A 72089-nucleotide genomic window follows, 5' to 3' on the forward strand; every position below is an offset into this window, starting at 1 on the left:
ACCACTCTGTGTGAGGAGCGTTCGGAGTCCTCGATTCGTCATAGACTTAAACTTCCAAAACCTCTTTATGATTCTCGGTTTGACCGATACCCTACTTTCGGTCCTACCGAGATCATTAAGTTGATCTAGGTTTTCGATCTCGGTGCAACCGATTTGAACCATTCGGTCACACCGAGTTGCAACAACTGTATACAGTTTTGCATCTCGGTGCCACTGAGTTGTTCCACTCGGTCACACCAACAGGGTCGGGCTATATACAGTCACGGGCAAAAATTTGGAAATTTCTCCGAACCCCTTCGCCCGCGTGATAGCCTGCTCTGCCAACTTGGTCTTCGGATCGTCTCCTCGCCGCCAGCCGCCTCCAGTCGCTGGTCTCCGTCGCCGTCAACGGAAATTCAACCCCGCCGTTGCCGCCGTAGCGAGTCTCCGCCGAACTAGGGTATGGACTCGATCTTTGTGCTATTCCCCAATCCGATTCTTAGCACATTGTGATCATCATGATTCTTGCCACATTTGTTAAACTTCTATCCAGTCAATGAACTCGTAGATTAGGTTTAATTCGAAAATTTTAGGGTTAGGTTTCCGCCGAAACCATCTCGGACCCACCGAGTTGAAAAACTCGGTCCCACCGATTTGGCTTATGCCATTGCACAAGTGAGACTCGGTCTGACCGAGAATTACTTATCGGTGTGACCGATTTTGGAACTCTGTGAAACCCTAGCAGTCTCGGTGCCACCGAACTGTGACTCGGTCTGACCGAGTTGACTAGTTTAGGTGCCAAAACTGCTTCGGTATCACCGAGTTTACAAATCGGTAGATCCGAGATGCTTTCAGTGGGAAACTAAAACTAAGTTTTTGAATTATTCTTTTGCAAAAATCTCTGCATTTTGTGATGCTTATCCACTCTATCTCATCTATAACCTATTCACAGGGTCAGCAGTCAGAGTTTGCATCATGTCAGACCAAAGTGATAGCCAGAACTTGTCAGAGCAGCAAGTGCAGATGAGTGAGGGCACTAGTCCCTCAAGTTCCTCAGATGATGGCAGCAGGAGCACCCCTAGCAATCTGCCTAAAGCTGCCACGAGACAAAGAAAGAAGAGAACCTCAGACTCAGAAGATGAGGATTATGTGGCAGAAGAGGAAGCAACTTCCAAGAGAGTTGAGCCAGCACAGGGCATAAAACCAGGGATGAAGATCAAAAGGCCAGCAGGCAGGCAGCCTATGTCAAAGGCCAGAGCTTCAACTGAGAAGCCCACTCCCATTGAGCCAGTTGCTGCTAAAGGCAAGAAGAGGAAAGAAAGGGTGAAGAAAACTGTTGCCAGAGTGCTTGGCAAGGCTTCCATCATGGAAGATGAGGAGGAAGAAGAAGAGGTAGCTGCACCAACACCTAAGGCACCCAAGCTGATGGGTGATGCCATAAGAACAGGGGCAGCTGCTTCCAAGGCCAAGCCAGCTCCAAAGCCAAAGCCAAAGAGGAACACAAGAAGCATCCCAGCTACTGAGAAGAACAAGGCCCCAGTGCCTGAAGCTGCAGAAGAAGAAGAAGAGAATGTTCTTAGAAAGCTCAAGCCCAAGATCCCAGACCACAACGATGCTCATCCTGTGGCTGAGGATATGAAACTCAGGAGAGATTCAGGGCTCCGGAAGTGGAGAGAAGCAGACCCGTATGCTTCAAGGAGAAGGACTGCAGTTGACTACAGGTTTCACACCAAGGAGTAGCAAGACTTTTATGAGACAGTGCTGCTAGACAAGAAGCCAATTGTCTGTGATATGAGATGGGTTGATTGGCAATACATCAAGGACAACGAAGAGTACTACCCTGGAGTGCAAGACAGCTTCAAGGCATGTGGAGTAGAGGACTTTGTTGGGAAGAAGCTCACAAAGTGGAACGAGGAACTCATCATGCAGTTCTACTCCACAGCCCATTTCTATCCAGATGGCAGGATTGTATGGATGTCAGAGGGTACGAGGTACCGGTCTACAGTTGCTGAATGGGCTCAGCTGATTAATGCCCCAGAAGAGCATGACGATGACTTGGACATTTATGCCAAGAAGAAGATGGACCACAACTCAATGTCAAACATGTACAAGGAGATTCCAAATGAAGCACTTGATACGTTCAAGTTTGGCTCAGTACACTATCTTCTGTCAGGGCTGCCAACCATCAACTGGATTCTTAGGAACACCCTATTGCCCAAGTCTGGAGATCACAAGATGATCAGGGGCCACGCGATCAACTTGCTTCATATCTTTGACGTGCCACAGAAATTCAAAGTCATGAGCCTTATGATTGAAACAATCAAGAGGACAGCAGCAGACCAGAAGAGGAGCTGTGGATATGCCCCGCAGATTCAGGAGCTCATCAACTCTAAGATGGGCACGGGCATATACTTATTGGACAAGGAACACCTGCCCATCCGTCCAGACTTTGAAGATAATCAAGTGGTCATGACTGAGAATGAGCCATCATCTGCCCAAGCACAAGCCAAGAAGAAGAAGGCGAGGAAGGAGAAAGCTGCCAAGATGCCTACTCAAGAGGAGGCATCTGAATATTTCCTGAAAACCAAACAAGAGCAGCTTGGTTACTTGATTGCATCCACCCTGCGGATTGAGAAAGGACTAGCCACCCTAACTCAGAACCAGGCAAGCTTAGAGAGGATCATGGAACAAAAGTTCTATGACTTGGATGTCAAAGTGACAGAGATTCAGACTACAGTGGAGCAGCTCCAGGATGACATGCAGGAGAGGAGAGGCAAGACTACAACTGATGCCTTTGCCAGAGTGCCACGAGGTCCGAGGTCGTCTGCAGTGCCAGTTGTTGACCCCAGAGCCACCACGTCTGCACCAGCTACAGCCTTAGTTCCACCAGCTCCAGCGTCCATTTCAGCCTCGACTCCGACCATGTCTACAGAAGGCTTCGTCCTTGGAGTGCTCCGAACTCCACCACCACCTGAAGATCAAGCCTGAGTGTCGACTTAGCACTATGCATTTTCTAGGAACTTTTTGGTAACTTGTTGCCAAAGGGGGAGAAAATGTATAGATCATAGGCTTCGAGAGAGAGTGTTGCTTTTATTCTCTCTTGTTTTATTTGGTGGTTTTTCGAACTTTGTTTGCTTTTGTGTGAGATACTATGTCATTGCTCGTGAGACATTGATGATCATGTGTTTGATCATAAGTTACACTTAATGTTTGCTTAATATTATCATCTTATCTATCTTATGTGATCATTCACTATTCTTGGTGATGAGTGCATGTATTTCATTCTTATCATTTTAAGCGCTCCACCAAGATTTATGTGACATGGAAGAGTAACCCATGACTCTAACTCTTTGTGCATTTGCAGTCCAAAGCAAATTTTAAATATGCACAAATTTAGGGGGAGCTCTTACTTGTCACATACTTCTCAAAGCGACGATATATTTCATGCTTATTATCATTTGTCGAAGCTTTGATCTATATGTTGTCATCAATTACCAAAAAGGGGGAGATTGAAAGTGCAACTATCCCTAGGTGGTTTTGGTAATTCATAACAACATATAGCTCATTGAGCTAATGCTATTCCAAGATGACTATTTCAGGAAAGCTCAATGATTGGCATGGCATGGATGTGAAAGTGGAACCCTCAAAATGCTAAGGACAAAGGATTGGCTCAAGCTCAAAAGCTCAAGACTCTTCATTTTATATTTTAGTGATCCAAGATCACATTGAGTCTTTAGGAAAAGCCAATACTATCAAGGAGGGATGAGGTGTTGCTTAATGAGCCTCTTGCTTCATGTGCTTAGTGATATGCTCCAAAACCCTCAACTACTTTCCCATATCCACATATGACCTAAACCCTAAGCCAAACTCGGTCCTACCGATTCTTTCTATCCGGCGCCACCGAGTTTCACTTGTCATAAGCCACTGCCAAACCCTAGCAATTCGGTTCTACCGATAGGGATCTCGGTCTCACCGAGATGGGATTGCAAACTCTCTGTTTCCCTTTTCGTAACTTTTCGGTCTCACCGAAAGAGCGAATCGGTCCCACCGAGATTGCAATGTAAACTCTTTGTTTCCCTTTTGTAACTTTTCGGTCTCACCGAAAGAGCAAATCGGTCCCACCGAGTTTGCCTGACCAACTCTCTGGTTAGCTAATTACCAAAATCGGTCTCACCGAGTTTGTGTAATCGGTCTCACCGAGATTACGTTATGCCCAAACCCTAACCATATCGGTCCTACCAAGTTGCATGTTAGTCCCACCGAAAATCTCTAACGGTCACTAGGTTTACCTTTTCGGTTCGACCGAGTTTGTTGATTCGGTCCCACCGAGATTGGAAAACTGTGTGTAACGGTTGGATTTTGTGTGGAGGCTATATATACCCCTCCACCTCCTCTTCATTCGTGGAGAGAGCCATCAGAACACATACACAATTCCAACTCATATGTTCTGAGAGAGAACCACCTACTCATGTGTTGAGACCAAGATATTCCATTCCTACCATATGAATCTTGATCTCTAGCCTTCCCCAAGTTGCTTTCCACTCAAATCTTCTTTCCACAAAATCCAAATCCTATGAGAGAGAGTTGAGTGTTGGGGAGACTATCATTTGAAGCACAAGAGCAAGGAGTTCATCATCAACACACCATTTGTTACTTCTTGGAGAGTGGTGTCTCCTAGATTGGCTAGGTGTTACTTGGGAGCCTCCGACAAGATTGTGGAGTTGAACCAATGCGTTTGTAAGGGCAAGGAGATCGCCTACTTCATGAAGATCTACCGCTAGTGAGGCAAGTCCTTCGTGGGCGATGGCCATGGTGGGATAGACAAGGTTGCTTCTTCGTGGACCCTTCGTGGGTGGTTGCTTCTTCGTGGACCCTTCGTGGGTGGAGCCCTCCGTGGACTCGCGCAACCATTACCCTTCGTGGGTGGAGCCCTCCGTGGACTCGCGCAACCGTTACCCTTCGTGGGTTGAAGTCTCCATCAACGTGGATGTAGGATAGCACCACCTATCCGAACCACGGGAAAAACATCCGTGTCTCCAATTGCGTTTGAATTCTCCAAACCCTTCCCTTTACATTCTTGCAAGTTGCATGCTTTACTTTCCGCTGCCAATATACTCTTTGCATGCTTGCTTGAATTGTGTGATGATTGCTTGACTTGTCCTACAATAGCTAAAATCTGCCAAGAACTAAAATCGGGAAAAGGTTAAGTTTTTATTTGGTCAAGTAGTCTAATCACCCCCCCTCTAGACATACTTTCGATCCTACATTTTTGAAATATAGGAAAAATATTACCACATAGACAGTAGCCCCTGATGCTCTGTTCGGTGTTCACAAAGAAAAGCCGAACAGAGGATCAAACAATATCGCAGGATTCTAATATAAGTATGTCTATATGCGTATGCAGGCTTCGCTGCTGGCCTCTGCCGCACTGACTGCGGAGGTCGCCGCACTGAAGCAGGACCTCAAAGGGTCCAAGGAAGAGCTCGGCCTTGCTAAGAGGCAGCTCGAGGAGAACAAAGGTAAGTAGTACCTAGTCTATGAATATATATAAAAAGAATGCGATTGCAAAATTACAGGATCATCATAAATTTGCCAGGGGCCACGACCGAGGTGGCGACCCTGAAGCAAGCGCTATCCGAGGCCGAAAACAAAGCGGCCAAGGAGCGCACCGAGAGGGAAAGGCAGGAGACTCGCGTGGGCGAGGTGCAGCAAGAGCTCCACGCTCTCGTAACGAAGCACGAGGCGTTGGAGCTTGACTTGAAGACGCGAGAGTCCGAGCTTGCCGCGGCCCTCGAGAGCGCAAAGAATGCCAAGGCCGAAGCCCAAAAGGCCCTCCAGGAGATTGATGCGATGAAGAAGATAGCAGCGGGTAAGGCATTCTATATGCAAAGCAAGCATGTGAAAGTAAATTACTTGTTACTTACCCGAATCCGGAGCTCTCTAGGAGCATTCGCAGATTTGCCCCGTAGCGTGTCGGATGCCGCACAGTTTTACCGGGCCGAGGAGGGAAGCTCAACGAAGAAGTTGTTCTGGTCTCAGTATACTGGGACCAAACACTCGATGCCTCTGGGCGACCAGCTGAAGCAACTGGTCGAGCTGCACAAGGCGGCCGAACAGGCCATGAAGGGCTTTATAGTCCGGATGTGGCCTGGTGACGCCCTTGCCAACAGCTACTTCGGCCTGGTGAGGCGACTTATGGATGCCTGCCCACGGCCGGAAGTCATCAAGTGGTCCGTCTGCATCGAAGGTGCACGCCGGGCTTTCGCCCGTGTGAAGGTGCAATGGGCCAAGATGGACGCCGTAAAGCTGGTGAAGGAAGGGCCGCCGGAGGGCAAGGAGCATCGCCACCCCGAGATGTACTATGAGGGTGTCCTGAAGGGTGCCCGTCTTGTAGCGGACGAGTGTGCAAAAGATGTAACTTTTGAATGAACTTGCTCGTGTAATCCTGTATTATGAAAAACTTGTTCATATGCGCTATGCAACGCTTGTCTGAATTTAAAATATTGCCTTCTGTTCGGCTGTTTATCAAATCTGAGAGATGGCTCGTCGTCGGCTTCTGCCCCCACGCCACGAGTGCTGGGGTGTTCGGGATAAACCTAAGCACTCTTGTTCCCATTGTTGGGTCCTTCGAGGGAGGTGCTCAGCACAACGAACAAGGCAATCGGACTATAATGCGCTATCACTCTCACATAGCCATAGAATTCTATAATTTTAAATTTCGGTGAAGCCCCTAGTATTCGGAAGGCCGAATTTGGGGCGCGATACACGCCTTAAGCCGGACAGGGCCGACTCCTCGCTCTAAGCGGCATAAGTCTTTAGGGACTCGAAACCTCTCGAACAGCGACCAGTCTCTCGCCTTATCATGACAGTCAGCTTTAGCTTTCTCTACTAAGGTGCTTAGCCCAGCAGAACTGGGGCACAATCGCAGTAGTTATCCCAGTGCTACCTTAGCCGATATAGCGGAACGTAAGGTACCAAAACATGGGAGCCGGGCAAACCCAACTATTGACCCAAGACATGATTCGGAGCTGATGCATATAATGCTATAAGTTCGGGGTGCCGCACTGTCGAAAGTGTTCGGACTTCTCACGTCGTATTACGGGGTATGCTTAAGCCCCTAGCGTATTGGCCGTACCAGAGTGTACGGGTGCTAGATGTCATGAATGAACATATATATAAAAAGGAAGAATGCAATAATAGTCTTAATGCTATGCATTGTTTATTCAAAAAGGTGCGTTAAAGCGGAATGATACAAGTAGTGCGATAAGCAAAAAGTAGGACTGTTTGACATGTCCCTTCCAAGGGCAAGATGAGGAATAGTATTAAAGCAAAAATTTCACTTGTTAGCGTAATCCACCTGGGAGTTCCGTGGTGTGACGTAGCTTTCTGCCTCCTTGGTTGCTCCCTCATGTGTTCAGCAATCATGCTGCCGGACAGGGTTTCTAGAGATTAAAGTCCTGAAAGAGAAAAATAACAAAGCGGGAAGCCCCTAGTGCGGTTTAAGCCGTGACTTGGAGCGTGCCGCAGTCGTTCCCCCCTCCCCGCCTGTGCCCATGGTATTTTTAATGCGTAATTATGTACGCGTGGCATGGATTTCGTCGTTTGTCTAGGACCGAGGTGGGGGCCGCAATGCTATGCGAGCTCGGAACGTGCCAGGCGGTCCTATTGCCGATTACTCCGGGCGCGCTTGAAGGTGTCCGGGTCCTTAATCGCCGAACTAGTGGATTGCCTTAAGAGGCTGCTTTGCACTTCTGCTGCGAGGGCCGCAACGTGCTCCTCCATGCGGAGAGAGCGCTCTGTGTTTCCATTGACTGTGATGACCCCCCAAGGTCCTGGCATCTTGAGCTTGAGATATGCATAATGCGGTACCGCATTGAATCTCGCAAATGCGGTTCGCCCGAGCAGTGCATGGTAGCCACTGCGGAACGGGACTATGTCGAAGATTAACTCTTCACTTCGGAAGTTATCCGGAGATCCAAAGACCACTTCCAGTGTTACTGAGCCCATGCAATGGGCCTCTACACCTGGTATGACGCCTTTAAAGGTCGTTTTAGTGGGTTTGATCCTTGAGGGGTCTATACCCATTTTGCGCATTGTGTCCTGATAAAGTAGGTTCAGGCTGCTGCCGCCATCCATAAGGACTCGAGTGAGGTGAAATCCATCAATGATTGGGTCTAAGACCAATGCGGCGAATCCGCCATGACGGATACTAGTCGGGTGGTCCCTGCGGTCGAAGGTGATCGGGAAGGAAGACCATGGGTTGAACTTTGGGGCGACTGGCTCCAACGCATATACGTCCCTGAGCGCACGCTTCCGCTCCCTCTTGGGGATGTGGGTTGCGTATATCATGTTCACCGTCCGCACTTGTGGGGGGGAACCTCTTCTGTCCTCTAGTGTTCGGCTGCCGGGGCTCCTCCTCGTCATCGCTATGTGACCCCTTATCTTTGTTTTCAGTATTTATCTTGCCAGCCTGCTTGAACACCCAACAATCCCTGTTGGTGTGGTTGGCTGGCTTGTCGGGGGTGCCGTGTATTTGGCACGAGCGATCGAGTATACGGTCCAAACTGGATGGGCCCGGAGTGCTTCTTTTGAATGGCGTTTTCTGTTGACCGGGTTTAGAGCCTTTGAATCCGGCATTGACTGTCGTATCCTTGGTATTTGTCGTTGTTAATGCGGCGCTTATGTTTTTTGCGATGTGATTTGCCATTGCCATCCTTGGTATCCGAAGTACCATGGTTCTTTGATATGTTATTGCTGCGAGCCAGCCAGCTGTCTTCTCCCGCACAAAAGCGGGTCATGAGTGTCGTGAGGGCTGCCATAGATTTCGGCTTTTCCTGGCCAAGGTGCCGGGCGAGCCATTCGTCGCGGATTTGTGCTTGAAAGCTACTAGGGCCTCTGCATCCGGACAGTCGACGATTTGATTTTTCTTTGTTAGGAACTGTGTCCAGAATTGCCTGGCCGATTCCTCTGGCTGCTGAATTATGTGGATCAAGTCATCGGCATTTGGTGGTCGCACATAAGTTCCCTGAAAGTTGTCGAGGAATGCGGCTTCCAGATCTTCCCAACAACCGATGGACTCTGCTGGCAAGCTGTTGAGCCAATCCCGAGCTGGTCCTTTGAGTTTGAGTGGGAGGTATTTGATGGCGTGTACGTCATCACCGCGGGCCATGTGGATGTGCAGGAGGAAATCCTCGATCCATACCGCGGGATCTGCTGTGCCGTCATATGATTCTATATTTACGGGTTTGAAACCCTTTGGGATTTGATGATCCATTACTTCGTCTGTGAAGCATAAGGGGTGTGCGGCGCCTCTGTACTGGGCTATGTCGCGACGCAGCTCGAATGAGTCTTGCCCGCTGTGTTCGGCCTGGCCGGGCTTACTTTTACTGTATCCGGCGTGACGATTATCGTCTCGCATAGTGGCGTGCCCTCATGATCCGTAGATCGATCTTGCATGTTGTGCTTTGTCCTCCAATACGTATCGCATGTCTACTTGAATGGCGTCGGGGTGCGGGCTGAGCTTTTGGCTGGAATGTCTCTCTGTCGCGGCCACGAGGTGGCCGATCAGCCACGTCATACGCCGGGGATGTATGTTTTGGTGCTTCCTCCTACAGTCGGGGTAGCAACCTGCACTTTGGGTAACTCTTCGAGGGGCATTCGAGTTTGTATTCCTCGTCCGCCAGGACTTCAGTCCATCTGTCAGCTAGCAAATCTTGATCAGCTTAAAGCTGTTGCTGCTTTTTGTTATGGCTATTTGCCGCAGCTATAAGGCGGCGCTTGAAGCGCTCTTGTTTGACGGGATCCTCAGGCACGACGAATTCGTCATCGTCGAGGCTTTCCTCGTCTTCGAAGGGAGGCATGTAATTATCATCCTCCGCCTCTCCATCTGCCGCTCTCTCTGGAGGGCTGGCTTCTCCATCCTCCTGCCCTAAATCTTGTTGGAGGGGATTGTTATTGTCTTCGGCACTGTCCGGAGTGCTATTATCTCCGGTGCCGGTATCACCACTTTTGCCTTGGCAGGACTTAGAGCGGCGCCGCTGACGCCGGCGCTTGGGTTGCTTCTTGGAGGGGTCATCCTCCGTTGTCTCGTCGCCATTGCCTTCTTTGGGTGTGTCCACCATGTATATATCGTATGATGAGGTGGCTGTCTAGTGCCCTGTGGGCAGTGGTTCCTCTTCATCTCCCGCGTCGTCGTCCATACCGTCGATGTCTTCGGAGTCGAAGTCGAGCATGTCGGTTAAGTCGTCGACAGTGGCTACTAAGTGGGTGGTGGGTGGGCGGCGAATTTCTTCATCATCTGCATCCCAATCCTGCCGGACATAGTTCGGCCAAGATCCTCCTGACAAGGAGAGAGACCTTAATGAGTTCAGTATGTCGCCGAAGGGAGAGTGCTGAAAAATATCCATGGAGCTACTCCATGATCAGCGCCCAATTGGATTCGATAGGAACGGGCGCAGGCGGTTCGGAGCCCGTGGCCGGAGAAGGATCTGGCAGTTTGGCAACACGGCTCTCGTGAAGGGCAAGCTTCAAAATATCGGATATCGGGTTCGTATCGGTTTGGCTTCGACATATTGGATATCGGGTGATATATGGGACGATATGTAGATATATCGGAGAAACCAAGTCTAGTTTTTTTCATTATTCTTGCTCAAAACATTTACTTTTAGTAAAAGAAAATGTATGATCTCAATGCTTTAACATAACACTTTTAGATTCCTAGTTTAGTAAGTTGTTGATATAGAAACTAATAAGGAAGGAATCACAAAATCCTTACTCCATGACTAAAAACAACATGATATATATGCATTTGTACAAAACATTGTGCATGACTTTGATAATATATAATGAAGTTGTAAATGCATAATGTTATTTCACTGTTTTCTAATAAAAAAATTGTTGCCATCTACGTATCGTTCAATATTGGTGGACATATCGGACATACCAATCGATATTTCGGTCCTTACCGGATGATATGTTGGAAAATGATATTTACCAAATGATATGTTATGTTTATATCGGTAGAGCCCCAAAAGTGATATATCGGCCTATATATCGGTCGTATCGGCCTAGATTTAAAAGCTCGGGTGAAGGGTAAGGTCGATATTCGGCTCGATCGCCGTAGAGGATACGGCCTCCATGGCGGGGTCTATCCACCCGTCCATGGATGGCGCAACTGGCTCCGAATTGAGACTCGGAGCGGCTGCCGGTGTGATATCCTGAATACGGTCTGATGGTAGAGCTAAATCGTACTTATCGTGACCGCGTGGCGCACACGGCAGGGGCTCGAATCCGTCGAAGATCAAGTCTCCGCGGATATCGGCCGTGTAATTTAAGCTTCCAAACCTGACCTGGTGGCCAGGGGCGTAACTTTCGATCTGCTCCAGATGGCCAAGCGAGTTGGCCCGCAGTGCGAAGCCGCCGAACACAAAGATCTGTAGGGGGAACAAAGTCTCACCCTGGACTGCATCGCTATCGATGATAGTAGGAGCCATCAAGTCTAACAGCGATGACATAGAGGAACTCTCAATGAAAGCACCAATGTTGGTGTCAAAACCAGCGGATCTCGGGTAGGGGGTCCCGAACTGTGCGTCTAAGGCGGATGGTAGCAGGAACCAGGGAACACGATGTTTTACCCAGGTTCGGGCCCTCTTGATGGAGGTAAAACCCTACGTCCTGCTTTATTTACTCTTGATGATATGAGTATTCCAAGAGTTGATCTACCACGATATCGGAGAGGCTAAACCCTAGAAGCTAGCCTATGGTATGATTGTATGTTGTCCTATGGACTAAAACCCTCCGGTTTATATAGACACCGGAAAGGGCTAGGGTTACACAAGGTCGGTTACAAAGGAGGAGATATACATATTCGTATTGCCTAGCTTGCCTTCCACGCCAAGTAGAGTCCCATCCGGACACGAGACGAAGTCTTCAATCTTGTATCTTCATAGTCCAACAGTCCGGCCAAAGGATATAGTCCGGCTGTTCGGAGACCCCCTTATCCAGGACTCCCTCAGTTGGCATTGTGTGCCTCCAAGAAACGAAGATGGAGGTGTTGTCAAGTGACATTGTAAGGCACTGTCTTGGGAATAAATTTGACAAGTTTTTCTATGTTCCCGCGGTTGGCACTCGAGGAGGTGTGCTCTTGGCTTGGGATAGCTTGGTGGTGTCTCTGTCCAATCCCCACTCAACACCTAATATGATCACGACACTTGTGAGGCAAGATGAGGGCCGAATGTGGTGGCTCACTGGGGTGTACGGCCCCCAAGGCGATGCGGAGAAGGTGGAGTTTATGACCAAGATAAGTGATGTGAGGGACTTGCACGCGGGCCCCTGGGCGCTAGTTGGTGATTTCAACCTCCTTGTCAATCCGGAGGACAAGAGCAATACCAATCTAAATAGGCAGATGATGGCCAAATTTAAGGCACTCCTCAACAGGCTCGAGCTAAAGGAATTATACCTCAACGGGAGACGATACACTTGGTCCAATGAGCGGCGCCAGCCCACTATGGAGAAGATTGATCACATATTCATAACAAACTCTTGGGAAGACATATACCCCTCAAGCATGCTCGAGGCACTTGGCTCGGCCATCTTAGATCATTGCCCTCTCCTCCACGATCTCGATGTGTAGTTCCACATTGGACAACGATTCCGCTTTGAGAGCTTTTGGGCGAAGGCGGAAGGTTTCCATGACACGGTGGAGCAAGCTTGGAGCTCCATTCCCTCGATAGGGAATCATTTCCTCGTACTGGATAACAAGTTGCATGCAATGACACTTGCTCTACAGCGCTGTAGTGATAGGTGGATAGGCAATGTGCGCCTGCAGCTGAGCATCCCCATGGAAGTTATTAGCCGCTTGGATGTGGCCACAGAGTCTAGATCCCTATCAGACCAAGAGCATAACCTCAGGAAGCTTTTGAAGAAGAAATTGCTAGGTCTCAGCTCCCTCGACAGATCGATTGCTAGACAGAGATCCCGGCTGCTGCATTTGCGCGAGGGAGATGCAAACACAGAGTTCTTTCATCAGCAGACTCACCATCGACAAAGGAAAAACATCATCACCACTCTGAAACACAATGATGAGGTGTTTTCTGGCCATGACAGCATCACTGACGCTGTGGATGACTACCACACCAGATTGCTTGGATCTGCTCCTACGAGGGCATGCTCCCTGAACTTGGATGCTTTGGACATACCCACTCTCGATCTATCAGATCTCGAGAGACCGTTCTCAATGGAGGAAATTGAGAGGATAGTCAAGGACATGCCTCTGGATAAGGCCCCTGGGACGGATGGATTTAATGGCCGTTTTTATGTGGCATGTTGGCATATAATCAAGCATGATTTCATGAGAGCTCTCGATCAATTCTACAGTGGAGATATGAGAGGTATGGCAGCGATCAACAAAGCCATTGTGACACTTTTACCAAAGAAAGTGGGTGCGACAGATATCAAGGATTACAGGTCGGTGAGTCTTGTGCACAGCGCGATCAAGATCTTTGACAAAGCAATGGCAGTCAGGCTTGCGGAGGATCTTCCAAAACTGGTGGGGCCACACCAGAGTGCTTTTGTCCGAGGGAGATCATTACATGATAATTTCATGCTCGTCCAATGCACCGCTAGAAGGCTGCACGCACTGAAAATCCCCACAATTATGCTAAAGCTAGACATTTCCAAGGCATTCGACTCCATCCGTGCTTGAAGTATTTAAAAGAATGGGATTCAGAGAGAGGTGGATTGCATGGATATGTGGGCTCTTGGCGATCTCCACCACCAGGGTGATGACAAATGGCGTGGCCGGCAGGCCTATATTGAGTTGCCGAGGTATGAGGCAAGGTGCTCCCCTATCGCCCATGATCTTCATCCTTTGCATGGAACCCCTGCACGCCCTCTTCAAGTATGCTACCTCCAAAGGAATGTTTGCCATGCTGGCTAGATCCGGGCTGAAGGAGAGGATTTCTCTATTTGTGGATGATGTCATGCTGTTCTTCAAACCAACAGAGATGGAGGTGCAGGCTTGTGCAGCAATCCTTGACCTTTTTGGTCAAGCCTCTGGACTGGCAGTGAACATGAACAAGAGTGCAGTTGTGCCAATTAGATGCTCTCAAGAGGAAACAAAAATGGCATTTTAGGCCCTTGGTTGCACGGCTGCGAGCTTCCCGTGCACCTACTTGGGGCTCCCTCTCACCTTGCGGAAACACACGGCTGAACAACTTAATATTTGGTCGATCAACTTGCTGGGTACCTACCCAACTGGAAAGCAGCTATGATGCCAAAGAGTGGCCGGCTCATCCTAGTTTTGTCGGTCTTATGTGCAGTACCAATTCACTCTATGCTGGCCTTGGGTCTCCCCCCGAAGACATTGACAGCCATGAACAAGATTTGTAGAGGATTTCTGTGGTGTGGCAAGAAGGAAGCGAAGGGAGGCAACTGCAACGTGGCTTGGGACATTGTATGTCGTCCCTGGCATCCCGAACCTTTGCTGGATGAACAAGGCGTTGCGAGCGCGCTGGCCATGGCTTCAACGTGCAGACCTTGACAGCCCATGGTCCGAGTTCCAGATCTTAGTTCACGTGGAATCACTGGCACTTTATCAGGCGGTGGCACATACCACGGTGGGAGATGGAAAGAGCACCTTATTCTAGGAAGACCGGTGGATTGATGGCTTCTGTATACGTGAGCTCGCTCCAGAAGTGTACGGCAGGATACCAAGGAGGCTGAGGAGAATTAGGCTCGTCTCGGATGCTATGAGGGACCATGCTTGGGTGAGAGATATTGGACCCGACCTCATGACTGACACCCTCCAGCAGTTCCTTCGCCTCTGGCAGCGATTAGCCTTGGTCCATCTCCAGGACGACCTCGAGGACAAAATACGCTGGGCATGGGAGGGAGATGGCCGTTTCTCTGTTAAGACTGCCTACGCTGCGAGGTTCATGGGTATGGAGAAATCCCCAACGGCAGAATTCACTTGGCAATCAAATGCACTGCTCAGATGCCGTTTCTTCACTTGGTTTGCCATCAAAGACCGATGTTGGACGTTCGACAGACTGGCGAAACGTGGAATGCCCCATCAGGATGCGTGCCCGCTGTGCGATCAGCAGGAGGAGACCATGACACACCTGTTGGTCCATTGTGTGTTCGCCAAGCAGATCTGGCACTGGTTTCAGGTAGACTCAGGCAGGGCCGGATTCGAGCCAAGAGTGAATGAATCACTTGTGGACTGGTGCATCAGGCAGGATCAGGAGCCAGCACGTCGATGGGACACCCGAGCCAAGTGCATTCTGGGAATGTGGTCCATTTGGAAACACCGAAATGACGTGGTCTTCAATGGGGCAGTGCCCTCGGTGTCGACATGTATAGACCAAATCGAGCATGAGGGTAGACTCTGGGCCAAGGCTAGCCTAATGAGTGAGGTTGAGAGCCTGCGTGGATGGATCGGGAGTAGCCTCTCTAGTTCCTTAGGGTGGAGTTGGACAAAGCCCAATTGTAACTACTTGTAAATAATGTTTTGGCACACCTGGGAATCTTTCCCACCCTTCTTTCATGAATGATACGCATGCTTGTGCCCATTCGAGAAATCATATTTCCATTTCACTTATATTTTGAATAGTGAACTCTATTTTTTGAAACAAGTGAAATTTATTTTCTGAAACAAGTGAAATTCGTTTTTGACATGAGCAAATTTATCTCTTGAAATTGTGTGAAATCAGTGTTTTGAAATGAGTGAATTCATTTTTTAAAAATGAGTAAAATCTGTTTTTGAAATGAGTGAAATAAGTTTATAAAATGAGTGAAATCATTTTTCATATATGTGAAGCAGATTTCATGTGAAACAATTCAAGTGAGTGAAATTATTTATTTCAAATGATTGTGGTCGGTTTTTTTAAGGTGAAATATGTATTCTGAAATTGAGTGATATATGGCTTTTGAATTGAGTGAAATATATTTTAATAAGTGAAATTATATTTTTTTCCAAACGAGTGAAATCAAATTCTTCAATTGAGTGAAATTAATTTTATAAAATGAGTGGAATTGGCTTTTGAAAATTATTAAAACATATCTTTCAAATGAAATGAGTGAAATCTGTTTTCTAAAATGAGTGCAGTCGGTTGAAATGAGTGAAATCGGTTTTGAAATGAGGGATTTTTCTGGAATGAGTGAATTAATATTTTGAAATGAGTGTCCAATTTTTTAAATGTGAAACTAGTTGAAGCAGGGAAATTCGGGGTAGCCAATAATTGAAATGAGTTTTTGTGAAGTTTCTTATTTTAGTGAGTTTTTTGTTGAGTTTCTTTAGAAAATATCTGAACCTATCTTTTTTGAGTGAAATTGATGTTTTAAAGTGAGTGAAATTAGTTTTTCGGAATGAGCGAAATATATATTTTAAATATGTTAAATATATATTTTAAATAAATGGAACATTATCTCTTAATTAACAAAAAAATATATTTTCTATAACGAGTGAAATTTATTTTTTAAAATGAGTGAAATTGGTTTTTTGAAAACTAGTGAAACCAATTCTTTGAAACAAGTGAAGTATGTGTTTTTCATGAGTGAAATCAGTGTTTTAAACTAAGTGAAATCATCTTTGTGAAAAAAATGAAATCAGTTTTCCAAAATGAATTTGTTACTTGAAATGTGAAACTAACTGAAACAATGAAATTCAAACTAGACAAAGTGTATCCAAGATCGGTATTGTTTTAAAGGTCTTATCGACCTGAATTCAGAAATATAAAAAATTCAAAAATGGATATCTGGTTCAAAAGTTATGAATCATTAAAAAATGTGACAATGAAATAAAATACATATTTTTTGTTTGGGGGAGAGAAGGCATGAAACCCGAAAATGCCAAACGGAGACCGAGCTCCATGGAGGCCTTTATTTGAAAACTTCAAAATTCAAACTTTTCAGTTTCAAAAAATTCTGAAAATAAATACACATATACCTAGATACATAATGTACATGTGTGCAAAATTTCAGGTCGAAATGCATAAAAATGTGAGCTACACAAAAAAGACAAATCTGAGGCTTATTAACATATGTACTGTTCATCTTTAAAGTCCCTGATTTTGGTTTGTTTTGTGCAGCTCATGGTTCAAGGAATTTCATCCTGACATTTCTGACACATACACTTTACATCCTTGCATACATGTAAATTTTTTTCATAATTTTTTGAAAGTGAAATTTATGAAATTTGAATTTTTCAAAATAAAGGTCTCCATGGAGCTCGGTCTCCAAAATGCCCTACTCCATGAAACCGCCCTTTTCCCACTCCCTCACTCTCTCTCGTACCTAAAGTTACATAACCTGACATGTACTAGTTGTATTCCCATGCACCACTATTTGTACTACACAACAAATCATTTGTTAATTTATACACAAAAAGTTCTCGCGAATCTTGAAACAATCTTCCAATCTCTTCGCCGCCACATACCATCACCATTAGAAGAAAAAATGAACACATCTCAAAGAAGGAAGATGGTCAGAACTCAAGAGGATTAGTATACTTCATTTACTTACAGAACTATCAAGGGTTCATCCAAAGAAGTTGGTCGGGGAGATGGTGACCATGCCTTTTATATATGAAAAGGTGTTTTTATTAACTGATAATGAAGCATGAAGGGGGCGGTGAGCATACCTCGGCCGAAGAAGATTAGTACACAACATTTCGTCTCCCTGGGTCATGTCTTCTTTTCCATTTTTCAGTTAAGATATAATATACATTTCATTTTACTTGGTGGGCCATCAAGATGGGCATATGTTGTCGGAGGGATGACCCTCGGGTAGGCGCATCAACACTTACCACTTTTCAAAAACATTGGAGCCGTAAGAGCCCCTCAATCCGGCTAAGCTCTCCAGCCGGCCCGCCGGCTCGGGCAGTCCGGCTGGGCGTGGCAGGACGCCACGGGCCGGCTGACCACAACCGGCGGACAGCGGGTCAGCGCCCAGCCCATCCAGGCGTACGAGGAGACGACTCTCCCCACAACAGGGAGAGTGTTGTTACAGTGCACATCACACCACTGACCAGGAGGTTCGTGGGAACCGTTCACCCCGGTACCACTGACCGAGGCGGGCGGCGATGGTTCGGCGCAGTCCTGTAGCTACACAGTGCCAATCACTCCATGACGAAGGCAACGACACACCACAGTGGCGAGCAGCCGACGGGCCCCACTGTCCGGCCTCAGGCAATGACACCAGGGCCCTGCGCCCGTGTAGATTTACCCTTGTACCCTGGGGAGCCAGCCTATAAAACCCCCCAGGGGCCCTCCATGCAAAGGGTCTTTGACTCCTTCGGCTAGTTCGTTCCACACACACACTCATACGCAAGGGGAAGAGGAGGGATAGATCCTTCTTCCTCCTGCACCCAACACAGCTCCAGGAGCACCATTGTATCCTTCTTGTGATCCATATAGCAGTTCCGGCAGGACGAGGGGTGTTACCTCCCACGGAGGGCCCCAAACCTGGGTACATCGTGTGTCTCGCAGCGCTTGTCCCCAATCTCGCTTCCGTAACCCCCCGACGTCCTCTGACCCCAACCACGTTCGATAAGCCTACCCATGGCATCTGCCGTGAGCACACAACGACATATGTCCCAGGGAAACCTCATTTGACCGCGCAGGAAGTGACACAACCACACCCCCCATTTGATCCATCAGTTGTCTGGACAAATGCATATGAATGGTGATGATGGATAAAGAAAAAAGAAGAAGAGAAAGTTGTCCGGGGTGGGCCGGATCCGATGTGTTGTCTTGTCCAGACACGTCCGAACACTCCCAGTTCCTTTTGCATATGGCTAGGTTTTGGGGGTTTGTGGACAACCCAGGAATATGGGCGGGGCAATTTGGAGGGCTTGTGTGGGTGGCACTTTTTCGTTCTCCCTGACTTACGATCATTATATGGACCATCCACCCAAACATAAAAGGTGAAATAGGAGGCCTGGTTGCAGATGATCTAACACGCCTTGTTCATGGATGGGCCTACCATGGAAATAATAGCACAAGAAAGAATGAACTGAATCTAGAAAAATATACTAGCATCATGTTAAATCTAAGTCTTGACTAAATGTATTGGTTCTATCCAAGGGCTCTAAGCATCTAAGTTATGCTCAATTCCTGACCAGAATTAAATACACACCAAAAGACACAAATCACTCTTCACCTCAGGTCGCATGAACTCAGGTAGGTAGTGGACTAGGCTAAAACTGCTACCACATTAAAATCACTCTATGTATTTTCGCGTTCACCTCAAGACCCAAATGGACTGGGCCAAGCCCATTTGGACTCTAGATGCCATAAGATAGAGGGGAAAGCCCCTAAAATAAAATTATAGAGGGAAGGAGAGAGCTGACAACTGGATATTTACCCAGTCCCCTCGCCTTTAGCTCCCATCTTGATCCTAAGAGGTCAGGGACCTCGGGTTTGAGAGTTTTACGGTCTTCGACAACATTTATGTGGTGGTGTTTTTAAGAATACATTTCTCTCTGTACCATGGTGATACCATGAAACCAGAGAGGTTTGTGTCCTCACAGATCTGTTTATTCACATATGATGAGTTTATGTTATTGTGACATATTTCCTCTCTCAAGTTAATTCTTTGTGAAATTGGAATCTTTCCTCAACGATATAGTAAAGATCTTGTGATTAGACAGCCTGCACTTGTAGGGGATTATCCCCGACCCAAGTCTGTAATCGATATTGGCTTCCCATACATTTGGATGGGATACTAAAGGGGCTTTCATAAACCTTTATTAGTAATCAAGTTTGTGCTTGTGAACGAGTGGCAATCTTGCTGCTTCGATCCAATTTATGTCTCTTTACTGATGTGTTAGAATTAATTCATCTTGCAAAGATATATATCATAGAGAAGATATCTCCAAAAAAATATTTTTATTTTTAGTTGTAGGAATTACTATGTAATTTCTTGGATTTGTATCCAGAACATTGTACCTCTAATGATTTCGAGTATGAATAGAATTACATGTGTTTCTCAGAAAGAACATTAGTGGGCATCGTGCATTTTGACACATACAAATTTTCTTTGCTACTTTGTAGACAGCCACACATGTACTTACTTTGTTTTTTAGTGTAACAGAACTTTACTCATCATATGATCGATAGATCTTTTAATAGCAAAGATAAACTAAAGTCCGAGAAAGAAGAATCCAAATAGGAAGAAGACCTAGAATTAAGAGAAGTATTAGCTAAACAATTTTCACCTCATTTAAGCTTCCTAATAGTAGCATTAATGATCATCTAACTAAATTGTTGGCTAACTGTTTGCACTCCGTTATCACAAGCCCTATCAGGGCCAAATTTATCTTCCTCCTTTTGCATGGTTGAAGCAATCTGACTCAATAATTGAAGGAAATATGCCCTAGAAGCATAAATAAAGTTGTTATTTATATTTACTTATATCATGATAAATGTTTATTATTCATGCTAGAATTGTATTAACCGGAAACTTAGTGCATGTGTGAATACATAGACAAACAGAGTGTCCCTAGTATGCCTCTACTTGACTAGCTCGTTAATCAAAGATGGTTAAGTTTCCTAGCCATGGACATGTGTTGTCATTTGATGAATGAGATCACATCATTAGAGAATGATGTGATGGACTAGAGCCATCCATTAGCTTAGCTCTATGATCGTTTAGTATATTGCTATTTGTTTCTTCACGACTTATACATGTTCCTATGACTATGAGATTATGCAACTCCCGAATACCGGAGGAACACTTAGTGTGCTATCAAACGTCACAACGTAACTGGGTGATTATAAATATGCTCTATAGGTGTCTTCGATGGTGTTTGTTGAGTTGGCATAGATCGAGATTAGGATTTATCACTTCGATTGTCGGGGAGGTATCCCCGGGCCATCTCGGTAATGCACATCACTATAAGCCTTGCAAGCAATGTGACTATGAGTTAGTTGCGGGATGATGCATTACGGAACGAGTAAAGAGACTTGCCGGTGACGATATTGAACTAGGTATGATGATACCGATGATCGGATCTCGGGCAAGTAACATACCGATGACAAAGGGAACAACGTATGTTGTTGTGCGGTTTGACCGATAAAGATCTTTGTAGAATATGTAGGAACCAATATGAGCATCCAGGTTCCGCTATTTGTTATTGACCGGAGATGTGTCTCGGTCATGTCTACATAGTTCTCGAACCCGTAGAGTCTGCACGCTTAACGTTCGATGACGATATGTATTATGAGTTATGTGATTTGATGTACTGAAGGTTTTTTGGAGTCCTGGATGAGATCACGGACATGATGAAGAGTCTCGAAATGGTCGAGACATAACGATTCATATATTGGAAGGCTACATTCGGACATCAGAATGGTTCGGGTCGTTTCCGATAAGTTTCGGAGTACCGGGGGTTACCGGACCCCCCTGGAAGTTATTGGGCCTCACGGGCCTAATGGTGGAAGAGAGGAGGCAGGCCAAGGTGTGGCGCGTGCCCCCTAGCCCAAACCGAATTGGACTAGGGCTAGGGGGGCGCCCCCCTTTCCTTCTCTTCTTCCTTTCCTTCCTTCTTCTCCTACTAGGACTAGGAAAGGCGGAAACCTACACCTACTAGGATTTGGATTCCCCCCCTTGGGCGCGCCCCTTGTGGCCGACCCTCCTCCTCCTTCCCTCCTTTATATACGGGGGAGGGGGCACCTCATAGACACACAAGTTGATCTTTAGCCGTGTGCGGTGCCCCCCTCCACAGTTTCACACCTCGGTCATATTGTCGTAGTGCTTAGGTGAAGCCCTGCGTCGGTAACTTCATCAACACCTCAACACGCCGTCGTGCTGACGGAACTCACCTGTAACGCCCCGGACATACCCGCCGGTGGTCGTCACTCCTGGCGGGATCTAGACTGGCCCCACAGATCAATACTAGTCTTTTCTGCGCACTTTGTCCTCACTCGTGCGCACCCAGGAGCAACTTCCCGGTCGGTCACCCATCCTGACACTACTCCAAGCTGAGCACGCTTAACTTTGGAGTTCTGTCCGAATGGGCTCCCGGAAAAGAAGGAATTCCTTATTGATATGAGTAGTCTATCATCCCTAATAAGCTAGGCTATCACATCACCCTCGGCCTCAGCTGGATCAAGAGTACGAAGAACGTCACCGAGCTGAACATGTGCAGGTCGCGGAGGTGCCATGTGTTGGGGATATAACTATTAGGTATGACCCGCCCAGGAGGGGCCGGGTCATACCGCTGGCGGTTCATAAAATACAAAGCCCATGAAGATGTTGAAGATGGGGTGAGGGAGTCCTGGATTAGGGGGTCTCCAGACAGTCGGACTGTTGGACTATGAAGATACAAGATTGAAGACTTGGTCTCGTGTCCGGATGGGACTCTACTTGGCGTGGAAGGCAAGCTAGGCAATACGGATATGTATATCTCCTCCTTTGTAACTGACCTTGTGTATCCCTAGCCCCCTCCGGTGTCTATATAAACCGAAGGGTTTTAGTCCGTAGGACAACATACAATCGTACCATAGGCTAGCTTCTAGAGTTTAGCCTCTCCGATCTCGTTGTAGATCAACTCTTGTAATACTCATATCATCAAGAATAAATCAAGCAGGACGTAGGGTTTTACCTCCATCAAGACGGTCCGAACCTGCGTAAAACATCGTGTCCCCTGCCTCCTGTTACCATCTGCCTTAGACGCACAGTTCGGGACCCCCTACCCGAGATCCGCCGATTTTGACACCGACATTGGTGCTTTCATTGAGAGTTCCTCTGTGTCGTCGCCGTCAGACTTGATGGCTCCTACTATCATCGATAGCGATGTAGTCCAGGGTGAGACTTTTCTCCCCGGACAGATCTTTGTGTTCAGCGGCTTCGCACTGCGGGCCAACTCGCGTGGCCATCTGGAGCAGATCGAAAGTTACGCCCATGTCCACCAGGTCAGGTATGGAAGCTTAAATTACACGGCTAATATCCGCGGAGACTTGATCTTCGACGGATTCGAGCCCCTGCCTTGTGCGCCACGCGGTCACGATAAGTACGATTTAGCTCTACCATTGGACCGTATTCAGGAGATCGCACCGGCAGCCGCTCCGAGCCTCGGTTCAGAGCCAATTGCCCCATCCATGGACGGGTGGATAGACCCCGCCACGGAGGCCGTATCCTCTATGGCGATCGAGCCGAATATCGACCTTACCCTTCACGAGAGCCGTGTTGCCAAACTGCCAGATCCTTCTCCGGCCACGGGCTCCGAACCGCCTGCGCCCATTCCTATCGAATCCAATTGGGCACCGATCATGGAATTTACCTTCGCGGATATTTTTCAGCACTCGCCCTTTGGCAACATACTGAACTCATTAAGGTCTCTCTCCTTGTGAGGAGGATCCTGGCCGAACTATGTCCGGCAGGATTGGGATGCGGATGACGAAGAAATTCGTCGCCCACCCACCACCCACTTAGTAGCCACTTTTGACGACTTAACTGACATGCTCGGCTTCGACTCCGAAGACATCGACGGTATGGACGACGATGCAGGAGACGAAGAGGAACCACTGCCCACAGGGCACCGGACAGCCACCTCATCATATGATATATACATGGTGGACACACCCAAAGAAGGCAATGGCGACGAGACAACGGAGGATGACCCCTCCAAGAAGCAACCCAAGCGCCGGCGTCAGCGGCGCCACTCTAAGTCCCGCCAAGGCAAAAGTGGTGATATCGACACCGGAGATAATAGCACTCCAGAGAGTGCCAAAGACAACAACAATCCCCTCCAGCAAGATTTAAGACATGAGGATGGAGAAGCCAGCCCTCCAGAGAGAGCGGCAGATGGAGAGGCGAAGGATGATAATTACATGCCTTCCTCCAAAAACAAGGCAAGCCTCGACGATGATGAATTCGTCGTGCCTGAGCATCCCGTCAAACAAGAGCGCTTCAAGCGCCGGCTTATAGCCACAGCAAATAGCCTTAAGAAAAAGTAGCAGCAGCTTCAAGCTGATCAAGATTTGCTAGCTGACAGATGGACTGAAGTCCTGGCGGCCGAGGAATACAAACTCGAACGCACCTCCAAGAGTTACCCAAAGTGCAGGTTGCTACCCCGACTGGAGGAGGAAGCACCAAAACCTACATCCCTAGCATATGACGCGGCTGATCGGCCACCTCGTGGCCGCGACAGAGAGACATTCTAGCCAAAAGCTCAGCCCGCACCCCAACGCCATTCAAATAAAAAGGCATGGGGATATACGCCAGACCTGCGAGATGTATTGGAGGACAAAGCAAAACATGCAAGATCGATCTACGGATCACGAGGGCGCGCCACTATGCGAGACGATAATCGTCATGCTGGGTACAGTAAAAGTAAGCCCGGCCGGGCCGAACACAGCGAGCAAGACTCATTCGAGCTGCGTCGCGACATAGCCCAGTACAGAGGTGCCGCACACCCCTTATGCTTCACAGACGAAGTAATGGATCAACAAATCCCAGATGGTTTCAAACCCGTAAATATAGAATCATATGATGGCACAACAGATCCCATGGCATGGATCGAGGTTTTCCTCCTGCACATCCACGTGGCCCGCGGTGATGACCTACACGCCATCAAATACCTCCCACTCAAACTCAAAGAACCAGCTCGGCATTGGCCCAACAGCTTGCCAGCAGAGTCCATCGGCTGTTGGGAAGATCTAGAAGCCGCATTCCTCGACAACTTTCAGGGCACTTATGTGCGACCACCAGATGTCGATGACTTGAGCCAGATAATTCAGGAGCCAGAGGAATCGGCCAGGCAATTCTGGACACGGTTCCTAACAAAGAAAAATCAAATCGTCGACTGTCCGGATGCATAGGCCCTAGTAGCTTTCAAGCACAACATCCGCGACGAATAGCTCGCCCGGCACCTTGGCCAGGAAAAGCCGAAATCTATGGCAGCCCTCACGACACTCATGACCCGCTTTTGTGCGGGAGAAGACAGCTGGCTGGCTCACAGCAATAACATATCAAAGAACCATGGTACTTTGAATACCAAGGATGGCAATGGCAGATCACGTCGCAACAAACATAAGCGCCACATTAACAACGACAATACCGAGGATACGGTAGTCAATGCTGGATTCAAAGGCTCTAAACCCGGTCAGCGGAAAAATCCATTCAAAAGAAGCACTCCAGGCCCATCCAGTTTGGACCGTATGCTCGATTGCTCGTGCCAAATACACGGCACCCCCGACAAGCCAGGCAACCACACCAACAGGGATTGTTGGGTGTTCAAGCAGGCCGGCAAGATGAATGCCGAAAACAAAGATAAGGGGTCACATAGCGATGACGAGGAGGAGCCCCGGCAGCCGAACACCGGAGGACAAAAGAGGTTCCCCCCACAAGTGCGGACGGTGAACATGGTATACGCAACCCACATCCCCAAGAGGGAGCGGAAGCATGCGCTCAGGGATGTATATGCGTTGGAGCCAGTCGCCCCAAAGTTCAACCCATGGTCTTCTTGCCCGATCACCTTCGACCGCAGGGACCACCCGACTAGTATCCATCATGGCGGATTTGCCGCATTGGTCTTAGACCCAACCATTGACGGATTTCATCTCACTCGAGTCCTTATGGATGGCGGCAGCAGCCTGAGCCTGCTTTATCAGGACACAGTGCGCAAAATGGGTATAGACCCCTCAAGGATCAAACCCACTAAAACGACCTTTAAAGGCGTCATACCAGGTGTAGAGGCCCATTGCACAGACTCAGTAACACTGGAAGTGGTCTTTGGCTCTCCGGATAACTTCCGAAGCGAAGAGTTAATCTTCGGCATAGTCCCGTTCTGCAGTGGCTACCATGCACTGCTCGGGCGAACCGCATTTGCGATATTCAATGCGGTACCGCATTATGCATATCTCAAGCTCAAGATGCCAGGACCTCAGGGGGTCATCACAGTCAATGGAAACACAGAGCGCTCTCTCCGCACGGAGGAGCACACTGCGGCCCTCGCAGCAGAAGCACAAAGCAGCCTCTTAAGGCAATCCACTAGTTCGGCGATTAAGGACCCGGACACCTTCAAGCGCGCCCGGAGTAATCGGCAACAGGACCGCCTGGCACGTTCCGAGCGCGCACAGCAATGCGGCCCCCACCCCGGTCCTAGCCAGACGGTGAAATCCGTGCCACACGTACATAATTATGCATTAAAAATACCATGGGCACAGGCGGGGAGGGGGGCACGACTACGGCACGCTCCATGTCGCGGCTTAAACCCCACTAGGGGCTTCCCGCTTTGTTATTTTTCTCTTTCAGGACTTTAATCTTTGGAAACCCTGTCCGGCAGCATGGTTGCCAAACACATGATGCAGCAACCAAGGAGGCAGAAAGCGACGTCACACCACGAAACTCCCAGGTGGATTACGATAACGAGTGAAATATTTTCTTTAATACTATTCCTCATCTTGCCCTTGGAAGGGACATGTCAAACAGTCCTACTTTTTGCTTATCGCACTACTTGTATCATTCCGCTTTAATGCACCTTTTTGAATAAACAATGCATAGCATTAAGACTATTATTGGATTCTTCCTTTTTATATATATGTTCATTCACGACATCTAGCACCCGTACACTCTGGTACGGCCAATACGCTAGGGGCTTAAGCATACCCCATAATACGGCATGAGAAGTCCGAACACTTTCGACAGTGCGACACCCCGAACTTATAGCATTATGTGCATCAGCTCCGAATCATGTCTTGGGTCAATAGTTGGGTTTGCCCGGCTCCCATGTTTTGGTACCTTACGTTCCGCTATATCGACTAAGGTAGCACTAGGAGAACTACTGCAATTGTGCCCCGGTTCTGCTGGGCTAAGCACGTCAGTAGAGAAAGCTAAAACTGACTGTCATGATAAGGCGAGAGACTGGTCGCTGTTCGAGAGGTTTCGAGTCCCTAAAGACTTATGCCTCTTAGAGCGAGGAGTCGGCCCTGTCCGGCTTAAGGCGTGTATCGCGCCCCAAATTCGGCCTTCCGAATACTAGGGGCTTCGCCGAAATTTAAAATTATAGAATTCTATGGCTAAGTGAGAGTGATAACGCATTATAGTCCGATTTCCTTGTTCGTTGTGCTGAGCACCTCCCTCGAAGGACCGCTTGATGACTTCCAGCCGTGGGCAGGCATCCATAAGCCGCCTCACCAGGCCGAAGTAGCTATTGGGAAGGGCGTCACCAGGCCACATCCGGACTATAAAGCCCTTCATGGCCTATTCGACCGCCTTGTGCAGCTCGACCAGTTGCTTCAGCTGGTCGCTCAGAGGCATCGGGTGTTCGGTCCCAGTATACTGAGACCAGAATAGCTTCTCCGTTGAGCTTCCCTCCTCGGCCTGGTAAACTGTGCGGCATCCGACACGCTGCGGGGAAAATCTGCGAATGCTCCTGGAGAGCTCCGGATTCGGGTAAGTAACAAGTAATTTACTTTCACATGCTTGCTTTGCATATAGAATGCCTTACCCGCCGCTATCTTCTTCATCGCACCAATCTCCTGGAGGGTCTTTTGGGCTTCGGCCTTGGCATTCTTTGCGCTCTCGAGGGCCGCGGCAAGCTCGGACTCTCGCGTCTTCAAGTCAAGCTCCAACTCCTCGTGCTTCGTTACGAGAGCATGGAGCTCTTGTTGCACCTCGCCCACCCGAGCCTCCTACCTTTCCCGCTCAGTGCGCTCCTTGGCCGCTTTGTTTTTGGCCTCGGATTGCGCTTGCTTCAGGGTCACCACCTCGGTCATGGCCCCTGGCAAATTTACGATGATCCTGTCATTTTGCAATCGCATTCTTTTTATACATATCCATAGACTAGGTACTACTTACCTTTGTTCTCCTCGAGCTTCCTCTTGGCAAGGCCAAGCTCTTCCTTGGACCCTTTGAGGTCCTGCTTCAGTGCGGCGACCTCCGCAGTCAGTGCGGCAGAGGCCAGCAACGAAGCCTGCATACGCATATAGACATACTTATATTAGACTCCTGCAATATTGTTTGATCCTCTTTTCGGCTTTTCTTTGTGAACACCTAACAGAGCATCAGGGGCTACTGTCTATGCGGTAATATTTTTCCTATATTTCAAAAACCTACCTCAAAACCTGTTAGAAGGCTGGCACAGGCTTCAGTCAGTCCGCTCTTGGCGGACTGAACCTTCTGGACCACCGCACTCATAATAGTGTGGTGCTCTTCATCGATGGAAGCGTTGCGAAGCGCTCCCAGCAGATTGTCCGGTGCCTCTGGATGGACAGAGGTCACCGGCACAGGCGTCTTGCCCCTTTTGGAAGGAGGCCGCCTGCCCGAGTCCGGAACCACCGGGGGTTCCGGCGCGATGTTCGGCTGAGGGCCGAAATCGGAGCCCTCGGGAGACTTGCTCCCTCTGCTCTCGGAGTCCGGAAGGTCGCCTTGAGGCGCCTCTGGGACTGTCTCCCCTCGACCCGGTGCCTCTTGAGACAATACCTCGGCGTTGTCCGTAGGGCAAGGGGAGGTGGCGGTTGGAAGTGGATCGCTATCCATATCCGACGAGCCCAGGGAGCCGTCCGACAAGGATACGTCAATACGGGCTCGTGGCGGTCTACATAATCATGATTTTGCGTTAGGAGAACCAGTGTGACAAAGGTATGCTATGAGTTACTCTAGTATTCGAATACTTACGACTTCGCCAGGGGCTTGGCTCTAGGCAGCCACTCGTCTTCGCCTTCAGCGGCGGTGGAGGAGTAGTCCGGAAGGAGGGTCCTCCCCTTCTTGGACCCTTCGCCCCCCCGGTCGGGGCGACCTTCCTTTTCTTGTCTCCCCTGACTGAAGGGGGAGCATCTTCATCTTCCTCCTCATCTTCGGGGGAGGAGTGCGTCGCGGAGTTATCGGACGATGAGTCCGATAACACCTGGCGTCGGGAACTCTTTCGGGTTCCCTTGGCCTTCTTGGTCTTCTCCGGCACCTTGTAAGGAGCCAGAGTCAACATCTCCGTCAGGAGAGCGTCCGCAGTGTCTTCGGGCAGAGGGGCCGGACAGTTAATCTGCCCCGATGTCTCCACCCAGTCCTGTCAAAGGCATGGAGCTCAGTGTAACGCCCTCGATGCGGCTATATCTCCCACGTGTCGAAGCACGACTTAGAGGCATAACCGCATTGAAAGCAATGTCGCAAGTGAGGTAATCTTCACACAACCCATGTAATACATAAGGGAAAGAGATACATAGTTGGCTTACAATCGCCACTTCACCCAAATACCTGAATAAAGCATTACATCATCCAAATACAATCAAGGGCCGACTACGGAGCCAAAATAAAAGAAGAACCCCAAATGCGACAAGGTCCCCGATCGACCCCAATTGGGCTCCACTACTGATCAACTAGAACGAAACAACACAAAGGACAAGATCTTCATCGAGCTCCTCCTTGAGCTTGGCTGCGTCATCTGCACGGACTCATCGGCACCTGCAAGCTGGTTTTGGAAGTATCTGTGAGTCACGGGGACTCAGCAACCTCGCACCCTCGCATTAATTAAATAAGAGATATTGTGATATCCCAAGAAGTAAACATGTTCCAACAAGGAACAACATCTCCATGTTCCAACAAGGAACAAACTTCAATCTTCACCTGCAACTAACAACGCTATAAGAGGGGCTGAGCAAAGCGGTAACATAGCCAAACAACGGTTTGCTAGGACAAGGTGGGTTAGAGGCTTGGTTCAACAATATGGGAGGCATGATAAGCAAGTGGTAGGTATCGCAGCATAGGCATAGCAAAAGAGCGAGCAACTAAGCAAGCAAAGATAGAAGTGATTTCGAGGGTATGGTCATCTTGCCTGCAAAGTTGTCGGAGTTGACTGGATCCTCGAAAGCAAACTCAACGGGCTCCTCGTTAGCGAACTCGTATCTCGGCTCTACCCAAACAAGACAAACAAGCAAACGGAACACAATCAACCACGTGCAAAGCTCAAACAATATGATGCAAAGATGGTATGCTATGCGGGATGCGATGCGGGATGCATATGCAAGATTTGACAAGGGATGCATGAACCTGGCCTCAACATGGAAATACAAGTGTGCCACTGGAAAGATGAGACGAAATCGCTTGAAAACGATATAAAGAACGCCGGAATCGGAGTTACGGTTTGGAAATGGCAAGCAATTCAAATATGGCCAGGTTCTGCGATTTACAGCAAGTAGCCATCTAAATGCAACGAGATGAACATGCTATAGCACCCAAACATGGCATCAAAATACATGGCAGGTATCCATTCAAGATTCTTAACAAAAGTCTAGCACTGAGCTACGGCCAATTCATCCATTAACAGGTTCAAACAAGCATGGCAAAAATGCATATGGTAAACAGATATCAGACTTGGTGAAATTAACACTTGTCTGGAATTTCAGATCAGGTAGCACTCTTCGGAGCATGAAAACTATATGCTACAGGACCTGAACATGGAAAAGTAAAGCATGGCATGGAGCTACTCAAAGAGCTTACAAAAGTCCCTTAGTGGCCTTGAGCCAAAAGGGATCAGAAAATACAATTGCAAGCATGTGAACATGGCAAAAACACAATCAGTTCTCAGACTTAGTGAAAACTGGAGCATCCTGAAACAGATATCAAGTAGGCATGTTTACGAGCTCGATGCACTCACTACAGAGCAAGGCATGGCAATCTAAGCATACACCCATCAAGAATACACAAAATGCAAGCTAGAAATGGTAAGAACAATAACATAGCATGCACGGATCAACTACAACATCCTCGGCAAAATCGCTAACAAGTAGACAATCTGCCTAGATTCACGAAATAGCAAAAGTAGAGCTCGATTGACTCAAGCTAGGGTGCTCCATAATTTCAAAAAAAGACATGGATGGACAGAGCACTATAAGATTAACAAAACATCCTTACTGATCATCCTCAAAAGAGGCACGGATCACTAGGAAACAACATGAACATATGGCCGTATGAGATAAGCAGCTCAAGGACTTAGTGGAAATGCTAAGTCCCTAAAAACAGAATTACCAAGTGCACCACTTTGCAAGCTTGTGCTAGTCACCACACACATCATAAAAATACATGGGCTGCACCTCTGGAAAGATGGCAAAACCCTTAACAAAACATATGTAGAGCTCATGGGCATAACATGCACACAATAATCATGGCAAAAATGACAAATATGCAAATGGAGTAGCAGATCTGACAATTAACTCAAGTAGCCCTCTTCTAATAGCATTTCGGGCATCAAGATGAACTCAAATTAAAATGATGCAATGGAATGAAATGATGTACTCTTTGAGATGAACATTTTGATATGCTATATGCATGAATCGGAGCTATGGATGCAAAGTTACGATGCGACGAACATGTGCATTTGAAACGTGGGAAACTCGGGGACACAGATTTCGATGCAGCACGGATCTCGCCGGAGAGACTCGCTGGAGATGGGAAAGAAGGCAGGGAGGCACGGGGCGGCGCCAGAGAAGTGGGGGCGGCCGGATCCGGTCCAGCCCGACCGGATCCGCGACGAGCGGCGACGGGGGCGCCCATGGCGGGGGCAGAGGCGCTGCGAGGCGGAGCCGGCGTGCGGCGGCGGGGCGGAGCCAGCGCGGGCGGCGATGGTCGCCGGCGGAGAGGGCGGGCGGCGAGCGACCGTGTGGCAGGGTTCGCGGGCGGCGCGCGGGAATCGGGCACCTCGGGCGTGGCGGCTGACGGCTCGGGCCCGGGTGGGTCCGCGATGGGCCGCGGCGGGCCTGGCGCGGGGAGGAGAGAGAGGGGGGTCGGCGCGGATGAGGTGGCGGCGCCTGGTTGGTGGAAATCGGCGGTGGAGTGACATGGCGGAAGCTGATAGGTCAGAGTGAGGTGGCCGGGCGGGGTGGACATGTCCGGCCGCCGGGCGGACGTGTCCGGCGGCGCAAGGAGGACGAAGGTTAGGGTTCATCCGCGAATTTTGGGAGGGGAGCACATATTTATAGGTAGAGGGAGCTAGGAGAGTCCAAATGAGGTGCGGTTTTTGGCCACGCGATCGTGATCGAACGACCGAGATGATGGAGAAGGTTTAGGTGGGTTTTGGGCCAAAATGGAGGGGTGTTGGGCTGCAACACACACGAGGCATTTTCGGTCCCTCGGTTAACCATTGGAGTATCAAACGAAGTCCAAATGGTACAAAACTTGACAGGCGGTCTACCGGTAGTAAACCAAGGCCGCTTGGCAAGTCTCGGTCCAATCCGGAAATGTTTAATCCCCACACATGAGAAGAAGGTAGAAATGACCACCGGAGGAGAACGGAGCGCCGGAATGCAAAACGGACAACGGGGAAAATGCTCGGATGCATGAGACGAACATGTATGCAAATGAAAAGCACATGATGACATGATATGCAATACATGACACGCAAGCAATGACAAGGCAACAACAACGAATAACTGCACGACACCTGGCACATCGGTCACGGGGCGTTACACTCAGACCCCGCACATGGTTAAGCTAGGGGAAATAAATATCCTACCGGATGTAAAGAACTCACTGAATACGCTCGGCGCTTCATGCTTAGCCCGTGGTCCTCGGTGAGAGAGGGAGGGACCTCGGCGCCCTTGAACAGCACCCTCCAGACGTCCTTGTGCGTCGTGTCGAAGAGCTCGCGCAGAGTCTGGTGCTGGGCTGGGTCGAACTCCCACAAGTTGAAATCCTGTTGTTCACATGGGAGGATCCGGCGGATGAGCATGACCTGGACTATGTTGACAAGCTTGAGCTTCTTGCTTGCCATATTCCGGATACATTCCTGGAGTCCGTCCAGCTCCACCGATGAACCCCAGGATAGGCCCTTCTCTTTCCAGGAGGTGAGCCGCGTGGGGATTCCGGATCAAAACTCGGGGGCAGCCACCCAGTTGGTGTCGCGTGGCTCGCTGATGTAGAACCGCGCCGATTGCCACCCCTTTATGGTCTCCACGAAGGAGCCTTCAAGCCATATAACATTGGGCATCTTGCCCACCATGGCTCCGCCGCATTCTGCTTGTTGGCCTCCCACCACCTTCGGCTCAATATTGAAGGTCTTCAGCCGCAGGCTGAAGTGGGGCCGGATGCTGAGGAAAGCCTCACACACAACGATGAATGCCGAAATGTTGAGGATGAAGTTCGGGGCCAGATCATGAAAGTCTAGCCCGTAGTAGAACATGAGACCGCGGACGAATGGATGGAGGGGAAACCCCAGTCCGCGGAAGAAGTGGTGGAGGAAAACTACCCTCTCGTGAGGTTTCGGGGTAGGGACTGTTGGAAATATGCCCTAGAGGCAATAATAAAATGATTATTATATTTCGTTGTTCATGATAATTGTCTATTATTCATGCTATAATTGTATTATCCGGAAATCATAATACATGTGTGAATACATAGACCATAATGTGTCCCTAGTGAGCCTCTAGTTGACTAGCTCGTTGATCAACAGATAGTCATGGTTTCCTGGCTATGGACATGGGGATGTCATTGATAATGGGATCACATCATTAGGAGAATGATGTGATGGACAAGACCCAAACCTAAGCATAGCACAAAGATCGTGTAGTTCGTTTGCTGTAGCTTTTCTGGATGTCAAGTATCATTTCCTTAGACCATGAGATTGTGCAACGCCCGGATACCGTAGGAGTGCCTTGGGTGTGCCAAATGTCACAACATAACTGGGTGACTATAAAGGTACATTACAGGTATCTTCGAAAGTGTCTGTTGGGTTGGCACGAATCGAGACTGGGATTTGTCACTCCGTATGACGGAGAGGTATCTCTGGCCCACTCGGTAATGCATCATCATAATGAGCTCAATGTGATCAAGTGGTTGATCACGGGATCATGCATTACAGTACGAGTAAAGTGACTTGCCGGTAACGAGACTGAACAAGGTATTGGGATACCGACGATCGAGTCTCGAGCAAGTTACGTACCGATTGACAAAGGGAATTGAGTACGGGATTGATTAGGTCCTCGACATCGTGGTTCATCCGATGAGATCATCGAGGAGCATGTGGGAGCCAACATGGGTATCCAGATCCCGCTGTTGGTTATTGACCGGAGAGTCGTCTCGGTCATGTCTGCATGTCTCCTGAACCCGTAGGGTCTACACACTTAAGGTTCGGTGACGCTAGGGTTGTAGAGATATGTATATGAAGTAACCCAAAAGTTGTTCGGAGTCCCGGATGAGATCCCGGACGTCACGAGGAGTTCCGGAATAGTCCGGAGTAAAGAATTATATATGGGAAGTTTTCATACGGTCACCGGAAAGGTTCGGGGGCATATCGGTATTGTACCGGGGCCACCGGAGGGGTTCCGGGGGTCCACCGGGAGGGGCCACCTCTCCCGGAGGGCCTTATGGGCTGTATGAGGAAGGGATCCAGCCCAAAGTGGGCTGGGGCGCCACTCCCCCTAGGGCCCATGCGCCTAGGGTTGGGGGAAACCCTAAAGGGGGGCGCCCCCTTGCTTGGGGGGCAAGCCCCCCTCCCCTTGGCCGCCGCCCCCCTCTAGATCTCATCTAGAGGGGGCAGGACCCCTTCCCCCCTTCCCCTATAAATAGAGGGGTGAGGGGAGGGCTGCAAGACACATCCAAGGCGCAGCCCCTCCCCTCCCCAACACATCTCCTCCTCCGTCACGAGCTTGGCGAAGCCCTGCCGGAGTACTGCTGCTCCACCACCACCACGCCGTCCTGCTGCTGCTGGAGCCATCTTCCTCAACCTCTCCTTACCCCTTGCTGGATCAAGAAGGAGGAGACGTCACGCTGACCGTACGTGTGTTGAACGCGGAGGTGCCGTCCGTTTGGCGCTAGGATCTCCGGTGATTTGGATCACGTCGAGTACGACTTCCTCATCCCTGTTCTTTGAACGCTTCCGCGCATGATCTACAAAGGTATGTAGATGCAATCCGATCACTCGTTGCTAGATGAACTCATAGATGGATCTTGGTGAAACCGTAGGAAATTTTTTGTTTTCTGCAACGTTCCCCAACAGTGGTATCAGAGCTAGGTCTATGCGTAGTTCTCCTTGCACGAGTAGAACACAATTTGTTGTGGGCGTAGATGTTGTCAACTTTCTTGCCGCTACTTGTCTTATCTTGCTTCAGCAGTATTGTGGGATGAAGCGGCCCGGACCGACCTTACACGTACGCTTACGTGAGACTGGTTCCACTGACTGACATGCACTAGTTGCATAAGGAGGCTAGCGGGTGTCTGTCTCTCCCACTTTAGTTGGAGCGGATTCGATGAAAAGGATCCTTATGAAGGGTAAATAGAAGTTGAAAAATCACGTTGTGGCTATTACGTAGGTAAGAAAACGTTCTTGCTAGAACCCTTTTGCAGCCACGTAAAACTTGCAACAACAATTAGAGGACCTCTAACTTGTTTTTGCAGCAAGTGATTTGTGATGTGATATGGCCAAAGTTGTGATGAATGATGAATGATATATATGTGATGTATGAGATCATGTTCTTGTAATAGGAATCACGACTTGCATGTCGATGAGTATGACAACCGGCAGGAGCCATAGGAGTTGTCTTTATTTTTTGTATGACCTGCGTGTCATTGAGAAACGCCATGTAAATTACTTTACTTTATTGCTAAACGCGTTAGCCATAGTAGTAGAAGTAATAGTTGGCGAGCAACTTCATGGAGACACGATGATGGAGATCATGATGATGGAGATCATGGTGTCATGCCGGTGACAAGATGATCATGGAGCCCCAAGATGGAGATCAAAGGAGCTATGTGATATTGGCCATATCATGTCACTATTATTATTTGATTGCATGTGATGTTTATCATGTTTTTGCATCTTGTTTACTTAGAACGGCGGTAGTAAATAAGATGATCCCTCATAATAATTTCAAGAAAGTGTTCCCCCTAACTGTGCACCATTGCGACAGTTCGTTGTTTCGAAGCACCACGTGATGATCGGGTGTGATAGATTCCAACGTTCACATACAACGGGTGTAAGACAGATTTACACACGCAATACACTTAGGTTGACTTGACGAGCCTAGCATGTACAGACATGGCCTCGGAACACAGAAGACCGAGATGTCGAGCATGAGTCGTATAGAAGATACGATCAACATGAAGTTGTTCACCGATGTTGACTAGTCCGTCTCACGTGATGATCGGACACGGCCTAGTCAACTCGGATCATGTTATACTTAGATGACTAGAGGGATGTCTATCTAAGTGGGAGTTCATTGAATAATTTGATTAGATGAACTTAATTATCATGAACTTAGTCTAAAATCTTTACAATATGTCTTGTAGATCAAATGGCCAACGTTGTCCTCAACTTCAATGCGTTCCTAGAGAAAACCAAGTTGAAAGACGATGGCAGCAACTATACGGACTGGGTCCGAAACCTGAGGATCATCCTCATAGCTGCCAAGAAAGATTATGTCCTAGAAGCACCACTAGGTGACGCACCCGTCCCACAGAACCAAGACGTTATGAACGCTTGGCAAACACGTGCTGATGATTACTCCCTCGTTCAGTGCGGCATGCTTTACAGCTTAGAACCGGGGCTCCAAAAGCGTTTTGAGCGACACGGAGCATATGAGATGTTCGAAGAGCTGAAAATGGTTTTCCAAGCTCATGCCCGGGTCGAGAGATATGAAGTCTCCGACAAGTTCTTCAGCTGTAAGATGGAGGAAAATAGTTCTGTCAGTGAGCACATACTCACTATGTCTGGGTTACATAACCGCTTGACTCAGCTGGGAGTTAATCTCCCGGATGACGCGGTCATTGACAGAATCCTCCAGTCGCTTCCACCAAGCTAAAAGAGCTTTGTGATGAACTTCAATATGCAGGGGATGGAAAAGACCATTCCTGAAGTATTTGCAATGCTGAAATCAGTAGAGGTAGAAGTCAAAAAGGACCATCAAGTGTTGATGGTGAATAAAACCACTAAGTTCAAGAAAGGCAAGGGTAAGAAGAACTTCAAGAAGGACGGCAAAGGAGTTGCCGCGCCCGGTAAGCAAGCTGCCGGGAAGAAGCCAAAGAATGGACCCAAGCCCGAGACTGAGTGTTTTTATTGCAAGGGAAGTGGTCACTGGAAGCGGAACTGCCCCAAATACTTAGCGGACAAGAAGGCCGGCAAAACGAAAGGTATATGTGATATACATGTAATTGATGTGTACCTTACCAATACTTGTAGTAGCTCCTGGGTATTTGATACCGGTGCAGTTGCTCACATTTGTAACTCAAAGCAGGAGCTGCGGAATAAGCGGAGATTGGTGAAGGACGAGGTGACGATGCGCGTCGGGAATGGTTCCAAGGTCGATGTGATCGCCGTCGGCACGCTACCTCTACATTTACCTATGGGATTAGTTTTGAACCTCAATAATTGTTATTTAGTGCCAAGTTTGAGCATGAACATTGTATCAGGATCTCGTTTAATACGAGATGGCTACTCATTTAAATCCGAGAATAATGGTTGTTCTATTTATATGAGAGATATGTTTTATGGTCATGCTCCTATGGTGAATGGTTTATTCTTAATGAATCTCGAGCGTAATGCTACACATATTCATAGTGTGAATGCCAAAAGATGTAAGGTTGATAATGATAGTCCCACATACTTGTGGCACTGCCGCCTTGGTCACATAGGTGTCAAACGCATGAAGAAGCTCCATACAGATGGACTTTTAGAGTCTCTTGATTACGAATCATTTGACACGTGCGAACCATGCCTCATGGGTAAGATGACCAAGACTCCGTTCTCAGGAACAATGGAGCGAGCAACCAACCTATTGGAAATCATACATACTGATGTGTGCGGTCCAATGAGTGTTGAGGCTCGTGGTGGCTATCGTTATGTTCTCACCCTCACTGATGACTTGAGTAGATATGGGTATATCTACTTAATGAAACACAAGCCTGAAACCTTTGAAAAGTTCAAGGAATTTCAGAGTGAGGTTGAGAATCAACGTGACAGAAAAATCAAGTTTTTGCGATCAGATCGTGGAGGAGAATACTTGAGTCACGAATTTGGTACACACTTAAGAAAATGTGGAATAGTTTCACAACTCACGTCGCCTGGAACACCTCAGCGTAATGGTGTGTCCGAACGTCGTAATCGCACTCTATTAGATATGGTGCGATCTATGATGTCTCTTACCGATTTACCGCTGTCATTTTGGGGCTATGCTTTAGAGACTGCCGCATTCACTTTAAATAGGGCTCCGTCGAAATCCGTTGAGATGACACCGTAAGAATTATGGTTTGGGAAGAAGCCTAAGCTGTCGTTTCTAAAAGTTTGGGGATGCGATGCTTATGTCAAGAAACTTCAACTTGAAAAGCTCGAACCCAAGTCAGAAAAATGCGTCTTCATAGGATACCCTAAAGAAACTATTGGGTATACCTTCTACCTCAGATCCGAAGGCAAGATATTTGTTGCCAAGAATGGATCCTTTCTAGAGAAAGAGTTTCTCTCGAAAGAAGTAAGTGGGAGGAAAGTAGAACTTGATGAAGTATTGCCTCTTGAACCGGAAAGTGGCGCAACTCAGGAAAATGTTCCTGTGGTGCCTGCACCAATTAGAGAGGAAGTTAATGATGATGATCAAGATACTTCTGATCAAGCTCCTACTGAACTTCGAAGGTCCACAAGGACACGTTCCGCACCAGAGTGGTACGGCAACCCTGTCTTGGAAATCATGTTGTTAGACAACGGTGAACCTTTGAACTATGAAGAAGCGATGGCGGGCCCGGATTTCGACAAATGGCTGGAAGCCATGAAATCCGAGATAGGATCCATGTATGAAAACGAAGTATGGACTTTGACTGACTTGCCTGATGATCGGCGAGCCATAGAAAATAAATGGATCTTTAAGAAGAAGACAGACGTAGATGGTAATGTGACCATCTATAAAGCTAGGCTTGTCGCTAAGGGTTATCGACAAGTTCAAGGGGTTGACTACGATGAGACATTCTCTCCCGTAGCAAAGCTGAAGTCTGTCTGAATCATGTTAGCAATTGCCGCATACTATGATTATGAGATATGGCAAATGGACGTCAAAACGGCATTCCTTAACGGTTATCTTAAGGAAGAACTGTATACGATGCAGCCGGAAGGTTTTGTCGATCCTAAGAATGCTGACAAGGTGTGCAAGCTCCAACACTCGATTTATGGGCTGGTGCAAGCATCTCGGAGTTGGAACATTCGCTTTGATGAGATGATCAAAGCGTTTGGGTTTATGCAGACTTATGGAGAAGCCTGCATTTACAAGAAAGTGAGTGGGAGCTCTGTAGCATTTCTCATATTATATGTGGATGACATACTGTTGATGGGAAATGATATAGAATTCTTGGAAAGCATAAAGGCCTATTTGAACAAGTGTTTTTCAATGAAGGACCTTGGAGAAGCTGCTTATATATTAGGCATCAAGATCTATAGAGATAGATCGAGACGCCTCATTGGTCTTTCACAGAGTACGTACCTTGACAAGATATTGAAGAAGTTCAAAATGGATCAGTCAAAGAAGGGGTTCTTGCCTGTATTGCAAGGTATGAGATTGAGCTTGGCTCAATGCCCGACCACGGCAGAAGATAGAGAAAAGATGAGTGTCGTCCCCTATGCCTCGGCCATAGGGTCTATCATGTATGCTATGTTGTGTACCAGACCTGATGTAAACCTTGCCGTGAGTTTGGTAGGAAGGTACCAAAGTAATCCCGGCATGGAACACTGGACAGCGGTTAAAAATATCCTGAAGTACCTGAAAAGGACTAAGGAAATGTTTCTCGTTTATGGAGGTGACGAAGAGCTTGTCGTAAAGGGTTACGTCGATGCTAGCTTCGGCACAGATCTGGATGACTCTAAGTCACAAACCGGATACGTGTATATTTTGAATGGTGGGGCAGTAAGCTGGTGCAGTTGCAAGCAAAGCGTTGTGGCGGGATCTACATGTGAAGCGGAGTACATGGCAGCCTCGGAGGTAGCACACGAAGCAGTCTGGGTGAAGGAGTTCATTACCGACCTAGGAGTCATACCCAATGCGTCGGGCCCGATGACTCTCTTCTGTGACAACATTGGAGCTATTGCCCTTGCCAAGGAGCCCAGGTTTCACAGGAAGACCAGGCTTATCAAGCGTCGCTTCAACTCCATTCGTGAAAGTGTTCAAAATGGAGACATAGAGATTTGTAAAGTACATACGGACCTGAATGTAGCAAATCCATTGACTAAACCTCTCCCTAGAGCAAAACATTATCAACACCAGAATTCCATGGGTGTTCGATTCATCACAATGTAACTAGATGATTAACTCTAGTGCAAGTGGGAGACTGTTGGAAATATGCCCTAGAGGCAATAATAAAATGATTATTATATTTCCTTGTTCATGATAATTGTCTATTATTCATGCTATAATTGTATTGTCCGGAAATCGTAATACATGTGTGAATACATAAACCATAATGTGTCCCTAGTGAGCCTCTAGTTGACTAGCTCGTTGATCAACAGATAGTCATGGTTTCCTGGCTATGGACATGGGGATGTCATTGATAACGGGATCACATCATTAGGAGAATGATGTGATGGACAAGACCCAAACCTAAGCATAGCACAAAGATCGTGTAGTTCATTTGCTGTAGCTTTTCTGGATGTCAAGTATCATTTCCTTAGACCATGAGATTGTGCAACTCCCGGATACCGTAGGAGTGCCTTGGGTGTGCCAAACGTCACAACGTAACTGGGTGACTATAAAGGTACATTACAGGTATCTCCGAAAGTGTCTGTTGGGTTGGCACGAATCGAGACTGGGATTTGTCACTCCGTATGATGGAGAGGTATCTCTGGGCCCACTCGGTAATGCATCATCATAATGAGCTCAATGTGATCAAGTGGTTGATCACGGGATCATGCATTACGGTACGAGTAAAGTGACTTGCCGATAACGAGACTAAACAAGGTATTGGGATACCGACGATCGAGTCTCGGGCAAGTAATGTACCGATTGACAAAGGGAATTGAGTACGGGATTGATTAGGTCCTCGACATCGTGGTTCATCCGATGAGATCATCGAGGAGCATGTGGGAGCCAACATGGGTATCCAGATCCCGATGTTGGTTATTGACCGGAGAGTCGTCTCGGTCATGTCTGCATGTCTCCCGAACCCGTAGGTTCTACACACTTAAGGTTCGGTGACGCTAGGGTTGTAGAGATATGTATATGTAGTAACCCGAAAGTTGTTCGGAGTCCCGAATGAGATCCCGGACGTCACGAGGAGTTCCGGAATTGTCTGGAGGTAAAGAATTATATATGGGAAGTTGTCATACGGTCACCGGAAAGGTTCGGGGGCATATCGGTATTGTATCGGGGCCACCGGAGGGGTTCCGGGGGTCCACCTCTCCCGGAGGGCCTTATGGGCTATATGAGGAAGGGATCCAGCCCAAAGTGGGCTGGGGCGCCACTCCCCCTAGGGCCCATGCGCCTAGGGTTGGGGGAAACCCTAAAGGGGGGCGCCCCCTTGCTTGGTGGGGCAAGCCCCCCTCCCCTTTGCCGCCGCCCCCCCTCTAGATCTCATCTAGAGGGGGCCGGCCCCCTTCCCCCCTTCCCCTATAAATAGAGGGGTGAGGGGAGGGCTGCAAGACACATCCAAGGCGCAGCCCCTCCCCTCCCCAACACATCTCCTCCTCCGTCACGAGCTTGGCGAAGCCCTACCGGAGTACTGCTGCTCCACCACCACCACGCCGTCGTGCTGCTGCTGGAGCCATCTTCCTCAACCTCTCCTTCCCCCTTGCTGGATCAAGAAGGAGGAGACGTCACGCTGACCGTACGTGTGTTGAACGCGGAGGTGCCGTCCGTTCGGCGCTAGGATCTCCGGTGATTTGGATCACGTCGAGTACGACTTCCTCATCCCTGTTCTTTGAACGCTTCCGCGCGTGATCTACAAAGGTATGTAGATGCAATCTTATCACTCGTTGCTAGATGAACTCATAGATGGATCTTGGTGAAACCATAGGAAATTTTTTTGTTTTCTGCAACGTTCCCCAACAGGGACGATCTGCCCCGCAGCGGGCAGCCGATGCGCGATATTCACGGCCAGGTATCCGGCCCCGCGCAGCTTTTTGATGTGTCCCTCCGTGACGGAGGACACCATACACTTTCCTCCCGCTCCGGACATGTTTGGAGAAGGTTGAGGAGAAGGATGTGGACTTGGGCGTTGGAGCTCGAGTGCGCAAGAATGGATGAGCAAGGAGGAAGAAGGCGTGGGTAGAAAAAGGTTAAACCTTATCCCTTTATAAGGGCGGCTGAAACTGTGCGCCCCCACTAGCCTGGTAAAACTCGCTTATCCCCCAAGCATCGTAATCGATGGCGCGGTTGGGTTACCCACGCCCGTATTGATGAGAATCCCGTAATAAGGGGGACACGATCTCTGCTTTGATAAGACGTGTCAATGAACTACCTCGCGTTATGTGCAGGGCTAGTTAAAGGAAACGGTTCGAATAATCACCGGGCCATGGCATAATGTCATGTTGCCAAAATGTGTCAGCAGAATAAATTTGTGGAAATATTATTCTCTCTACGGTGGTATGTGGAACTTATTTTGCAGGGTCAGACACTATCCTTGTATTGAAATTCTTCCCTGGTGTATTCAGAGGAGGAACCCGCCTTGCAATGCCGAAGACAACACTGCGCGTCGGACTCATCGTCATTGAAGCCTGGTTCAAGGGCTACTGAGGGAGTCCTGGATTAGGGGGTCTCCGAACAGCCGGACTGTATCCTTTGGCCGGACTGTTGGACTATGAAGATACAAGATTGAAGACTTCGTCTCGTGTCCAGATGGGACTCTACTTGGCGTGGAAGGCAAGCTAGGCAATACGGATATGTATATCTCCTCCTTTGTAACCGACCTTGTGTAACCCTAGCCCCCTCCAGTGTCTATATAAACCAGAGGGTTTTAGTCTATAGGACAACATACAATCATACCATAGGCTAGCTTTTAGGGTTTAGCCTCTCCGATATCGTGGTAGATCAACTCTTGTAATACTCATATCATCAAGAATAAATCAAGCAGGACGTAGGGTTTTACCTCCAGCAAGAGGGCCCGAACCTAGGTAAAACATTGTGTCCCCTGCCTCCAGTTACCATCCGCCTTAGACGCACAGTTCGGGACCCCCTACCCGAGATCCGCCGGTTTTGACACCGACATGGGGGTTCACGAAGCAGGATTACTGAAGGCCCAAAGCCCAAAGACGACTTAAAGCCCACATGTGTAAACCGCCATATATGTATGACTTGTATTGTAAGGCATGTGTAGTTAGTCACCGAGCCGGACACGTTGTGTGCCGGCCATACTCCATGAGCCACTGGGCGTCAACCTGTGTATATAAAGGGACGACTCGGCGGCGGTTCAGAACAAGATACAAGAGATCAAGAACTAGGTCAAGCGTATTCGCTCCCTGGAAATCGAAACCCAAGCAATACCATCTCAAACTGGAGTAGGCCTTTACCTTCACCGCAAGGGGCCGAACCAGTATAAAACTCCTTGTGTCCTTTGTCTTGTTTAACACCTTTAAGCTAACCTAGTTGCGATGGCTCCACGACTAAGTCCTTCTGCTAGGACATCTGCCATGACAATTTCACGACACCGTGCGTTCGGTACTTGATCAGTTGGATCGCAAAGACATTCAACTACATCAACCGCGTTACTAAACGCTTCCTCTTTCGGTCTACGAGTGTACGTAGACACACTCTCCCCTCTCGTTGCTTTGCATTGTTGGTGTCAAAACCGGCGGATCTCGGGTAGGGGGTCCCGAACTGTGCGTCTAAGGATCGATGGTAACAGGAGACAGGGGACACGATGTTTACCCAGATTCGGGCCCTATCGATGTCAAAACCGACAGATCTTGGGTAGGTGGTCCCGAACTGCACGTCTAAGGCGGATGGTAAGACGAGGCAGGGACACGATGTTTACCCAGGTTCGGGCCCTCTTAATGGAGGTAATACCCTACGTCTTACTTGATTGATATTGGTGATATGAGTATTACAAGAGTTGATCTACCATGAGATCGTAGAGGCTGAACCCTAGAAGCTAGCCTATGGTATGATTGTCTGTTGTCCTACGGACTAAACCCTCCAGTTTATATAGACACCAGAGGGTGCTTGGGTTACACAGAGTCGGTTACAAGGAGGATATCTACATATCTGTATTTCCAAGCTTGCCGTCCACACCAAGGAAAGTCCCATCCGGACACGGGACGAAGTCTTCAATCTTGTATCTTCATAGTCCAACAGTCCGGCCAAAGGATATAGTCCGGCTGTCCGGAGACCCGCTAATCCAGGACTCACTCAGTAGCCCCTGAACCAGGCTTCAATGACGATGAGTCTGGCGCGCAGATTTGTCTTCGGCATTGCACGGCGGGTTCCTCCTCCGAGTACTCCATAGAAGATCTTGAACACAAGGATAGTGTCCGGCTCTATAAAACAAGTTTCACATACCACCGTAGAGAGAATAATATTTCCACAGACCTAATCTGCTGACACGTTTGATAGCATGACATCACGCCACGGCCCAGTCATTATTCGAACCATTTTCTCAACCAGCTCTGCACATATTGCGAGGCAGTTTTCTCGACACGTATTGTTGAAGCAGAGATCGTGTCCCCCTTATTACGAGATTCTCATCAATAGGAACATGGGTAACCCAATCGTGCTTGCTGGTATGACTCCTCGATTTTAGGCAAGTCCCAAACGGTCACGAGGAGGACGCTTGATATTCTCCTTCTTTATAAAGAGGCCAAGGCATGTCCTTTTTTCCCTCTCATGCTCAATCGAATCCTTCCCCCGCCTCGAGTTCCAACACCCAAGGCTTAGGTCAGGCGCTTCCGACCTTCAACCATGTCCGGATCCAACCTCCTAGGTCGGTGGATGCCTTCCTCTGTCACAGAGGAGGACATCAAGAAACTGAGAGAGGCCAGGTATCTGACCGCCGAAATCTCGCACAGGCTGCCCGCCCGAGGGCAGGTCATCCCCACTCCCGAACCCAACGAGAGTGTTGTTTTCATCTCTCACTTCCTCCGAGGGCTAGGCCTTGCTCTGGATCCCTTTGTTAGGGGGCTCATGTTCTATTATGGGCTGGATTTCCATGATCTGGCCCTGATTCCCTCCTTCACATCTCGTCGTTCATCGTCGTGTGTGAGGCCTTCCTCCGCATTACCCCACACTTCGGCCTGTGGCTCAAGACCTTCAATCTGAAGCCGAAGATGATCGAGGGGCGGCACGCAGAGTGCGGAGGTGCCGTAATAAGCAAAAGCGTTGAGGCTCCATGGCCAGAGGGTTCCTTCCCAGAGGTATCCAGCTTGTGGCAGCGGGAGTGGTTCTATATCACAGCTCCCCGGAGTTCCAAGTGGGTAGCCGCCCCTGCCTTTCGCTCAGGCCCCCCACCACAACTGACGTCATGGATCAACAAGGGGCTGAACTGGGGGCCAGTGAATGATGTGCCGATATTGAGAGTCGCATCTGAGATCTCCTTGAGAGAGATGTCAGCCTGGTCAAGGTAATGCAAGTCATGCTAGTTCGTCGAGTCCAGCCTTGCAAATGTCGACCCCTTCGTATGTGGGAATTCAACCCAGAAGGGCCGCAAACTATTCAGCACTTCCTCGGCATGACGCTCGAAGAGATGTACAAATTGTTCTTCGGGCCCCAAATACAGTGTCCGGACACCATCGAGGATGCGGGTCTGAGCTGTAATCGCCCCGATACCCAAGTAAATAATCCCATGGCCGAACACACTGTCTTTCTATTTATCATAACATCATTATGAAAAGTCGATCTTTGACCAGGACTAGATAACAAAGGCGAAGATGATCAGGTGTTCGGCCCCCCTTCCCGAAGGCTTGGCCAATCCAGTACTAGACAGAATGCTCGAGCCGGCGCCTTGTCAGGTGCCCTCAGGGGAAGATGAAGGGGGGAATAAAGAGGCTGAAAGCAGGCCTCACACATCATTCATCCGAACCGGGGGAATTAGCGCCTCCACGAAGGAGGACAACCAAGGAGAAGAATCTGAAATCCACTCTCCCCAAGGAAGGAAGAGGACCACCTCTGAAGACCCAGAAACAGAGGTTTCCAAATGGGGGAAGAAATCTTCGCCAGAGGGTCCTACCTCGGAGGGTATCCTTGCCGCACAGTGTCCGCAAGGGGATCAGCCCTCTATCGAGCTGCAAGTGAAAAGGTACTTAATAGTAAAAATATCTTACATTACTTCTGAAGATAATAACCGAAGCATATATCTTGCAGTTCGGATCGTAGCCCTTCTCAACAGAGTTCGTCTTCAGGGGATCTTCTTCCGAAGATGATGGAGCGCGAAACACCTCCCCCTGCCACCCCGCCTCATGAGGCGGGCGACCCTGAAGTGTCATCGCGGAGGGTTTCTCCTGATCCTCCAAGGCCAGAGGGTAATCCTTTGGCCACCCAAAGTCCTCAGTATTCGTCTCCTAAAGAGAGCAACAGAAAGAGTCTGGAACCGTACGGTGTGCGGTCGGACGCACTGAAGGATCTTCTAGAGCAAGCGGCCATCTCAGAAGCGCATCGTACGCTAATGGGTACGGTGATTGAAAGGATTTCATCCATCGAAAGTGGGTTGCATGAAGCTTTTATGAGTCTGCTAAAAGGCTTTGCGGTACGTGAAATAGTGTATGTTTTTTACAGTACCGCACAAGTTAGGTGTGCCCTATGCAGATAGTAGCCCCTGAGACTCTGGTTGTCATTGAAAATGGCGGCAAATAGAGGATCATATTCCCAGGTAATAACCAGACCGCCTTTATGTTCAGGTGGCTGAAGGTCCGGTGGCTAGCCGGACTGATGAGTTTGCCGAGCTAAAGCGGCAGCTTGATGCGGCAGATGCCGACATCGTGCTTGTCAACAAGTGGCTTGACAAGGCATAGGGTAAGTGATTTCTTCGGTGATAAACACATAGTAAGAGGAGCATGATGACAGTATCTTTAATATGTTGTGACTGCAGATGGAGCTGCCATCGTGGAGACCCTTCGGGCGGAACTTGCACGGGCCAAGGAACAAGCAAGGAATAGCGATGCGGTCGCTCTAAAGGCGGTCGAAGAGCCGAGGGCCGAACAGGCCGCGCATTGCCATAGCAAGGAAAGAATAGCAAAGATGGCCGTTGAGTTGAAAGATGCCGCTGACCGTTACCAGCTTCTTGAAAAAGAAAGCCGAGCGAAGGCGACGGACCTGGAGAAGGCCATGGTAGCAGCCAAGGAAGCCCGCTCCAAAATCAGAGCGACGAAGGAGGAGCTGCGTCAAGCTGCAGATATTGCAGCTGGGAAGCCCTTTTTGTTGCAGACTAAGTTCGGAGATCCGAAGTATGCTCCTCTTGATCAACTATGGAGTTCTGCAGACGCATACATGGATTTGGCAGCAAGTGCTGCTGATGCGGCCGAGTTCTTCAAGGATCAAAAAGATCGTGAAGTGGAAAAGTTGTTCTGGTCACAGTTCCATGCTCCAGTGCGTCCGCTGCTGTTGAATGAGCGAATGGCCGAGTGGGCTGAGCTCCATAGGTTGTCCGGACTTGCCATGAGGTCTGTTGTGGATCATCTGTGGCCGGAAGGGCCAAGGCCGAATAGTTACTTTAGTTTAGTGCAACAATTCCTTGGTGTTGTGCCGCATATCGACGCTATGAAGAGGTCGGCGTGCATAGAGGGTGCGCGGATGGCACTTGCCCGTGTCAAGACATACTGGGTAGAGATGGAGGCCACCACTGTTGCACCACAGGGTTCGGCCGTGGGCCGAGTAGCTGCCAAGCACTACTTTCAAGAGGTCCTTGAAGGCGCTCGTTCGATAGAGGCGCAATGCTCGAAGAATATTATGTTCTAGTGACATGTATTCCCATTGTAAAAACAATGTTTTATTTGATTTATAAAGGCTGTGTTTATACTTTTGCCAGAAAGTATTATGATGGCTCCTGTGCAGCCGTTTATGTATATATGTATATAACCTGAAAGATTGCAGTCGTCGGCTTCAGCCCCCACGCATATAATGCGGGGGTGTTCGCAAAAAACGCGTATTCACAGTTGATCCAACGTCTGGGTCCATGAAGGAGGTGGTAGCACAGTGAACGAGGCAACCGAACTATATTGCTTTAACACTTTCACTTAGCTATAGGAGTTTGACGGTGGGACTACTATATAGCCCCTGGTACTTCTGCGCTCGTCCGAATACGGGGCGCGTACATACATGACTGGGAAATGGCCCTTCGTTAATGCGGAGGAATCCCGAAGATTCTGCTAAGTCATCGAGTGGTTGACCAGCCTCGCGCTTTATCATGACAGTCAGTTTTCGGCTTTCTCTACTGAGGTGCTCATCCGGATGAATGATGACCCACAACTATAGGGGATCTATCATAGTCCTTTCGATAAGTAAGAGTGTCGAACCCAACGAGGAGCGGAAGGAAATGATAAGCTGTTTCCAGCAAGGTATTCTCTGCAAGTACTGAAATAAGTGGTAACAGATAGTTTTGTGATAAGATAATTTGCAACGAGCAACAAGTAACAAAAGTAAATAAGGTGCAGCAATGTGGCCCAATCCTTTTTGTAGCAAAGGACAAGCCTGGACAAACTCTTATATGATGTAAAGCGCTCCCGAGGACACATGGGAACATCGTCAAGCTAGGTTTCATCACGTTCATATGATTTGCGTTCGGTACTTTGATAATTTGGTATGTGGGTGGACCGGTGCTTGGGTGATGCCCTAACTTGGACAAGCATCCCACTTATGATTAACCTCTATTGCAAGCATCCGCAACTACAACAAAAGTATTAAGGTAACCTAACCATAGCATGAAACATATGGATCCGAATCAGCCCCTTACGAAGCAACGCATAAACTAGGGTTTAAGCTTCTGTCACTCTAGCAACCCATCATCTACTTATTACTTCCCAATGCCTTCCTCTAGGCCCAAACAATGGTGAAGTGTCATGTAGTCGACATTCACATAACACCACTAGAGGAGAGACAACATACATCTCATCAAAATATCGAACGAATACCAAATTCACATGACTACTAATAGCAAGACTTCTCCCATGTCCTCAGGAACAAAAGTAACTACTGACAAAGCATAAAAATGTTCATAATCAGAGGGGTATTAATATGCATATAGGATCTGAACATATGATCTTCCACCAATTAAACCAACTAGCATCAACTACAAGGAGTAATTAACACTGCTAGCAACCTACTAGCACCAATCCCGGACTTAGAGACAAGAATTGGATACAAGAGATGAACTAGGGTTTTGAGAGGAGATGGTGCTGATGAAGATGTTGATGGAGATTACCTCTCCCGATGAGAGGAGCGTTGGTGATGACGATGGCGATGATTTCCCCCTCTGGGAGGGAAGTTTCCCCGGCAGAACAGCTCCGCCAGAGCCCTAGATTGGTTCCGCCAAGGTTCTGCCTCGTGGCGGCGGAGTTTCGTCCAAGAAGATGGCTTATGATTTTTTTTCCCATCGAAAGACTCCATATAGCAGAAGATGGCCACCAGAGGGCCACCAGGGGGCCCACGAGGTAGGGGGCGCGCCCAGGGGGTAGGGCATGCCCCCACCCTCGTGGGCAGGTTGTGGCCCCCCTGGTGAAGTTCTTGCTCTCAGTATTTTTTTTTATATATTTGGAAAACATCTTCCGTGAAGTTACAGGACTTTTGTAGCTGTGCAGAATAGGTCTCTAATATTTGCTCCTTTTCCAGCCCATAATCCCAGTTGCCGGCATTCTCCCTCTTTATGTAAACCGTGTAAAATAAGAGAGAATAGGCATAAGTATTGTGACATAATGTGTAATAACAGCCCATAATGCAATAAATATCGATATAAAAGCATGATGCAAAATGGACGTATCAACTGCCCCAAACTTAGACCTTGCTTGTCCTCAAGCGAAAAGCCAAAATCGAAAAATATGTCCACATGTTTAGAGATAGAGGTGTCGATAAAAATAAAATACGGACATGAGGGCATCATCACCATTCTTAGAACATCAACTCATATAATTCTTTTCATATAATCTCTAATGCTAGAGTAATAATTCAATCACAATATCAAGTATGAATCGTAAACTTCATTGAAAACTAATGAACTACAATCTCAGTCATTGAAGCAATTGCAATTTATCATAACATTGGAAAGAGTCAATGTATAAGAGCTTTTGAGCAAGTCCACATACTCAACTATCATATAATCTTTCACAATTGTTGACACTCATGCAATACTTATGGGTATGGAGTTTTAATCGGACACAGAGAAAGATAGGGGCTTATAGTTTTGCCTCCCAACGTTTTACCTCAAGGGTAATGTCAACGGTAATAGTTCATGAAAACTCACATCCAATTAGCCATATATACCAGGATCTTTCCAAGATATTGTGCTTGCCAAAGGATAAAATGTAAAAAGGAAGGTTGAAGATCACCATGACTCATATGCAATGTAGGACATAAAAGTAAAAGATAGGCCCTTCACAGAGGGAAGCAGAGGTTGTCATGCGCTTTTATGGTTGGATGCACAAAATCTTAATGCGAAATAACATCACTTTATATTGCCACTTGTGATATGGACCTTTATTATGTAGTCTCTCACTTTTATTATTTCCATATCACACGATCGTATAAAGCTTATTTTCTCCCACACTAATAAGTCATACATATTTAGAGAGCAATTTTTATTGCTTGCACCGATGACAACTTACTTGATGGATCTTACTCAATCCATAGGTAGATATGGTGGATTCTTATGGCAAGACTGGTTTAAGGGTATTTGGAAGCACAAGTAGTATCTCTACTTGGTGCAATGAATTTGGCTAGCATTAGGGGGAAAGGCAAGCTCATCATGTTGGAAGATCCAAGACAATATAATTCATCTCAGATGTAAGAAAACATAACCCATTACGTTGTCTTCCTTGTCCAATGTCAACTCTTTAGCATGTCATATTTTAATGAGTGCTCACAATCATAAAAGATGTCCAATATAGTATATTTATATGTGAAGACCTCTCTTTCTTTATTACTTCCAATTAATTGCAACGATGACCAAAACTGTGAGCTCATTACTCTCCATAAGACTCACATGATCTCTTTGTTTCTTTTTATTTCTTTCTCTTTTCTTTTATTCCCTTAGGATCATGGCAAAATAATCATGCCCTTGACTCAACACTAATCTTTATTATATAGCTCACGGACTCGATTACATAGAAGGATAATAAAGCAAAACTCACAACTAGATCATACTAAGAACTTTTATTCTACTAGATCAAGATATTACCAAAAGGATCGAACTAAGAAAAATGGTAAAGATAAAGTGATGGTGATACTATACCGGGGCACTCCCCCAAGCTTGGCAGTTGCCAAGTGGAGTGCTCATACCAGATACTCAATTCTTCTTTGTTGGTGGAGACGGTGGTGATTTTGTTGATGGCGTAGGCTTCTTCCTTAGTTTGCGCTTGAGGACAGAATTTTGGTCCCTTAGGTCCTCGATCTCCTGCTCCAAGCTCAGTATATTTTTGCATAGTTTCTGCTTGTTCTCCTGCAAGAGGCGAAAAGGGATAAACTTGATCTTAGGTTTCTTTACCCTATCTGGGAGGCTTGACTTTTTGAACTCCACATGCATGTCCCCAGGTTGAAGTAGTGGGATTTCATCTTCATCTGAGCTCGTCTCCTCCTTTCCCTTGGGTTCATAGTCCTCTTCTTCTTCCGTAGTCCAACCGCAATGCTCCACATCCCCATAGACCTTAGGATCTGCAAGGTAATCAGCCACGTAGCTTTCTCCTTCTGAATCCTGGGACGACATGTTGCTCTATCTGCAGCAGGACAGCTCAAAACAAAGACTAGAGATTTTTGCGTGATACAAGAGTTAAAACCCCCGGGAGATTTTATAATGAATTTTTACCGGCGAAAATACGTGTCGTGTATGAAAACGGAGTCCGGAGAGCACACGAGGTGCCCACGAGGTAGGGGGTGCGCCCAGTAGGGTAGGGCGCATCCTCCACCCTCGTGGAGCCTGATAACCCACAAGTATAGGGGATCGCAACAGCTTTCGAGGGTAGAGTATTCAACCCAAATTTATTGATTCGACACAAGGGGAGCCAAAGAATATTCTCAAGTATTAGCAGCTGAGTTGTCAATTCAACCACACTTGGAAACTTAGTATCTGCAGCAAAGTGTTTAGTAGCAAAGTAATATGATAACGATGGTAACGGTAACAAAAGAGTAATGAAAACAAAGTAATGTTTTTGGTGTTTTGTAGTGATTGTAACAATAGCAACGGGAAAGTAAATAAGCGTAAACTAGTATATGGGAAGCTCGTAGGCATCGGATCAATGATGGATAATTATGCCGGATGCGGTTCATCATGTAACAGTCATAACATAGGGTGACACAGAACTAGCTCCAATTCATCAATGTAATGTAGGCATGTATTCCGAATATAGTCATACATGCTTATGGAAAAGAACTTGCATGACATCTTATGTCCTACCCTCCCGTGGCAGTGGGGTCCTAATGGAAACTAAGGGATATTAAGGCCTCCTTTTAATAGAGAACCGGAACAAAGCATTAGCACATAGTGAATACATGAACTCCTCAAACTACGGTCATCACCGATAAGTATCCCGATTATTGTCACTTCGGGGTTAACGGATCATAACACATAATAGGTGACTATAGACTTGCAAGATAGGATCTAGAACTCTCATATATTGATGAAAACATAATAGGTTCAGATCTGAAATCATGGCACTCGGGCCCTAGTGACAAGCATTAAGCATAGCAAAGTCATACCAACATCAATCTCAGAACATAGCGGATACTAGGGATCAAACCCTAACAAAACTAACTCGATTACATGGTGAATCTCATCCAACCCATCACCGTCCAGCAAGCCTACGATGGAATTACTCACGCACGGCGGTGAGCATCATGAAAATGGTGATGGAGGATGGTTGATGATGACGACGGCGACGAATCCCCCTCTCCGGAGCCCCGAACGGACTCCAGATCAGCCCTCCCGAGAGGTTTTAGGGCTTGGCGGTGGCTCCGTATCGTAAAACGCGATGATTTCTTCTCTCCTATTTTTTTCTCCCCGAAAGCAGTTATATAGAGTTGGAGTTGGAGTCGGGGGGTCTCCAGGGGCCCACGAGGTAGGGGGGCGCGCCCTAGGTGGGGGCGCCCCCCACGCTCGTGAGAAGGGTGTGGGCCCCTGGTCTTCATCTTTGGCGAGGATTTTTTATTATTTATTGTAAGATATCCCGTGGAGTTTTAGGTCATTCCGAGAACTTTTGTTTTCTGCACATAAAACAACATCATGGCAATTCTGCTGAAAACAGCGTCAGTCCGGGTTAGTTCCACTCAAATCATACAAGTTAGAGTCCAAAACAAGGGCAAAAGTGTTTGGAAAAGTAGATACGACGGAGACGTATCATCTCCCCCAAGCTTAAACCCTTGCTTGTTCTCAAGCAATTCAGTTGACAGACTGAAAGAAATAAAGAAAAACTTTTACAAACTCTGTTTGCTCTTGTTGTTGTAAATATGTCAAGCTATCATTCAAGTTTTCAGCAAAGATTATAACTAACAACATTTGCAATAATTCTCAAGTCTCATGATTACTCATATCAATAACATAATAAATTAGCAAGCCATAATAATAAATCTGGGATGACAAAACTTTCTCAAAACAATCATAATATGATATAACAAGATGGTATCTTGCTAGCCCTTTCTGAGACCGCAAAACATAAATGCAGAGCACCTTTAAAGATCAAGGACTGACTAGACATTGTAATTCATGGTAAAAGAGATCCAATCATAGTCACACCCAATATAAATTAACAGTAATGAATGCAAATGACAGCTGCGCTCTCCAGCTAGTGCTTTTTAATAAGAGGGTGATGACTCAACATAAAAGTAAATAGATAGGCCCTTCGTAGAGGGAAGCAGGGATTTGTAGAGGTGCCAGAGCTCGGTTTTGAAATAGAGGTGAATAACACTTTAAGAAGTATACTTTCATTGTCAACATAACAACGAAGAGATGGTGATATCTTCCATGCTACACACATTATAGGCGGTTCCCAAACAGAATGGTAAAGTTTATACTCCCCCTCCACCAACAAACATCAATCCATGGCTTGCTCGAAACAACGAGTGCCTCCAACATACATCAGGTCCCAGGGGGAGTTTTGTTTGCAATTATTTTTGATTTAGTTTGCATAAAGCATGGGACTGGGCATCCCGGTGACCAGCCATTTATCTCGTGAGTGAGGTGCGGAGTCCACTCCTCTTGAGAATAACCCGCCTAACATGGAAGATACAGACAGGCCTAGTTGATACATGAGCTATTCGAGCATACAAAACAGGATATTATTTGAAGGTTTAGAGTTTGGCACATACAAATTTACTTGGAACGGCAGGTAGATACCGCATATAGGAAGGTATAGTGGACTCATGTGGAATAACTTTGGGGTTTAAGGAGTTTGGATGCAAAAGTAGTATTCCCGCTTAGTACAGGTGAAGGCTAGCAAAAGACTGGGAAGCGACCAACTAGAGAGCGACAACAGCCATGTACATGCATTAAATTAATGAACATTGGATGCAGGCATGAGTAGGATATAGTCCACCATGAACAGGCTATGTTGATTTGTTTCAACTACATGCGTGAACATGTGCCAAGTCAAGTCACTTAAATCATTCAGAGGAGGATACCACCCTATCATACCACATCATAACCATTTTAATAGCATGTTGGCACGCAAGGTAAATCATTATAACTCATAGCTAATCAAGCATGGCACAAGCAAGTATGATCTCTAATTGTCATTTCAAACATGTTTATTCATAACAAGCTGAATCAAGAACGATGAACTCATCATATTTACAAAAACAAAAGAGGTCGAGTTCATACCAGCTTTTCTCATCTCAGTCAGTCCATCATATATCATCATAATTGCCTTTCACTTGCACGACCGAACGATGTGAATAATAATAAGAGTGCGCGTGCATTACACTAAGCTGGAATCTGCGAGCATTCAATAAATAGGAGAAGACAAGGCAATATGGGCTCTTTTGTCAGATAAATAATAATGCATGTAAGAGCCACTTCAACAATTTAATCATGGTCTTCTCCTACTGACCCCCAAAGAAAAGAAAAGAAATAAAACTATTTACACGGGAAAGCTCCCAACAAGCAAAAGAAGAACGGGAAATGTTTTTGGGTTTTCTTTTTAATTACTACTACAGGCATGGAAAGTAAATTAATTAAAAGCTACAACTAATTTTTTTTCTTAAGGTTTATTAAACACACAAGAAGAAGGCATAAAAGAAAATAAACTAGCATGCATGATACAATGGAAAAGTATGAGCACTGACATCTAGCAATGAGTGTGTGTGAACGTAAATGTAATGTCGGTGAGAAATACGTACTCCCCCAAGCTTAGGATTTTGGCCTAAGTTAGTCTATGGCCACAGCTGGCCTGGCTAATATCCATAATAATAGTTGTTGGGGTCGTACTGTGATGCTGCGGCTATCGCCTCCTGAGCTGCAGCATGGCGACGAGCGGCCTCCGCTCTCCTCTCGTACTCATCTGCCTCCTCTCTGGTAATAGTATATCCTCCTCTTGCCTGATAATCGAAGAAAGCAGGAGCAGGGAGAGTAATATGGACAGCATGGCGTCTGTCAAAGATTAGTCGGTACTGGAGAGGTGATTCGTTCCTCTCGACAAAATGGTGGGAAACCATAGAATCAAAATCTAAATAAGCAGGAGGCAACTCCATGTCTCCTTCACGAATGTCTATCTCAAGAAATTTAGTTAAGCGGGTTGCATAAATTCCTCCAAAGAAATCTCCATTATGTCTATTATGATGCAACCTATGAGCTACAATGTCTCCCATATGATAAGATTGGTCTCCTGACACAGCACTCCTAAGAATGCTAAGGTCAGGGACACACATGTGACATGCTTCATCCTTAGCATTTATGCACCTACCTATGAAGAGAGAAAAATAATGTATAGCAGGAAAGTGAATGCTTCCTATGGTAGCTTGCGTTATATCTCTGGATTCTCCTACAGTTATACTAGCAAGAAAATTTCTAAATTCAGATAACACTACCCCATTGTGGAAGTTTGCAAGAAAAAGTGAAATCCTCTAAGTCCATGGTATAAGATTTGTCATAAAGATCAAACATGACTGAAGGAGAATTACACGAAGATGAATACTCAAACCTCCTCACAAAAGAGCTTGTGAGCTCATGATACTGGGGGCATTTCTCTTCCTCAAAGTCCTCAAGATCGGCATTACGCAAATATGCACTAAATTCTTCTTTGATTCCCGCTCGATCCATAAAATTTTTAGAAGGCCACTCACAAGGACGCACTGGAGCGTCTCTTGGTGGCTCTTCGTCAGCATCACGCATTGCAAGCCTGGGTCCTTGCTTCTTTGAAGAACCACTGAGGGAGTCCTGGATTAGGGGGTCTCCGGACAGCCGGACTATATCCTTTGGCTGGACTGTTGGACTATGAAGATGCAAGATTGAAGACTTCGTCCCGTGTCCGGATGGGACTCTACTTGGCGTGGAAGGCAAGCTAGGCAATACGGATATGGATATATCCTCCTTTGTAACCGACCTTGTGTAACCCTAGCCTCCTCCAGTGTCTATATAAACCGGAGGGTTTTAGTCCGTAGGACAACATACAATCATACCATAGGCTAGCTTCTAGGGTTTAGCCTCTCCGATCTCGTCGTAGATCAACTCTTGTACTACTCATATTATCAAGAATAATCAAGCAGGACATAGGGTTTTACCTCCATCAAGAGGGCCCGAACCTGGGTAAAACATCGTGTCCCCTGCCTCCTGTTACCATCTGCCTTAGACGCACAGTTCGGGACCCCCTACCCGAGATCCGCCAGTTTTGACACCGACATTGGTGCTTTCATTGAGAGTTCCTCTGTGTCGTCGCCGTTAGGCTTGATGGCTCCTTCGATCATCAACAGCGATGCAGTCTAGGGTGAGACTTTTCTCCCCGGACAGATCTTTGTATTCGGCGGCTTCGCACTGCAGGCCAACTCGCTCGGCCATCTGGAGCAGATCGAGAGTTACGCCCCTGGCCATCAGGTCAAGTTTGGAAGCTTAAACTACACGGCCGATATCCGTGGAGACTTGATCTTCGACGGATTCGAGCCCCTGCCTAGTGCGCCACACGGCCACGATGAGCATGATCTAGCTCTGCCATCGGACAGTGTCCAGGAGATCGCACCGGCAACCGCTCCGACCTTTAATTCGGAGCCAGCTGCGCCTTCCATGGGCGGTTGGATAGACCCCGCCACGGAGGCCGCATTCTCATCGGCGATCGAGCCGAGTATCGACCTTACTCTTCACGAGAGACGTGACGCCGAACTACTGGATTCCTCCTCGGCCACGGACTCCGACCCGCCTGCGCCTGTGCCTATCGAATCCAATTGGGCGCCGGTCATGGAGTTTACCTCCGCGGATATTTTTCAGCACTCGCCCTTCGGCGACATACTGAACTCATTAAGGTCTCTCTCCCTGTCAGGAGAGTCCTGGCCGAACTATGTCCGGCAGGATTGGGATGCAGATGACGAAGAAATTCGCCACCCACCCACCACCCACTTAGTAGCCACTATCGACGATTTAACCGACATGATCGACTTCCACTCCGAAGACATCAACGGTATGTACGACGATGCGGGAGGCGAAGAAGAACCACTGCCCACAGGGCACTGGACAGCCACCTCATCATATGATATATACATGGTGGACACACCCAAAGAAGGCAATGGCGACAAGACAGCGGAGGATGACCCCTCCAAGAAGCAACCCAAGCGCCAACATCAGCGGCGCCGCTCTAAGTCCCGCCAAGGGAAAAGTGGTGATACCAGCACAGGAGATAACAGCACTCCGGATAGTGCCGAAGATAACAATAATCCCCTCCAGCAAGATTTAGAGTAGGAGGATGGAGAAACCAGCCCTCTCGAGAGAGCAACAGATGGAGAGGCGGAGAATGATGATTACATGCCTCCCTCCGAAGACGAGGCAAGCCTCGACGATGATGAATTTGTCATGCCTGGGGATCCCGTCGAATAAGAACGCTTCAAGCGCCGGCTTATAGCCACGACAAAAAGACTTAAGAAAAAGCAACAACAGCTTCAAGCTGATCAAGATTTGCTAGCCGACTGATGGACTGAAGTCCTTGCGGCCGAGGAATATAAACTCGAATGCCCCTCCAAGAGTTACCCAAAGCGTAAGTTGCTACCCCGACTGGAGGAGGAAGCATATGATGCGGCTGACCGGCCACCTCGTGGCCGCGACAGAGAGGCATTTCAGCCAAAAGCCTAGCCCGCACTCCAACGCCACTCAAATAAAAATGCCAAGGCATGGGGAAATATGCCAAACCTGCAAGATGTATTGGAGGACAAAGCAAAACATGCAAGATCGATCTACGGATCATGAGGGTGCGCCACATGTAGCGACCAGACCTCAAACAGTCTGATCTCTGTGCTCCGGTGTCATCCCTGGATCAGTAATGCTGACACCACACAGTACTCGGAGGATTTATAACAGAGTAGCAATCACACACTTATTACATCGAGTGTCTCCATAGAGAACTTATTACAATAAATATGGCTTAAGGCCATCTAATAACGATAACAGCGGAAGGCTTGGAAGATAAGTGAGTCCATCAACTCCAACAGCATCACTGAGTATAGAACCACGACCTAAAAACTCCTTAATCGTCATTTGAAAAGTCTGCAACATTAACGTTGCAGCCCGAAATGGGTCAGCACATGGAATATGCTGGCAAGGTAACACATAGAGAATAATGGAATGAAACAGCTATACTATATGCATATTTGGCTGGTGGAAAGCTCTATGGTTACAGTTTTGCATAAAGCGAATTTTTCCCTACTTCAAAGGAATAAATTTAATTACTATCATCGTGGTTGTTAAACATTGAGAATGGTTGACAATATTCTCAATCCCAATTAAGCATCATCATTAAATAAAGCCCAACAAAATTTAATTTTAGAGTAACATGTTGAGATTCACATGAAAATCCAGTACTAGATACTCAAGATGTCCATAACCGGGGACACAGCTAACCATGATTAGTTTATTACACTCTGCAGAGGTTTGCGCACTTTTCCCCACAAGACTCGATCGCCTCCGTTTGGTTTCTCGCACTACATGGTGTTTGAGAAGACGGATGACCGAGACATAGTCTTTCAGAAACGCTAGCACCTTACGATGGGTAGACCGTACCACCTACATCCCCTACATCTGCTAGTCTACCACTGTAAGAGTTCGCACGACTTAGTCAACTATGCTAGAGCCCATAATAGCTTGTGGCTGCACACGGAAGTTTCTAGTATGAATAGTCTCATGATCCCTTTGAGCCTGGGTGGCGGTCCAAAAGAAAACAGGCAAGTCCTGGAATACCCAGGTGCCTCAATCCACCCAGATGTGTGTTTAAGTTGCCACCTTAGATAAACCATTAATTAACAATCTCACATCTGTCATGGATTTCACTCACCCAATCCACGTCTACTAGCATAGCATGGCATAATAAGCAAACGTAGAAGTAACTCCCAAAGGTTTGATAATAAACAGGTAATAGGTACTACCTCATCTACTTCCCATCCCACAATTTAATTAGATCCTAATCATGCAATGTGTGAGGATTGATCTAATGCAATAAAACTGGGTAGTAGAAAAGGTATGATCAAAGTGTTACTTGCCTTGCTGGTGATCCGCGAAACCTAACGATTCGAAGTAACAGGCGACGCACTCCGGGTATTCTATCACAGACAAACAAACAAGCATACAATAAGTACTCATCTAATGCACAGGTAAAACTCAAATAAGAGATCTAACCAGAAGGTTCAACTTAAGAACTCCGGTTGGCAAAAAGAATCAAATCGAACGAAGCAAGGAAAGACAAACGGCGAAAGAAAACAACTTCGTTCTAGTAATTTGGATCTAGGGAAAAATTTATAGTAACAAAAACTTGTTTAAGTTGGTTAAACGGATAGAGGGTTTCGAGACGAAACTCTAGGCGCTTGAATCGTCTGATTCCGATAAACGAGCGAAAAGTTAAACTAAAACGAAAATCGGATCAGGAATCGCGATCAAAAAAATCGTGGATTTAATCCGAGAAAAAGAAAAACGACGAACGCCGAATTTTTTTCTCTCTTTCTTTTTTTTCGGCACGGAAAACGAGGCGCGACGAACCTCGGGCGGCGGGATCGTCGGCGGCGGCGGCTACGGCGGCGCGCGCGGATCGAGGCGGGGCTGATGGGCTGGGGCGGCTCGGGGCGGCGCTATTTAAAGGCTGCCCCTGGGCAGTGTCCCGCTCGGGTACGGCCCGAAGTCGGTTCTTTTTCTTAATTATTCCGCTCGGAAGAAAAATAAAAAGAAATACTAAACGGACTCCAAAAATTCCGAAATAAATTTTCACGTGCTTCTAAAATCAAGCCGCACAAGGTGAACATTTATTTGGGCCCTAAGTGCAATTTTGAAAAACGCACTTTTTTCCTAAATTCAAATAAAACACCAAAAAACTCCGAAATAAAATCTTATTTGATTTTATTATTAAATCCTCAATATTTCTTTATTTTGGGAAAGTCATTTTATTCCCTCTCTCATATTTTTGTATTAGAAATAACTGATGATAAAATAAATAAAACCAAATGATCCTATTCTCAAAATTTGAGAAAACTCAAATATGAAAATAACGAAATCCCCAACTCTCTCCGTGGGTCATTGAGTTGCGTAGAATTTCTAGGATCAACCAAAATGCAAAATAAAATATGATATCCATGATGATCTAATGTATAACATTCCAAATTGAAAATTTGGGATGTTACAAACCTACCCCCCCTTAAGATGAATCTCGCCCTCGAGACTCGGGTTGGGTAGAAAATAGGTGAGGGTGGTCTTTGAGCAAATCTTCCTCTCGTTCCCAGGTAGCTTCATCCTCCGTGTGGTGGCTCCACTGAACCTTGCAAAACTTGATAACCTTGTTGCGAGTGACTCGACTGGCAAACTCGAGGATCTTAATTGGTTTCTCCTCGTACGTCAAATCGTTATCCAACTGAATAGTTTCCAAAGGCACTGTATCTCTCAACGGTATGTCAGCCATCTCCGCGTGACATTTCTTTAACTGAGAAACATGGAACACATCATGTACTCCTCACAATCCTTCGGGCAATTCCAACTTGTAGGCCACTTCTCCCATACGATCCAAAACTCGATATGGTCCTACAAATCGTGGTGCTAACTTCCCTTTAACTCCAAAACGCTTTGTTCCCCGAAGTGGAGATACTCGAAGATAAGATCTATCTCCAACTTCGTAAACTGTCTCCTTGCGTTTAGAATCCGCATAACTCTTCTGTCTGGACTGGGCTACCTTGAGCCTATAGCGAATCAACTTCACCTTCTGTTCAGACTCTTTAATCAAGTCAGGTCCAAACAACTGGTGGTCTCCAACTTCATCCCACGACAGCGGTGTCCTGCACCTCCTTCCGTACAAAGCTTCGAAAGGGGCCATCTTTAAACTGGTTTGATAAATGTTGTTGTAAGAGAACTCTGCATATGGCAAATTATCGTCCCAACTAGATCCGTAATCTAGCGCACAAGCTCTCAGCATATCCTCCAAAATCTGATTGACTCTCTCGGTCTGTCCATCTGTCTGTGGATGAAAAGTTGTACTGAATTCTAGCCTGGTACCCAAAGTTTCATGCAACTGCTTCCAGAACTTTGAGGTAAACTGGGTCATGTATATCTTTGCCAACTTAGCACTGGTGTAAGTGGTCTTTACTGGGATGAAATGAGCTAATTTCGTCAATCGATCAACTACAACCCAAATCGAGTCATAGCCTGAAGGAGTCCTGGGCAATCCCGTGATAAAATCCATGCCGAACTTATCCCACTTCCATTCGGGTATCGGCAATGGTTGTAACAATCCTGCTGGCTTCTGATGCTCTGCCTTTACTCTCTGGCATACATCACAAACTGCTACATACTCCGCAATATCCTTCTTCATTCGGTCCACCAGAAAATATCCTTCAAATCCAAATACATCTTGGTATTTCCTGGGTGAATTGAATACAGTGAGTCGTGTGCCTCTTGCAAAATCAACTTCCTGATCTCCGGGTCATTGGGCACGTAGACACGGTCTTCAAACCATAGGGTGCCGTGCTCATCCTCATGAAATCCTTTAGCTTTTCCTTTGCACAGTTTCTCCTTTATAGCGGCAATCTCTTTGTCAGCTTTTTGAGCTTCCCTGATTTTATCCATCAATGGTTGACTGAATCTCCAATGCTGCTACATAGCCTCTCAGAACTATTTCCAAACACAGTTCACGAAGATTTTCGGCTAACTCCCTTGGTATTTCTCCCGTCATTAATGTATTGACATGGCTCTTACGGCTTAATGCGTCAGCTACTACATTAGCCTTTCCGGGTGGTAATGCAATCTCATATCATAATCCTTGATGAGCTCCAATCATCTCCTTTGTCTGAGATTTAACTCCTTCTGTGTGAAAATGTACTTCAAACTCTTATGATCCGTGTACACCTCACAATGATTTCCAATGAGAAAATGTCTCCATGTCTTCAATGCATGCACTACGGCTGCTAACTCCAAATCATGCATGGCATAATTCAACTCATGAGATTTCAGTTGTCTTGAGGCATATGAAACAACTCTCCCTTCCTGCATAAGCACTGCTCCAAGTCCTCGACGTGAAGCGTCGCAATACACCTCATAATCCTTGGTCTGGTCTGGCAAAATCAACATTGGTGAGGTAACCAAACGTTTCTTCAACTCCTGGAAACTAGCCTCACATTCCTCTGTCCATATGAACTTGGTATCTTTCTTTAATAACTCCGTCATAGGCTTCGCAATCTTTGTGAAATTCTCAATAAATGTCCGGTAGTATCCTGCGAGTCCAAGAAAACTCCGGATCTCTCCAACTGTTGTTGGGGCTTCCCACTTGGTCACGGTTTCAACTTTAGTGGGATCTCTGCTATACCTTTTCCAGATATAACATGTCCGAGGAATCCTACTTACTTCAACCAAAACTCACATTTGCTGAACTTGGCATATAATTGATGTTCTCTGAGCTTTCCAAGTACCAAACGCAAATGCCTGTTGGAAATATGCCCTAGAGGCAATAATAAATTGAGTTATTATTATATTTCCTTGTTCATGATAATCGTTTATTATCCATGCTAGAATTGTATTGATAGGAAACTCAGATACATGTGTGGATACATAGACAACACCATGTCCCTAGTAAGCCTCTAGTTGACTAGCTCGTTGATCAATAGATGGTTACGGTTTCCTGACCATGGACATTGGATGTCGTTGATAACGGGATCACATCATTAGGAGAATGATGTGATGGACAAGACCCAATCCTAAGCCTAGCACAAGATCATGTAGTTCGTATGCTAAAGCTTTTCTAATGTCAAGTATCATTTCCTTAGACCATGAGATTGTGCAACTCCCGGATACCGTAGGAGTGCTTTGGGTGTGCCAAACGTCACAACGTAACTGGGTGGCTATAAAGGTACACTACAGGTATCTCCGAAAGTGTCTGTTGGGTTGGCACGAATCAGACTGGGATTTGTCACTCCGTGTAAACGGAGAGGTATCTCTGGGCCCACTCGGTAGGACATCATCATAATGTGCACAATGTGACAAGGAGTTGATCAGGGATGATGTGTTACGGAACGAGTAAAGAGACTTGCCGGTAACGAGATTGAACAAGGTATCGGGATACCGACGATCGAATCTCGGGGGCAAGTATCGTACCGATAGACAAAGGGAATTGTATACGGGATTGATTAAGTCCTTGACATCGTGGTTCATCCGATGAGATCATCGTGGAGCATGTGGGAGCCAACATGGGTATCTAGATCCTGCTGTTGGTTATCGACCGGAGAACGTCTCGGTCATGTCTGCATGGTTCCCGAACCCGTAGGGTCTACACACTTAAGGTTCGGTGACGCTAGGGTTATAGAGATATTAGTATGCGGTAAACCGAAAGTTGTTCGGAGTCCCAGATGAGATCCCAGACGTCACGAGGAGTTCCGGAATGGTCCGGAGGTAAAGATTTATATATAGGAAGTGCTATTTTGGCCATCGGGACAAGTTTCGGGGTCACTGGTATTGTACCGGGACCACCGGAAGGGTCCCGGGGGTCCACCGGGTGGGGCCACCTACCCCGGGGGCCACATGGGCTGTAGGGGTGTGCGCCTTGGCCTGTATGGGCCAAGGGCACCAGCCCCAAGAGGCCCATGCGCCAAGAGATGAGGGAAAGGAAGAGTCCTAAAGGGGGAAGGCACCTCCTAGGTGCCTTGAGGAGGTGGGACTCCTCCCTGGCCGCACCCTTCCTTGGAGGAAGGGCCAAGGCTGCGCCCCCCCTCTCCCTTGGCCCTATATATAGTGGGGAAGGGAGGGCAACCATACCTAAGCCCTGGCGCCTCCCTCTCCCTCCCATGACACATCTCCCTCCTCCCGCAGCGCTTGGTGAAGCCCTGTTGGAATCCCGCTACTTCCACCACCACGCCGTCGTGCTGCTGGATCTCCATCAACCTCTCCTTCCCCCTTGCTGGATCAAGAAGGAGGAGACGTCACTGCTCCGTACGTGTGTTGAACGTGGAGGTGCCGTCCGTTCGGCGCTAGGATCATCGGTGATTTGGATCACGACGAGTACGACTCCATCAACCCCGTTCTCTTGAACGCTTCCGTGCGCGATCTACAAGGGTATGTAGATCCACTCCTCCCTCGTTGCTAGATGACTCCATAGATTGATCTTGGTGACACGTAGGAAAATTTTGAATTATTGCTACGTTCCCCAACAGTGGCATCATGAGCTAGGTCTATGCGTAGTTTCTATGCACGAGTAGAACACAGAGTAGTTGTGGGCGTTGATTTTGTTCAATATGCTTACCGTTACTAGTCCAATCTTGATTCGGTGGCATTGTGGGATGAAGCGGCCCGGACCGACCTTACCCATAGCAGCCACGTAAAACATGCAAACAACAATTAGAGGACGTCTAACTTGTTTTTGTAGGGTATGCTATGTGATGTGATATGGCCAAAGGATGTGATGAATGATATATGTGATGTATGAGATGATCATGTTCTTGTAATAGGAATCACGACTTGCATGTCGATGAGTATGACAACCGGCAGGAGCCATAGGAGTTGTCTTAATTTATTTATGACCTGCGTGTCAGCATAAACGTCATGTAATTACTTTACTTTATTGCTAACCGTTAGCTGTAGAAGTAGAAGTAATAGTTGGCGAGACAACTTCATGAAGACACGATGATGGAGATCATGGTGTCATGCCGGTGACGATGATGATCATGGAGCCCCGAAGATGGAGATCAAAAGGAGCAATATGATATTGGCCATATCATGTCACTATTTGATTGCATGTGATGTTTATCATGTTTATACATCTTATTTGCTTAGAACGACGATAGTAAATAAGATGATCCCTCATTAAAATTTCAAGAAAGTGTTCCCCCTAACTGTGCACCGTTGTGAAAGTTCGTCATTTCGAAGCACCACGTGATGATCGGGTGTATAGATTCTTACGTTCAAATACAACGGGTGTTGACGAGCCTAGCATGTACAGACATGGCCTCGGAACACATGCGAAACACTTAGGTTAACTTGACGAGCCTAGCATGTACAGACATGGCCTCGGAACACAAGAGACCGAAAGGTCGAGCATGAGCCGTATGGTAGATACGATCAACATGAAGATGTTCACCGATGTTGACTAGTCCGTCTCACGTGATGATCGGACACGACCTAGTTGACTCGGATCATGTAATCACTTAGATGACTAGAGGGATGTCTATCTGAGTGGGAGTTCATAAGATGAACTTAATTATCTTGAACATAGTCAGAAGGTCTTCACAAATTATGTCGTAGCTCGCGCTTCAGTTCTACTATTTAGATATGTTCCTAGAGAAAAATTTAGTTGAAAGTTGATAGTAGCAATTATGCGGACTAGGTCCGTAAATTGAGGATTGTCCTCATTTGCTTCATAGAAGGCTTATGTCCTTAATGCACCGCTCAGTGTGCTGAACCTCGAACGTCGTCTATGGATGTTGCGAACATTTGACATACACATTTTGATAACTACGTGATAGTTCAGTTAAACGGTTTAGAGTTGAGGCACCGAAGACATTTTGAAACGTCGCGAAACATATGAGATGCTTCGAGGGATGAAATTGGGATTTCAGGCTCGTGCCCACGTCAAGAGGTATAAGACCTCTGACGATTTTCTTAGCCTACAAACTAAGGAGAAAAGCTCAATTGTTGAGCTTGTGCTCAGATTGTCTGAGTACAACAATCATTTGAATCGAGTGGGAGTTGATCTTCCAGATGAGATATTGATGTTTCTCCGAAGTCATTACCACCAAGTTGCTAGAGCTTCATGATGAACTATAATGCATCAGGGACATATATGATGATCCTTGAGATATTCGCGATGTTTGACACCACAAAAGTAGAAATCAAGAAGGAGCATCAATTGTTGATGGTTGATGAAACCACTAGTTTCAAGAAAGGCAAGGGAAAGAAGGGATACTTCACGAAACGGCAATTCAGCTGCTGCTCTAGTGAAGAAACCCAAGGTTGAACCCAAACCCCAGACTAAGTGCTTCTGTAATAAGGGGAACAGCCACTGGAGCAGAATTACCCTAGATACTTGGTAGATGAGAAGGCTGGCAAGGTCGATAGAAGTATATTGGATATAAATTGTGTTGATGTGTACTTTACTAGTACTCCTAGTAGCACCAAGGTATTAGATACCGGTTCAGTTGCTAAGTGTTAGTAACTCGAAATAAAAGCTACGGAATAAACGGAGACTAGCTAAAGGTGAGCTGACGATATGTGTTGCAAGTGTTTCCAATGTTGATATGATCAAATATCGTACGCTCCCTCTACCATCGAGATTAGTGTTTGCGTTGAGCATAGACATGATTGGATTATGTCTATCGCAATACGGTTATTCATTTAAGCAGAATAATGGTTACTCTGTTTATTTGAATAATACCTTCAATGGTCTTACACCTAAAATGAATGGTTTATTGAATCTCGATCGTAGTGATACACATGTTCATGCCAAAAGATAGTAATGATAGTACCACCTACTTGTGGCACTGCCACGTAAGTCATATCGCTATAAAACGCATGAAGAAGCTCCATGTTGATGGATCTATGGGCTCACTCGTTTTTGAAAAGTTTGAGACATGCGAACCATGTCTATTGGTGTATATGCATGAAGAAACTCCATGCAAATGGACCGTTTTGACTCACTTGATTTTGAATCACTTGGGACATGCAAATCATACCACATGGGCAAGATGACTGAAAGCCTCATTTTCAGGAAAATGGAACTAGAAAGCAACTTGTTGGAAGTAATACATTTTGATGTGCGCAGTCCAATGAGTGCTGAGGCATGTAGTGGATCTCGTTATGTTCTTACTTCACAGATGATTTGAGTAGATGTTGAGTATATTTACTTGATGAATCACGAGTCTGAATTATTGAAAGGTTCAAGTAATTTCAGGGTGAAGTTGAAAGATCGTCGTGACAAGAGGATAAAATATCTATGATATGATCATAGAGATGAATATCTGAATTACGAGTTTGGCACAGAATTAAGACATTGTGGAAATTGTTTCACAACTAATACAGCCTGGAACACCATAGTGTGATGGTGTGTCCGAACATCATAACTGCACCCTATTGGATATGATGCATACCATGATGTCTCTTATCGAATTACCACGATAGTTTATGGGTTAGGCATTAAAGACAACCACATTCACTTTAAATAGGGCACCACGTAATTCCGATGAGATGAAACCGTATGAACTATGGTTTAGAGAAACCTAAGCTGTCATTTCTTAAAAGTTTGGGTCTGCAACGCTTATGTGAAAAGTTTCAGGCTGATAAGCTCGAACCCAAAGTGGATAAATGCATCTTCATAGGACACCCAAAACAGTTGGGTATACCTCCTGTCTCAGATTCAAAAGCAATAAGGGATTGTTTCTAGAATCGGGTCCTTTCTCGAGGAAAAGTTTCTCTCGAAAGAATTGAGTGGGAGGATGGTGGAGACTTGATGAGGTTATTGAACCGTCTCTTCAACTAGTGTGTGACAGGGCACAGGGAGTTGTTCCTGTCGCACCTACACCAATTGAAGTGGAAGCTTATGATAGTGATCATGAAACTTCAGATCAAGTCACTACCAAACCTCGTGGGATGACAAGGATGCGTACTACTTCAGAGTGGTACGTGATCCTGTCTTGGAAGTCATGTTGCTAGACAATAATGAACCTACGAGCCATGGAGAAGCGATGGTGGGCCCGGATTCCGATAAATGGCTTGAGGCCATAAAATCCGAGATAGGATCCATGTATGAAAACAAAGTGTAGACTTTGGAAGAACTACTTGATGGTCGTAAGGCTGTTAGGTACATATGGATTTTAAAAGGAAGACGGACAATGATGGTAAGTATCACCATTAAGAAAGCTTGACTTGTCGCTAAGATGATTTCCGACAAGTTCAAGGAGTTGACTATGATGAGACTTTCTCACTCGTAGCGATGCTAAGAGTCTGTTGGAATTATATTAGCGATTACTGCATTATTTATGAAATCTTGCAGATAGGATGTCAAAACATTGTTTCCTCGACGATTTTCTTGAGGAAAGGTTGTATGTAATACAACCGGAAGGTTTTGTCAATCCTGAAAGATGCTAATAAGTATGCAAAGCTCCAGCAATCCTTCTAAGGACTGGAGTAAGCATCTCGGAGTTGGAATGTACGCTTTGATGAGATGATCAAAGATTTTGGGTTTATACAAAGTTTATGAGAAACTTGTATTTCCAAAGAAGTGAGTGGGAGCACTATAGAATTTCTGATGAATATATGTTATTGACATATTGTTGATCAGAAATGACGTAGAATTTCTAGAAAGCATATAGGGTTATTTGAAAAGTGTTTTTCAACGGAAAACCTGGATTAGGCTACTTGAGTATTGAGCATTAAGATCTAAAAGGATAGATCAAAATTCTTAATGGTACTTTCAAATGAGCACATACCTTGACATGATCTTGAAGGTGTTCAAGATGGATCAGTCAAAGAAGGAGTTCTTGCCTGAGTTGTAAGGTATGAAGTTAAGACTTAAAGCTCGACCACGACAGAAGAAAGAGGAAGGACGAAGGTCGTCCCCTATGCTTTTATCATAGGCTCTCTACAGTATGCTATGTTGTGTACCGCACCTGAAGTGTGCCTTGCCATGAGTCAGTCAAGGGGTATAAGAGTGATCCAAGAATGGATCACAGGACAGCGGTCAAAGTTATCCTTAGTAACTAGTGGACTAAGGAATTTTCTCAATTATGGAGGTGGTAAAAGAGTTCGTCGTAAAGGGTTACGCCGATGCAAACTTTGACACTAATCCAGATTATTCTGAGTAGTAAACTGGATTCGTATAGTAGAACAGTTGTTTGGAATAGCTCCAAATAGAACGTGGTAGCTGCATCTAGGAGATGACATAGAGATTTGTAAAGCACACATGGATCTAAAAGGTTCAGATCCGTTGACTATAACATCTCTCACAAGCATAACATGATCAAACCCAGAACTCATCGAGTATTAATCACATGGTAATGTGAACTAGATTATTAACTCTAGTAGACTCTTTGGGTGTTAGTCACATGGGGATGTGACCTTGAGTGTTAATCACATATCGATGTGAACTGGATTATTGACTCTAGTGCAAGTGGGAGACTGTTGGAAATATGCCCTAGAGGCAATAATAAATTATTTATTATTATATTTCCTTGTTCATGATAATCGTTTATTATCCATGCTAGAATTGTATTGATAGGAAACTCAGATACATGTGTGGATACATAGACAACACCATGTCCCTAGTAAGCCTCTAGTTGACTAGCTCGTTGATCAATAGATGGTTACGGTTTCCTGACCATGGACATTGGATGTCGTTGATAACGGGATCACATCATTAGGAGAATGATGTGATGGACAAGACCCAATCCTAAGCCTAGCACAAGATCATGTAGTTCGTATGCTAAAGCTTTTCTAATGTCAAGTATCATTTCCTTAGACCATGAGATTGTGCAACTCCCGGATACCGTAGGAGTGCTTTGGGTGTGCCAAACGTCACAACGTAACTGGGTGGCTATAAAGGTACACTACAGGTATCTCCGGAAGTGTCTGTTGGGTTGGCACGAATCAAGACTGGGATTTGTCACTCCATGTAAACGGAGAGGTATCTCTGGGCCCACTCGGTAGGACATCATCATAATGTGCACAATGTGACCAAGGAGTTGATCACGGGATGATGTGTTACGGAATGAGTAAAGAGACTTGCCGGTAACGAGATTGAACAAGGTATCGGGATACCGATGATCGAATCTCGGGCAAGTATCGTACCGATGGACAAAGGGAATTGTATACGGGATTGATTAAGTCCTTGACATCGTGGTTCATCCGATGAGATCATCGTGGAGCATGTGGGAGCCAACATGGGTATCCAGATCCCGCTGTTGGTTATTGACCGGAGAACGTCTCGGTCATGTCTGCATGGTTCCCGAACCCGTAGGGTCTACACACTTAAGGTTCGGTGATGCTAGGGTTATAGAGATATTAGTATGCGGTAACCCGAAAGTTGTTCGGAGTCCCGGATGAGATCCCGGACGTCACGAGGAGTTCCGGAATGGTCCGGAGGTAAAGATTTATATATAGGAAGTGCTATTTCGGCCATCGGGACAAGTTTCGTGGTCACCGGTATTGTACCGGGACCACCGGAAGGGTCCCGGGGGTCCACCGGGTGGGGCCACCTACCCCGGGGGCCACATGGGCTGTAGGGGTGTGTGCCTTGGCCTGTATGGGCCAAGGGCACCAGCCCCAAGAGGCCCATGCGCCAAGAGATGGGGGAAAGGAAGAGTCCTAAAGGGGGAAGGCACCTCCTAGGTGCCTTGGGGAGGTGGGACTCCTCCCTGGCCGCACCCTTCCTTGGAGGAAGGGCCAAGGCTGCGCCCCCCCTCTCCCCTGGCCCTATATATAGTGGGGGGAAGGGAGGGCAACCATACCTAAGCCCTGGCGCCTCCCTCTCCCTCCCATGACACATCTCCCTCCTCCCGCAGCGCTTGGCGAAGCCCTGTTGGAATCTCGCTACTTCCACCACCACGCCGTCGTGCTGCTAGATCTCCATCAACCTCTCCTTCCCCCTTGCTGGATCAAGAAGGAGGAGACGTCGCTGCTCCTTACGTGTGTTGAACGTGGAGGTGTCGTCCGTTCGGCGCTAGGATCATTGGTGATTTGGATCACGACGAGTACGACTCCATCGACCCCGTTCTCTTGAACGCTTCCGCGCGCGATCTACAAGGGTATGTAGATCCACTCCTCCCTCGTTGCTAGATGACTCCATAGATTGATCTTGGTGACACGTAGGAAAATTTTGAATTATTGCTACGTTCCCCAACAAATGCTCCTTATGCTCCTCTTCATTCTTCGAATAAACCAGGATATCATCAATGAACACTACGACGAACTTATCCAAAAACTCCATAAACACTTTGTTCATCATGTTCATAAAATAGGCAGGTGCATTAGTCAGACCAAATGACATAATGGTATACTCGTACAGCAAATACCTGGTGGTAAAAGCTGTCTTCGGAATATCCTGTTCTCGAATCTTCAACTGGTGGTATCCTGATCGCAGACCGATCTTGGAAAATACCTTAGCTCCTTGCAATCGATCAAACAGATCATTGATCATTGGTGGTGGGTACTTGTTCTTGATCGTTACTTCGTTCAATCCTCGATAATCAACAACCATCCTTAACGATCCATCCTTCTTCTCCACTAGAAGTACTGGTGATCCCCAAGGTGAAGAACTTGGGCGAATATATCCTTTATCCAGTAACTCCTTAATCTACTTCTTAATTTCCACCAAATCCTTTGCTGGCATCCTATATGGTCTCTTTGATATTGGCCCGGTGCCTGGCAATAGCTCAATCAAAAACTCAATATCTCTATCCGGTGGCATGCCTGGCAACTCCTCTAGAAATACATCAGGGAAATCCCTTACCACTGGTACT

The sequence above is a fragment of the Triticum urartu genome, chromosome 3, assembly GCF_003073215.2.
Source record: "Triticum urartu cultivar G1812 chromosome 3, Tu2.1, whole genome shotgun sequence".
NCBI classification, from domain to species: Eukaryota; Viridiplantae; Streptophyta; class Magnoliopsida; order Poales; family Poaceae; genus Triticum; species Triticum urartu.